Genomic DNA, 62,654 nt, shown 5'->3' on the forward strand with positions numbered 1-62,654 from the left:
CAATCTAATGTGTCAATAAATGAATGAATAAAAGACACAATCTAATGTGTCAATAAATGAATGAATAAAAGACACAATCTAATGTGTCAATAAATGAATGAATAAAAGACACAATCTAATGTGTCAATAAATGAATGAATGGAAGACATAATATCTAGATAAAAGTTAAAAAGGATGAGAAAACTAAGATTGAACCAAGTTAGTAAATAAAAAGCTACCAAGTTAATTAATTGGTCTATTTTTATTGATATCCTCTATTGAAGTAAATTAGCTATTGTAGAATTCATTCCATTTCCCTCATCACTTTGAAGTTGGAGAAAAAAAAAGCTATTTATCTGAAATGTTTTTTCTAATGAAAACAAATGGAAAATTTAAATTCAATGAAGTAAGATGACATTAAGAGTTTGTGTATGACATCAGAATCAATAACTCACTCACCTGATTCCAAGTGTATTGCTTTTCTTTTCTACAAGTCACAGACTCATTGTCAAAAACATTGTAACTTTCAGGGATTACTTTATACTTATTGTAAAAATATGATACTGATTTTGTCATACTTATTGTAAAAATATCATAGGGATTTTGTCATACTCATTGTAGAAATATAGGGATTTTGTCATACTTATTGTAAAAATATCATAGGGATTTTATCATACTTATTGTAAAAATATCATACTGATTTTGTCATACTTATTGTAGAAATATCATACTGATTTTGTCATACTTATTGTAGAAATATCATAGGGATTTTGTCATACTCATTGTAGAAATATAGGGATTTTGTCATACTCATTGTAGAAATATAGGGATTTTGTCATACTTATTGTAAAAATATCATAGGGATTTTATCATACTTATTGTAAAAATATCATACTGATTTTGTCATACTTACTGTAAAAATATCATACTGATTTTGCCATACTTATTGTAAAAATATCATACTGATTTTGTCATACTTATTGTAAAAATATCATACTGATTTTGTCATACTTATTGTAAAAAATATCAAAGGGATTTTGTCATACTTATTGTAAAAAATATCAAAGGGATTTTGTTATACCGGTACGTTTTGTTGAAAATATCATATCTTTTAGTGATAAATATCATAGAGATTTTGTCATACTTAGTCAACTCTGTTTCAGTTGTTTGTATCACTTATTTTATATTTTCGTAACCCAGTAACCCTGATGATATTTTCAATTATTGGTTATAGTAAAAATAAATGTGAATGATAGCCATCGAACAACATTTTCTCCAATTTAATAGTTGTGTTCATTTGTTTGAAATATAATTATCTGGATAATATTAGCAATGTCCGTTTCTGTGCCACTTTTGATTGGCCAATTGGTGCAGGTGTTTGTTTAGATGATTTACTAACCCCTTTTTTAGGGTTTACTACATGTGATTGATTAATAGAAAAAAGGTTTATAAAAGACGTGATATTTGCTACCTATTAATATATGTTAGTTTACACTAAAATTTCACTTATGGTACATGAGTTCAAGTATGTCTCAAACCAATATTTCACTTATTATTGTGTGTATTTCTGAAATATTTTATATTTCTTTGTAATTTCAGGGTTTTGTACCTCTATATCAGAGTTGGGAGAATTTCTACAAGCGTAACATGTATAACCGAGTGGGAGATTGTTGTAATAGACCAATTGGAACAATGGCTGGTCCTACCATGGATGTACTGGACTGGAAAGCTGAACATTTCGGAAAATCTTTAGAGTAAGTTTAAAAGTATTTTTGTATGTTATAAAGGTTGTATAGTATCTAGATGTAGTTGTATGAGAATATTTCAGGTGTGACGAGAGTGGTAAATGTCAGAATGTGTGGAATTTTTTAACATAGCAGGATTTTAAAGAGGACATGTCTAACTCTCAGAAAAATTACAAAATAGACGGAATTTATGAACTCAAATTTCAGCAGAATTACATAGCTTAGACATGAAAAGAAATGCATGGTTTTAGTGGAATTGCAAGACCTAAACACACCTGCGGAATGGTGCAAATTGATTCTATCAGTGTCTCAATACATTAAAAGTTTAAAAAACCTAGAAAGCCACTCTGCTATTCCTTTTAAGTAATAAAAATAAAATTGAGTATAATGAATGATCAATATACTCTACTGAGTCCATAATATATTAACTGCTTGTAAAATACTTGTACATTTTTTGATTTCCATCATGTTGAAGTATTTTTATCAATATAGATATTAACCAGAAATGGTGAATTTCTCTTCTCAAAGGGATATAGTCATCTAAATTTTTGTTTTACAACTACTAGAACCTAGGATTATTTCATCCACAGACTTGGGCAAAACGAACCAGCCCCTTTCTGGGGGGTGCCATGGCTCCCCCTACCCCCCATAGAAGCACCGGTGGAACAATCCTCATCAGGACAGTTTTTAGGTAATGGGGTTCAAAGTTCCAAAACTTCCAGATTTGCAGTGTTTGACAAATGATATATAGTGGTGTAGAGCTTATCTGATGCTGAGAACACATGTTTAGGATAAAGAACCCGCATCAGGACAGCTTCATTGCTAACTGGGTTTAACTTTCCAAAATTAGATTTTTGGTGTTTGTTTCAATAAATTCAATACAACCACTACGTGCAAGTCCATTATCCTCAAATTTTGCCACACGAGATCTGACGACTATTTTCAGAATTCACTATGTACTAGTACAGTGCCTCTGAGATCATTCCTCCCTGGAAGAGATCTTCCAAATCTATTTCTTCGAATGGTTTTCCAATTCAGAGAAGCAACTAGTTTCTTTAACAGGCAGTAAACCTTTACAGTTTCAGATTTTCAAATGTTAATCACTTTCAAGTTTTTTTCCTGAATATTTTTAGTAGCGAAGCAATTTCATTTCATGAATAATTAATCTGGAAAGTTTTTAGTTTTTGACGTTTGGAATTTGAAAATCAATCGTCTGTTACATTGTGTAGTTTGACAGTCATATTTGAATTATGTTAATGGTACCAAAGGAAAGGTACAAATAACAGTAAAGACATGTCTGATATTCTAAGAGTGGAATTCAAAACCTTAACAATCTTAAATTACACCTAAACAATTAGTTTACTATATTTCCTAATAAGGGCCACTATTTAGATTCTGTCCAATGTTCACTATTTAGATTCTGTCCAATGTTCACTATTTAGATTCTGTCCAATGTTCACTATTTAGATTCTGTCCTATGTTCACTATTTAGATTCTGTCCAATATTCACTATTTAGATTCTGTCCAATGTTCACTATTTAGATTCTGTCCAATGTTCACTATTTAGATTCTGTCCAATGTTCACTATTTAGATTCTGTCCAATGTTCACTATTTAGATTCTGTCCAATGTTCACTATTTAGATTCTGTCCAATGTTCACTATTTAGATTCTATCCAATGTTCACTATTTAGATTCTGTCCAATGTTCACTATTTAGATTCTGTCCAATGTTCACTATTTAGATTCTATCCAATGTTCACTATTTAGATTCTGTCCAATGTTCACTATTGAGATTCTGTCCAATGTTCACTATTTAGATTCTGTCCAATGTTCACTATTTAGATTCTATCCAATGTTCACTATTTAGATTCTGTCCAATGTTCACTATTTAGATTCTGCCCAATGTTCACTATTTAGATTCTATCCAATGTTCACTATTTAGATTCTATCCAATGTTCACTATTTAGATTCTATCCAATGTTCACTATTTAGATTCTATGCAATATTCACTATTTAGATTCTGTCCAATATTCACTATTTAGATTCTGTCCAATGTTCACTATTTAGATTCTGTCCAATGTTCACTATTTAGATTCCATCCTATTTTCATGGGGCAATATGATATTTTGAATTTACACTATTTATCATAACAATAGTATATATATTTTTATTGTTTTCCCCTATATGGGAATTTGTGATAAAATTTATCCATTTTGTTATTTGTACCTCTCTTCTGAAAATGGCCTGTTTATAGACAATAATTATGGAATTTGTCTCAGTAATATTAATTTTGACATTTCAATGTAGTATTATTATTATTACCCTAACCTTCCAGCAGGATTGTTGATTGTCTGCTGTCTGTCGGTTATGTCTGGCTGCAATCAGAATGTGTCAACCAATCAATGTCAAACCAAATGACAAGATGCTATACAACAGGAACTGCAGTGTCTCAGTGAATTAGAGGCTTGCTTGTTTGCCTGAAGGTCAAGGGTACAAGTGCAGCACTTATATTTTCCATAGTATATCCACCTATCACATGATCTGAGTGTGGGTGGGTTTGAGGGATTAAAAAAAAAAAAAAAAAATTACACCACGGGTGCAGAAGAAAAGGTTTTAATTTTTTAACCATGTTTTCCCCATTGTCATCTATGTTGTTCAGGAGCCTTGATGGCTCAGTGAGTTGGATGCTTGCTCGCTGTCCTTGAGGCCCAGGGTTCAATCCAACATAGGAGTGATGATATTTTCATAGCATTGCCACATTTCAAGTTGTACTATCAAGTAGAGAAAAGTAAGATGTAAGCTGCACTATTTCATTTCAACCTCTTTGCCTTGTTTGGTATGAAATAAGTAAATATCCTATTTGTAAAGAGTAAATGAACATGTCGTGCTAACAGATAATACTAGTTGTATATTGACAAGTTATATTTGTTATATGATTAGACACAATACAGTAATAATACCTTATTTCTATATTAAATTGATTTTTACTTAATTATACCCACGAACTAACTTAGTGCTTATTAGTTATTGTTTTTTCTGCTCCCAGCTGATTCCTTCTGGATTTGCCAAGATATGAATAAGCAATATTGTCTTCCCTTGAAAAAACATTAGGGTTTGTTTATGTATTTGGTTGCTATGACTACTTAAGATATGACATAATGTATTATGGGTTGACACAGGGCTGACTCTCAGCACTAATTAACAGGGCAAACTGACTCAATGAGTTGACAAATGTCTAGACTGAATTCAAAATGCAGCAACTCTGATGAGGCGTCATGGTTGCAAACTTATTATTAAGCGTCTAAGCGTCTAAGGAAAATTGTTGTGTATTGAATTGACCTGGTGCATTCTGGGAAATGTTTTGGGGCAAAAATGTATAACGTTTTAAATTTGTTGTAAAGAAAGTGCCAACCATCCCCCAGCCCTCTATACCTCCCCTGTACCCCCACTGGCAGCTCCAGTGGTCAAGGACCAGCTGGTAGAGAGAATACTTATCAAGCTAAGTTGTTATCTATACTTTGTAAGATAGTACAGTGTAAAATAACAACAGATGTAGGGCCAAGTCTCTTTTCTAAGATGATGATTTCTCAGAACCAATTCTATGAATTTTGCATCTTTTATTTCCAGGTTAACTGGCGATAGAATACCAGCCATGAATTTTGGATCATATAATTATTTAGGATTCTCTGAGAATAATGGATTATGTGCAGCCACTGCTATAGAAACACTGTGTAATACCAGTATTGGGGTGTCTTCTTCTCGCCAGGAAATGGGTAAGATTCAAATTTTGTTATCCACAAACTTTACACACAGTACATCTTATTACATTTTGAATTTAATCTTTATTACTCAAAGTGATAAATGATAAGTATGTATGTTCTCTTCTTGTGACCCTGGCCGGTGCTTCTATAGTACAGTATCTTCTATAACACCCAACACAGGTCACCCCGACCAGTGCTTCTATAGGAGAGTATCTTCTATAACACCCAACACAAGTGACCCTGGCCAGTGCTTCTATACGAGAGTATCTTCTATTACACCCAACACAGGTCACTCTGACCAGTGCTTCTATAGGAAAGTATCTTCTATAACACCCAACACAGGTGACCCTGGCCAGTGCTTCTATAGGAGAGTATCTTTTATAACACCCAACACAGGTGACCCTGGCCAGTGCTTCTATAGGAGAGTATCTTTTATAACACCCAACACAAAGATACAAGTTAAGCTTTCATTAACTCCTTATTGTCATAGAAAAATTCTCCTCAATGCACACTGTTGCCATACATTCATAGAGAGGACAAAACTCAGTAGTAAAATTCTAATAAAAAACTAAATGGTGCAGAAAAATGTGACATTGGCTTCAGAGTTTACTACCTTGCCCGTGGGGACTTGTGATGAATTAGTTTGAGAAACTTGTATCTGGGATATTATTAAAAGTAAAATATGCTTAGAACTTCAGAGATATTGGCCTGGTATATCAATAGTTAACTTGCCTTGAGGGAAAAAAATGAAATTATTTTATATAACAGATTATCAATAATACTAATATTCTGAACATGACTCAAGGGAGATAACTACAGAATTTGTAGTTTGTAGATGAACTAACAGATATTGTGTACTTGTTATCTATTATTCTGTTAAAAGATACATATCAGCTTGTGTATGTTTTCTGTCAGACGATTTGATATTAAAGGGATCATGAAGTTCTTTTCTAAATTTTGTTTGTGTATTGGGGACACTGATAGCCTGAATTTTCTCCAATTTTCAATCAGATGTCTGTGGTTCCTGCAATATAAAAGTCTAAGTGTCTGAAGACGTCACTATTCACAAAAAATGCTTTGTAACATAAGGCCATTCACTATTAGTGACATCATCAAACACTTAGTTTTAATGGAATTGCAGGAGCCACAGGCACCTGATTGAAAATTGGAATGATGTTATCAATGTCCCAAATACACAAATTTAAAAAAAAAAAAAAATTTAAAATCCCTTGTCTTGTTCCCTTTAACACAAAGGTATACTACTTCTTAAAATAGACATAAAATTCTCCAACTTGATCAATAAGAGTATAATAATATTCATCAGTTGGGACTTACCAGGAGCCATGACTAATAAATAGAATCTCTACATAACACAATGTATCCATTAAAATAAATAATTATTGAAAAAAGACACTTTGAAGCATGTTTCAAAATTACTTAGTTTAATAGGTTTATTGAATTATAAGGAGATTCTTTCACATAGTTGTGACACTGGTCAGGTAAGTCCACTGATGAACAAAGACTCATTTTGACCAAGTTTAAAAGTCACCCTAAGAGGTGGTATACCTTTAAAAGTGGCATGAATGAACCTAGTAATTATATTGCAGGCTATCTACAGATCCACCAAGAACTGGACAAACTAACAGCTGAGTTTCTAGGTGTAGATGATGCCATCACTTTTCCCATGGGATTTGGAACTAATTCTATGAATCTGCCATGTTTTATGGAACCAGTAAGTTTGAGTAGTCATTTTTTTTTTCGCTAAACTAATCAGTATTTATTTATTTATTTCAGGGTTGTTTATTATTAAGTGATATTGTAATGATTTATTTCAGGGTTGTTTATTATTAAATGATATTGTAATGATTTATTTCAGGGTTGTTTATTATAAAGTGATAATGTAATAATTTATTTCAGGGTTGTTTATTATTAAATGATATTGTAATAATTTATTTCAGGGTTGTTTATTATTAAATGATATTGTAATGATTTATTTCAGGGTTGTTTATTATTAAGTGATAATGTAATGATTTATTTCAGGGTTGTTTATTATTAAGTGATGAATTAAATCATGCCTCGTTAGTCCTAGGATCAAGATTAACAGGTGCCACGATTAAAGTTTTTAAACATAACAGTAAGTCAACTTTCTTATACTTTTATATCTACTTTGATATATAAAGATATTTATCTAAACTTACTGCAATGTTCAGATATCTGCTTGATGCTTCATAACAGTAAGCTTAAGTTGACCTTTTTATATAAATTGATAAAAATATATTTTTAAACACAGAATCACTGGATTCTCATTTCCCTTTGTGAATTTATTTTCATTTTCTGAACTTTGTGTTTTTGTTCCAGATATGGAGGATCTAGAAAAGAAACTAAAAAATGCTATAGTTGAGGGTCAGCCTAAAACTCATCGTCCCTGGCGTAAAATATTAATAGTTGTCGAAGGTATTTATAGGTAAGTCTCAAGGATAAAAATTTTTGCCAGTCAAGGTGGTACACTAATATATTTTTTGATATTATGTGATGACTGGCAGGGGTGTATTTAGAAACTGAAAGACATCTCTCCAAGACCAAACCTAAGACGTCTAGAAGCTAAGGGATTTCAGATTTCCTGGCAAGATTTTACTTCAAATTGAGACGTGTCACAGGCCTGAGGGGAGAGGCCATGGTGCAATGACCCACCCTCTAAACATGCCACTGATGACTGGCCATCTAGTGCTCAAATTTCTTATGGGACATGTTTTAATTTATGCAGTAAAGAAAAATAGCATGATATTTTCCCTGTTTTCGAATCTGTTGGCAAATCTCTTGGCATTATCTGTGCTCTATTACAACCTGCTCTCAAAGAATGAACAGTAATTATTATGTTGTATAGATGTCTATTAGTTATACTAGCACAGGAGAGTCCTGTTAAAATAAGCCACAAAATCTTTACTTTATGAAATAATAACCCAATGAAATGTCTTAATCTGACATTTATTTGAATTTAAAAATTTATTTTTTCAGCATGGAGGGTTCAATAGTTCGTCTTCCAGAAATATTACGATTAAAAAAGAAATACAAGGTATATGTGTATTTAGATGAGGCACATAGTATAGGAGCTTTAGGACCACATGGCCGTGGTGTCACAGATTATTTTGGTATTAATCCCAAAGAAGTTGATATACTCATGGGCACATTTTCTAAAAGTTTCGGGGCTGCTGGTGGATATATTGGAGGATCTCGGGTAAGTTTTGGGATTATTTTAGCCTCTTTTCTTGAGGGAGCCACACCCACCACTGGCCTGCCAATAAAAATACCACTGTTTTGAAATTGTGATATGTCCCAATTTCTGATAATAGAATCATCTTTTATGAGAAGGAAAGACACAAATTCAGTTAATGTCATACAATTTTTATATTTTCTGTGTAATTACTTATCATATATCCATATCACTGTATAGCCTGGTCTTTCAATAATCAACCACCTTCATAGTCACCACCTTACCATTATCAAGTATTTTACCAATATATTATCTGGAATTCAGGTTATTGTTTTCGCGTCATAAGTGCTTAGTTTATTTATATTGCCTTGACCCCTTTCAGTACAAGTTTTGCTGTAATGTTTGTAATATTTATTTCAGTCTATAATCAACTATTTACGAACCAGGTCATACACAAATGTATATTCCTGTTCTATGTCACCCCCTGTCACTCAACAGATTATTACATCAATGAGAATTATCATGGGACGAATGTGTGGAAATGATGGTATGTTATTAAAATTTGTTAAAATGATTGTAAAGAGGTTTTCTAACTTGTATATGCGTATCAGGGACAATGATAGCATCAATTTGCACTGTTTTAATTCTTCAGTGGTTCCTGAAGTTCCACTAAAACTAAGTGTTTTATGCTTGTGTTTTAGTAGAATTGCTAGAACCACAGACAGCTGATTGATGCTATGATTGTCCCCGATACACATACAAAATTTAGAAAACCTCTTTTATTATTAGGACTATTTTCTATTGAGTTTGAGTGAGTTCCATAAGAAAAGCTCTTAAGTGTATCAAGGCTTCTACTTTTATTCAAATTTTCAATCAGTGGTCTGTGGCTCCTGTAATTATAGAAATGCATAGTTGGAAAAATAGTAGTAATTTTGACAAAATATGAAAGCAGTATTTCCAAAGCTCAAAGAAATAATTTTGGAAGAAATAATAGATACAAATGTCCCTAAGAGGATAAATCTTAAAATGATATAATTTGAAATAATTCTAGGTTTAAGACGTATTCGACAGTTAGCATGGAATACACGCTATGTTCGTCGACGACTGCGAGAGTTTGGGTTTATTGTCTATGGTAACAAAGATTCTCCTGTTATACCCATCATTATTTATTACCCTGCAAAATTAGCGTAAGTCATTTTCGCTATGTATCTATCTATAGTACAGTCAGTAAGAGGCTTGGTTCTTTCCCTGGCGTCATTTATCTGGTTACTGGTATACATCTCGTTAGATTACATTAGAGAAGGAATCAAATAAGTAATAATGAAATGAATTTGTCATCTGATTTTACTTAGATTGAATATTTTGAGGCTCGACAATAACCTATTTGTTTTGCCTCAACCAATCATTGTGAGTGAGTTGAACGCTTGCTCACTCCAGGGCTCAATCAAGTATAGGTTGAGATGTTAATTTCCCCCTGTCAGTGATGCAGGTTGGAGGAGCTGATAAGGATGGGACAATAAACCAGCCCATGTGATTTATCCTGTAACTATTGGTATTTATTTATAGAACATTAGAAAGAGAATGTCTGCAAGCTGGACTGGGTATAGTTATAGCTGGGTTTCCTGCTACAACTATTATAGAATCTCGTTCACGCCTCTGTCTCTCAGCAGGACATACTAAAGAAATGCTGGACAAGGTAAGAATCATGGTGTATATTCCCTGAACCATTCATTATATGTCATTTTATCTTGAAACATTGGGCATATTATTAGTGAGGAAACACATTCCATACAAGATCATCAAGGTATTTTCTTTAAAGAGGCATCCCCATACATGTGTAATCTACCGATGTTGTCGGGTTTCTACCGCTTTTGCATGTTGTCTACCACTCTACCGACGGGATACCCGATTCTACCGATTTTTGTTTTTTTTTCCTGATCAAATTTTTATGGGACCTACCGTTTTCGATGTTCAAATTCTCTACCATAAATCAACCAAAATATCTCTCATTACTTGTATCTTAATTGCCGGTAACAAGCGTTAATCTCATCACATAATAATATTATCATTGCCTGATTAATTAATCCCCCAATTAAGATGGTAAGTTGATCTATTTTCACCCGATAATGTGTATTTTGCCCACGTGACCCCCTTTTATAACAACTTCCGGTAGATTCTACTTTCGCTTTTATAATAAATTTTAAATGCCCCATCCCGCTTTTTTGTAGGTAGAAAAATATGGCTCTTACAGATTCTTTAGGTTTCTATTAGTAATATAGAACCATTATAAAGCCAAACACCAAAACTAGGTCAAACTGCTTAATTAATAATTAGTTCTCTTCGTTTTTAATCATCCCTTTTAAAACAAATTCAGTTTGATCAAGAAGATACATAGATATAAATAGCATAATTTAGAAATATTTTCAGGTATAATTTACAACGTTTTTGATAATGAATTAAAAAAAAATCTTAAAAGTTTCTGCTCCTATTTTATCTTGACTTTAAAGAGTGTGCGGGCAAAAAAGAGAATTCTGTGGCATGGTGGTTTGAGTATATCAGTTAGGAATTATAGGGTGTAAATTGCAGTAAACATTAATGTTAATAATTTCTCTTTCTATTATTCCAGGCGTTAGATATATTAATTGGAATTGGTACCAAGTTACGTTTAAATTACTCCAGATTACCCAAAACTCCAGAATTTAGAGAAGATGATTCTATACTTATTAGAGATTAGGTTCGTGCATTTTTTTATACTTGCTTAAAATGATAAATGAGAAACGACAATTTTCCAAATCCCTAGAATGAATTGCTGTGCTGATGGGACTAGTGAATGCACCTGTTCTAAAAGTGTGCAAATTCAAAAAATTCCTTTCTTAGAAGGGTAATATGTTGTTGCCCCAAGTAGAATTATGCTATAGCATACTTTGCTGACAAATGTTTTTAGAATATTGAAGACAGGTCAACAGTATGAAGTGCCTAATTGGTTTTACCAAGGCTAACAAGGTGATCTCTTTCAGATCACTGATATAACAACGTTTTTCAGCAATGTTAATCCTTGAATCCATGTAAAATATAGTTACCTTACAGTGGTCTTCAAATTCCATAATAATTATGTGAAAACAGATTAACAATCTCTTTTATAATTCATGGTTTATATTTCAGTATGTAAAGGAACTATTTTGTCTCTAAGTAATGGAATGGATGGATGAACGAACGAACGAGAGAAAACCATTTTTTTTATTTAATTAACTCTGTAATATTCATATTATATAATACCAGTTCAATGGAGTGAATTTGAGTCCAAGATTAATTGTATGTGCATATTAAATTAGTGTGCATATATAATCATATTCTGTGCATATTTAATTGTCTGATATGCATATTTAGTTTGTATACATGATTACTATGTAAATTGCATATTTAGTTTATTTATGTGCGTATTCATTTAATTTATGTGCATTTATTATTAAATTATGCGCATACTAATCAATATGTTCATTAATTTAATGTATGCATTTGAACTAAGTAATCTGGTTTGTCAACTTAGATTATTTTTAGAATTGTGCAGTTGAAACAAATTGTGATAACGCCTCCATTTTGTAAATAAAGTGCATTGTAAATTTAAGTGCAATGATATTTCTAATTTTTTTTTACACTGATGAACGCATCTTCTTGAAAGTACTTGTTTTTTTTTAACTAGTCAGAACTAAAATATAGTTCGTTATAATTTTTATTCATTTCTTCCTTGTTGTGTTACAGATAGCTCTACTCAAACTTAAAGTTGAAAATAATGTAACCCAAATCTAGTGCCATAGAGCAGCTAGGTTGTGTTCTAGAGTAAACATATCTATGGCTACCTAGGTACATTTCTGTTTATAAACTGCTACATTCTCCTTTATTCAAAGTTTAAGTTTCAATCATTGGAGTATTTAGTTTAAAAAGAGCCTGTTAATAAAACTGAATAAAAATATCATTTTTTGCAAGCCAGCTATTCTTGTATTCTTATATGAACTTATATGCAAAGTATATACCCTCTTGTAAGGGAAGACTACAACTTTGTAAACGCAGAAATCATTTGTTCGATTGCTATTCATACTGATTGTAAATACACCTAACAGGGTATCAAATTCAGGAATTCATAAAACCATGGCAACATATTTCAAAACCTTTAATAATTGGGGATTTAACAAATAAGATGGCAGTATGAACAATTATTATTTTGTATTTTGAAAAGACCTTCATGGAAACTAATAGACTGAAAAAATTGAGATTTATCTTGTGTCTTTGTTCCTATAACAACTTAAGGTACATTTACATGACGACAAAATGTGAGAAATGTCATTACGCCTAATTTCTTACCCTGGACAAATTATAATGAAACTTTTACAGAGAAATTTGGAAAGAAGAATCAGCAAAGTATTTTTAGTTTCTCTAGTCAGACCTGATTGGCAAATAAGATATATAAAATCTACAGTAATGGAGAAAGTGTATAAAACAGTAGAGTTATTGTTTGTTTGCTATTTAAAGTAAGATTGTTGTAAGACCAAGGATCTGGAGCCCTGTTTCTCAACAACACAAATATATAGATTTTTATCGTGGGTGTACTATTAAAGGAATTGTAAAAAGGTTCTCTAAATTTTTTATGTGTATCGGGGACACTGATAGCATCAATTTACACCATGCTAATTTTAAATCATATGTTGGTGGTTCCTACAATTCCACTAAAACTAAAGTGTTGATGACATCACTAATTGCGAAGGCCCTACGTGATACAAGAATATTTCGCAAATAGTGATGTGATTTAACTCTTAGATTGTGTGGAATTGCAGGTACAACAGATGTCTGATTGAATATTAGAATGGTGTAAATTGATGCTATCAGTGTCCCGGATATACATACAAAAAGCTCTTAACTATCTCTTTAATTAGCAAAATTTCAAACTGTGATAAACATTATATTTTTGTCTCAATTGTAAAATTAACTTTGTGACTTTCCATACTGACAAAAAATTGTGATGGTGAGTTTGATGAAACACGGTGCAGATTCTTGGTCCTATTCTTGGTGAATTGTACAGAATTGAATTGTGCTTCCGATTAGTAGCTAGAATCAAACGCTAGAATGTTTCAAAACTTTTCCAGTAAAATGTCTGTTTGTCTCTAAAGTTTTGTTATGAGATTTCTTATAATGGTAACATTATGAAAAGGTGAAATAAATCCCAGCTGATTGAATGCTGTTGGAGTGTGTTTTGGATATAAGGCCTGTATCAGGACAATTCATTTGCAGATACGTAATTAAATCCAATAATAGTATTGTGTTGATACTAACCACAAAATTTTATCAAAGATTTTTTGTCAAGCAAAGATATAAATTTCGTCATTGTCCATGAAATATTGCAAGTTTTGAAATCTCAGTTGAAAATATTTCAGAGATCTACCAAGAAATATTATTTGCCATGTGGACTCTCTGAAGACACCCACTAAATATGATTTAGTATGTAAACTGTATTAAAAGGACACTGAATTGACACTCCTAATCATAGATTAGAATTCAGTGTAGAAAGTGAGGGATATTTACACCAACACAGTCATGAAATACAATTGAAATACAGTTTAACCTTTTAACTATCACAGTATAATCTCATCTTTTGTTAATATACTACTATTACTAGTTATTTTATTATTATAGTCAAATATAATTCAGCACACCCAGGGTTACAATAAAATCCAGAAGTTAAAATTGCAGAAATTTGATTGGATGAAAAAATTGATTTTTGTTATTGACCAATCAAACGACTGAAAAATCATCAAGGCTTCAGATCTCTGGGGGCTCATTCTCGAAAACTTTAATGAGATAAAATTCTGATTGGATAATTAAACAAAATTTAAAATCAATTTTAGTGATTGGCCAATCAGATGATAGCAAAACTAAAATCATCTTAAGTGAAGTTTTCAAGAATGAAGTCTCTGTACCAGTAAGGTTTGAATGATTTATTGATATTCTAGTTTAGCTTGTATTTGAAAACTATAGAGGCATTGTGAAATCTAGTCCGAAACATCTGTCTTTATTTCAGACACTGATAGACATCGAGGACTGGAATAGAGACAGATGTTTCAGACTTTGAAATCATAAAATAAAAAATAGTTGAATCTCAATTCCTGCTATTAAGAATAATGCAATAGAAAATTTCACACTTGATGAAAATGAAATTTATGATTTTGATATGCCACATGTCTACTATAGGAGTGTATATATTGGTTGAGGAAATGGACCCTGGATGTGCATTATTCTAATTGACCTACTTCTTCTCTATAAATCATTGATCTGTAATTATTGTTTATTATTTTTATATTATTGTTTTTGTTGTGTCGCTCTTTGTTCGTGTATTATGTTTTTGCTAAGTGTAGCCATTTATTAAGAATTTCAAGTCAATTTCTACAAACAAAAAAAAAATTATAAGGTTTTCTTTTCAAACTATCAGTAATAATCAAATCAAATCAATTCACTGCATTTATAAACTTCTATGACACAAGAATTTTTACCATTGAAGTCAAGATATAAGTTGATGTTGATAATAACTGAATATTGTGAAGACTTAGTTCATAATAACTTGACATTATGAAGCTGGTGAAAATAACACTATTTTTATTGTGAGATTTTTAAAAAGCAAGTTGAAGCTGATTCACTTTTGTCTGTTTATAAAAACACCTGGCCTCAGGGCCACTAAACTTTTTTTCATACTTACCTGAGATTTTACTTAAATTTAAGCAGCTATTACAGGTATATAATGATTGTATCAATGAAAAAAACAACAACAATCTATTCCTTTAGTTCACACTGTTTCTGGTATTATCACAGTAATCTTCAAATTTTACCTTTTCTTATTCATAATGAATTTGAGTAAAAACTAAGCTGAATATGAGAATGTGTTGTGGTACTAGGGCCTGATGTCACCTAACTCCTGGTTGAAAACCAGAGTGTAGTCATGGTTATATGTTTCTGTATATTTCACTTTTTCTTTTCAACACTCTAGCGATTAATTGAAAAATATATATTTTTGTATGTTATTCAAAGAAAAAAGGATCTAATCCTGTAGAGCACTACTCAGTTTCAAATTGTCTTATTTTATTGGTCATGTGTCTACCATAGTAACTTACTATACTCCTCAGTTATTATTTCAAGAGCTTTGATTGGTCAAATAAGCGAAGAATATTGAAGCTGACCAATCAGATTTGTTGAAATAATCAAGTAAAGTTATCCTTTGCAAAATGGCTATAATATGTTTGTATTTGTATTAATACTGATTATATTTATTTTTGTATATTCTCTTTTATAGCAAAACCTTGCCGAAATCAAAACATTCTATGCTAAACTGCTATTTGATGTTGTGTTGATGATAGTCCGAAACATCTGCCTAAATTCATGCCTGTGATAGCTATATTGAAAGGTGTCGTCTGTCATATCTATCAGTAGATGGAATAGAGGCAGATGTTTCAGACTATGTTAATGGTAGTTTTTGTGAGAATGGAATGTGGGTTTTTTTATTAAAAATAATGTGTACTATTATTCTTGGTTTCTAATCTAAAATACAAAATTCTATGAAATTTTCAAAGTTTATTTTTTGGGCACAAAACTAGGTTAAAATAGAATTCTACATACTAAAGCTCCATAGATATATTAAAACAGAACCTGAAACATGTTGCTACTTAGACAAGTTGTCTGAAGATCGCACAGCATGAAACTAAGTAACAACATGTTTCTGGTTCTGTTTTAATTGATGTATTGAGCACTATTTTAACAGTGGCATTTCTATATGGCTCTACAATTGATGTATTGAGCACTATTTTAACAGTGGTATTTCTATATCGCTCTACAATTGATGTATTGAAAACTATTTTAACAGTGGTATTTCTATATCGCTCTACAATTGATGTATTGAGCACTATTTTAACAGTGGCATTTCTATATCGCTCTACAATTGATGTATTGAGCACTATTTTAACAGTGGTATTTCTATATCTCTCTACAATTGATGTATTGAAAACTATTTTAACAGTGGTATATTGAAAACTATTTTAACAGTGGTATTTCTATATCGCTCTACAATTGATGTATTGAAAACTATTTTAACAGTGGTATTTCTATATCGCTCTACAATTGATGTATTGAACACTATTTTAACAGTGGTATTTCTATATCGCTCTACAATTGATGTATTGAGCACTATTTTAACAGTGGTATTTCTATATCGCTCTACAATTGATGTATTGAGCACTATTTTAACAGTGGTATTTCTATATCGCTCTACAATTGATGTATTGAGCACTATTTTAACAGTGGTATTTCTATATCACTCTACAATTGATGTATTTTTTGATTTTGTTACTTGTACTAAAGTTTGGTATACAGATTATGAAATGCAAGTTTTACTTGTCACTTATCAAAAAACAATATATTATTGTATTTAGGGGCAGGAATTAGTGTTAAATCCTATTTTATGAAGCTGGCATCCTTCTACTATAAAGATTGTAGATGTTCAAAATGAAATTAATTTGTAGACAATGTAAATCTTGCAAAAACTCTAATAAAATGGCTTGAGTGAAGGAGTTCAGTATTGGTGATCAAAACCATTTGAGACAAGTAACAGAAAGGTTGGCATTGTTGTTTATGAAAATTTCATTAAAATGCAGATCAAAATCACTTTGTTTTGTGTTTTTTCTCTGAGCTAATTTTACTCAAATGGGTCCAATATATTGTTTTGGATTTCTGGATTGTTTTGCAGTTCGAATCGATAGTACTTGATTTATTAATTCTGCATTTTAATCAGATTGAAAATACTTCAAAAATATTATTTTCCTGCCTAAATGTTGATCATTAATGACTGCATTGAGATCATTAAAAACAGTGTCATTTGAATTTCAGAGTGTAGTTGTGATATTTCGTGTAAATACAAAATTTAATATCAGTGCCAACCTTTTTCTTATCTAACTAATATCTCATTAAACAATATTTTTTTTTTTTATTATTTTTAATTTTTTTTTCAAACTCATGTTAAATTGTAATTATTACTTTTTTTATGGAGAAAGTCATTGTGGATTTGTGAACCTCTTGCTGGACTTGATAAGTTAGATCAACAATTCAACGCTTTTTCTCTGAAAAAATAAAATGGTATTAAAAAAAATATATGATTTTTGAAGAATAGGTCCAATGGCCTTAACTTTTAAAGTTATTTTCAAATATTTTTTGTGCAATTAAATTTAATAGTATTGTGTATATAGTAATTTAAAATAATTTTCTCATTGTTTCTGGGTGAAGGAAAAATCACTCACCTCTTTTTACATTGAGCAACAAAATATATCAGTTACCAAGAAAATATGGTAAGTTTGTCTTGACCAAATATGATGATTGCTTAGATCAAACATAACACAAAAATTGATTGAACAACTAAACTGTACCTTAACTTCTCACCTTTATGGGCAAATAAATTGAAATTGATTAAAGTCTTAGTTTTCTTCGATTTACAATGTTGGTAAAGCTTGGTTGTCTTATGAAGTGTACAATGAGGGAAATGTTTCGGATATTGACAGTGATACCATTGCAAGTGTGATGCTTTGTCTTGTCACTGAAAGTTTATTGCTTAGCATGATTACTAGAAAGTCTTTATCCATAAAACTGCTGTTTTTAATGATGACTATAATAGTATAAATAGGATTATTCAATGGCCTCCATTTCTCAAGGAATCTTGCAATACAAGTTTTTCTTGAAGTGACTGTAAAGAGTTTTTCTTTCAAAAAAGAAAATATTACGGGGACACCAGTAGCATCCATTTGCACCCCTACGCAATTAAAAAAATCCTTTAAGTGTGAACTTTTTGCAAACTGAAAAACCCGACAAGTGAGAAATCGATCAAAATTTCATTTTAATGAAATATGATGTGCAAAATTTTTATTTAAATCCTATGGAAAGCGAGTCATTATTTACCATAGAAACCCTTTTATTCAAAAAAAATAAAGTAAACTATTAGAAAAAAAATTCTTATACATTAAATAAACAAAATGACAAAACTTTGAAATTTGAATTCAGAGCTAAAGTAAGCCTCTGAGGGTTGATGGTCTGAAGAGTTTATAGTATGACAAAGCCAGGTGTTGAATTGCAGGTTGTTTTTTTTATAGAACAGAACTGATTCTCCTCATTTCAAATTTCCAAATGACTTGATCTCTTACATGTTCTTTTGGGATATCTTCCACACATATTTAAAAATGTTCAGAAAATTTGTCATATTATTGGGTTCTGATTTCTTTCTTCTTTTTTTTTGGTTGTTATATTATGTTTATGGTGAAAAACAAGGTGGATAATGAAACATGTTCATTGCTATTATAAATATGCACGCGTTAATTTAGCTGTTAGGGACATTTAGAATCTCAAGATCTTTCCGATTTTTCCGAGAAAGCTGAGATCACGAAGGATCATGCGCTGTTAAAACAACGAAACATGTCATTATCCTACCCTACTCTCTACTCTACATAACTATGCTTATATTTGTATTGATATGCTTATTATTATGTTTTTATATATATTACGGATAAATTAACATGTACATTGAAATAAACTTCTTTTTTTTTTCAAAATGAGTCATACTTGATTTTAACTCAATACTGTACTTTGTTACTTGTACTATGTTTTGGAAGAATAAAACAGTATAAATATCGGCTGATAAAGACTTGCCACCAAGCGCTTAAAAATATGCGCGTTTTGATGCTCTGATGGATCAAATCCAGTTCCTCTCAGAAATTCAATAAAATGAAAAAGATTTCAAAAATGATGAACAGCGTGATAGATAGTCGGATCTTCTTCCCCTCAATCGTGTTAGATCGACATTCCTTTTTCTTTTTCGTTTACCAACTGTAATTGTTACAAAGACTGACGGTACATGCGCTTTTGTATTGGTTCTTCTAATTCATTCATAAATCGTCAAATAGAAAACAAAAATTTCATAATTTCTTAACAAATGCATTATGCAGAAAATACGCTAGTTATTTAGTCGATCTGCAATCAGGATATTGGCATGTTAAAAGTTGCAAATTTCCGAAAATAGATATAGTTTGGAAGACACAATCGCCCCACCACCGCAAGACAAAGATATCCCAGAAACATCAAATAATTTCAATAGGCAGCTCCTTTTAGTTCCCTATATTCTATGGAAAGTTCCAAATTAACGACCATTGATGTTTATATATATGCTGCCATTCTCCTTCGGGCCCGATAAGATTTCAGAAGTAGAGAATGAGCAGAATTTTAAAATTCGCTGCTTTCGGTAACCCGATAAATCTGTCCCTCGGACGCGATTTACAAAGTAGATATACTTGCATGTCCCAGGGCCCTACTACTCTAAATCTATAAGTACCACTACTACTATTGAGGAGGGGGCGGGGCGAACACAGTTTTCATATATACTCTTTCAAAAATGGAGAACACAGCTTGAACTCTAAGTACACATTCCTTATCGATTGTTGCCTTACAAACTTGTGTAAGGTCTTTACAAACACATTGATGTCTGCCAAACTCAGTTCAGACAACAATGGCTGGCCCAAACACAACCTCCGTGATCCTCCAATACCCATACTGATATAATTCTTAAACGAAATTGCTTAACCTAATTAAAATACCACACAAAGTAAGTAACATATAAGAGAGACAAATATATTCATGAAGCAAAAATAAGTTTATAACAAGTAATCATCATGTAAGAAAGACAAACCTATTCATTAAACTAAAGATCACAATTGTAATGTAACACTTAATTACCCAGAAAAAACACCCCAGTCCGACACTGATACAATGGAAAAGATCCTTATCCGTTCGATATTGGTACACCAATGCAAGGCAGACGAATATAGGATTGGAAGGCATTGGTATTCCAGTGTCCAAGATGCTTGATGGTATCCTCAGATATAAGCCTTACATAAACGCAGATGTTGCTGCACCTTGTAAAAGAATGAGACTTGTACCTTCTAACATCTAAACCCAAAAAAATAATGAGTTTGGTTAAGTTAGAAGTAATAAAATGATAGGTAACTGGTAAACCTCCAATTTGCTGAAATAAAGGATCAGTGGTGTGTAGGACAAGTTGTAAATAATTATAGTAACAAATGTGGAGCACAAGCTAAAAGAGAATATGACAAGAACACGAACATCTTAAAAGGCTCAGAGCTATTTTTATATTTATAATGATACAAATGTACCTCAACACCGGATACAACCCCTGACTGAAAAGAAAATTTGACATTCTCAAATTGGCCAACCTGCGATTCATCTGATTTCATTGGCATCTGCGGGTTTTTTTTACGTATGGGTGAACTTATCTTGAAATCAGATGAATCGCAGGTTGTCCCTATTGAGAATGTTAACGTTTCGGCATCCTTGATTACAACTGAAATAGTTAATATAATCAACATTTAACGAACTGTGTAGTTAGCAAATTATTTAACAGAATAAAAAAAACAGTTACCAGACCATTTGGCATTAACTTAAATGATAATAATATTAACCAATAAACCGATGTGTACTACCGGAATACTACTACCGAACAATGTCCGGAATAACAAATAATAAAAACTAAGAATAGCATCCCGAACACTCCTGGTATAGCTTTCATAACCTACTGCCTCAGAAAGCTGAACCCCATCAGTAGCAAATATTTCCCCAGAGGAACACGACAGTCCTGCTCTTTGACGCCAAAAATTAAGATAATCATGAAGTTTGCAAGATTCATGAAAACTTTTATTTGTTGATAAGATATAGGAATTATATTCCTCATAAGAAAAATTCTTACGGTACAATAATTGTGAGATAATAACACACTTAGGCCCAGAGATGTCAAGAATATATTTTGCAAAGGCAATTATATCTTCTGCTAACTATTGGTCTCACACTGACTGTTAGCGATGTCATTCGTGCCAATTTGAAGGATCACTATATCTGCCCCTTCAAATCTAACCTGGCTGTGTTTGTAGAGCCTACCACGAGGGTCGGACCTCACACGTAATATCCCTTAGCCAAACATCTTCAAAGTACACACCAGTGGGTCCAAACCTAAGTTACATCTGATAGGTTCACGATCGATGTACGTTCGAGAACGCTTGACATGAGAGCTGCCAAAAAAATACGAGACCTGCCGACGGTTGACGCTAAACAGCCTATAGGTCTAAGAACTCCAATAAAACATATTAGTAGTATATTATACTACCAAATACCACATACCACATAATAACTAGAATATTTTCGTAGTAAAATTATGCATAAAATCAACCGGTTGAATTAGATATATACTTTCTTGGTTTCAAAGCCAAAGATTATACAGCGTATTTGTATATTGTCTGAGACAAAAATTGGTTTATCAGAAATCCACTTAATTTAACTCATATTAAATGGCCTCCAATTGCATTGCAAAGCAGAGCAAGCCCACAAAAGTGACCCACGAAGTGAAACAAACATGGTAATTTCACAAAATTTTCAAGATGTTATGATGTAAACAAAAAAGTTAAAAGAACAATTAAAACATTATAATAAATCAAAATCTCGTTGGACTAAGATTGACACTGGTTATAAAATGTAAGTGTTATATCGGCTTTTCTTATAACAACATCTACTGCAGTAACAGCAAGTATATCCCTTATTTCAGCTATCTTAGGAGCACTTACAGCTGTTCAAACATCCTCATGTGGATTAATTACTACTTGTTATACCCATAAAAACATATATTTGAAAACCAAAACCAATTCAATTAAAATATATTTAAATAACTATCGGACAAAATAATTACAAAGAAGAACTGGAAGAATTTAATGAAATATAAAATAAATTACTAATTAAAATTGAATCTTTTAAAAACGAGTATAAAAATTTGAAAAAAAAGGATAATCAAATTTTAATGCTGTAAATGACTAAACCCGTACAGAAAAAGAAACTAAAGAAAAGATTGAAAAGTAATCATTTAATAAAGTGATTTGTTACATAATTGATAAATTTAAAATTTTGTTTTAAAGTGTGATTTGACACACGTATTCAATGATTTTATTTATTCCTTTTCAAAATATAATAGAAAGGGAATTATGGCACAAGCTCAAATTGGACAATTCAATGATCTTTATATCCCAGAAATGTAAAAACATTAGATTGGGTAGGTATTGTATTTACACAAAAATCATTTCTGTTTGTTAAAAAGAAGTGAAAAAAGTCCTGGAATAAAAGACTATTAACAAGTATGGAAATCTTGCTATGATCAAAACTGCAAACTTGTTCAGAATTTCACCCAGTCACCTATGAAACGACGAAAAGCTCCCAAGCTGAAACTCTGTCTGCATGGGAATGTGAAACTTACACAGAAGAAGAAACTGACAAAACAATACCATAATCTTGTACTTTGGTTAATCTTGAACAAATGGGGAAAAATGTTAGAAAGAATAAATACACTTTATTTAGACTGATACTAACAATAGAGACGTCCAAGAGAACAGCCAATCAGCAATAAGTAGGTCATCTATTTATAGTCTACTGTCTACTACTTGAATGTTGACGGAGCGGCCAAATTGGAAGTTCAAATTATTGAAAGACGAGTTCTAAATAAGTCCAAAATTCATGATATTGTTGGAATTTGGAGTGTGCACATTTGAGGGAATTTAGAAAATACCTTTATCATTTAGTGATGTGTCGATTTCGGAGGAACGACATCGACGCCGTGTAGTAGTCAATCAAACTCAATGATAAAAAGTAGTCCATTAAGGGGCGGAGCTTATATTTTCATTCAGTTTACACAGATATAAACCGAATGCACGTGACAGCTGTTAATTAATCAAATTGCGTGATACCGTTTAAACGGAATCGTAATTTACTTATTTAACTTTAATTTCTCATAACGGTAGTTGTTTTGATAATTGGGTTATTATTAAGAATATGGCAAAATTAACTCATTGTCCTCTGAAAACCAGTAGAGGCATACTTTGTTTACCAATATCTAATCCATTTACAGAAAAATACTTTCAGAAAAAATGGAATAATGAGAAAAAATTAATCAACGAAAACAATCTTCAAAAAATAAATTTCACCTGTTCCTTTCAACAAATAGCAACAAGTTTAAAAGATTGGGGAAAATCATCAGAATTACCAATGAATTTAAGAAAGATTGACTTAGATATCACGCAATTTAACGAAACAAATTGGGAAACCCGAAGAGAAGAATGGGGGCCTTATGCGAAAAGGGATACTTTATGTTTGATGTTTGATAATATACAATAAAGTCATGAAATCTATGATAAATAAAAGTATTATAAATAATTTAATATCTCCCGCTCTATCTCTTAAAGTTTGGTAATATTTATATACAGTCCAACATCTTACTGTCAATGGTCGCCAATTTCTACAAAATAAGGAATTTGACCCTATGCAGCCTCATGGGGTTATATCTCATAAACTTTTCATGAACAATCGGCCCCTTAAATTTTTGATCGGTATCAGATTTCATTCTCTGAGTTGAGAAGTTGTATACTGAACTAACTGGAGTTTCAATTTTAGTTTCCTGTTCTATTCTTGTTTAAAGCTATAATAGCTTGGTCAAAGTCTGCAGCCATAAAACTACCAGAATCTGTCAGAGTTTAAATAATTGGTTGATGTATTCAGAGTAGACAATTAAAAACTAGTATTCCAATCTTAGATTCATTGTAGATTCATATCCCTGTAGCACAAATAGTTCTAATTGTCTTAAAACAGGGATTGTAGAGCACGTATTTAACAAAATTAGAGACATGGCAATAGCACAAATCAAATTACTGCTCATATGTAGTTTAACTTATTATATCTGTTTTTTTTTTCTTAACATGACATCATGTCCTCATCATGCCTTACAAAGATAATACTTTCTAGATTATAATGAGATGATTAATAGGGTGTTAAGAACATTTTTGACATATTGTTTACACTGACCATTCCTGGTAATTAAATGCGTTGAAGCTTAAAAATGGTGTGAACTCCAAAGAAGCAAATTTTTTACAGTAAGATGAGGAGTTATCTGACATATTTAATATCAAAAATATAAAAAGGATTTATCGGGTCTTCACGAAGAGTTGAAAAAATTCGTTTCCACTGAATTAATGGCATTTGACGCTAATGGTCTTTATGCTTCTGCTATGTGTGATGGTGAACAATCTGAAAACAGCCAATTTGTGAAGCTTTTGTGAAACTGTGCTATTTTATCTGTTTGGTTTGAATTTCCAAACAAAAAGTTTTTTCAACCAATACAAGCCAAAGACAAAATAAGTTACGATTCAAAAACTGGTGATAAGATAAGATTTAGAAATGGATTTTGTAACGATGTTCTCACTTCATTCGACAAACAGGAACTTGTTCGAGCTGGTGGAAGGATTATCAAAATATTAGATGGTATAGTCTACGAAGAAAACATTAAAACACCTCCTTTTAGAGACTATATTTTGACTTTAAAGGAAAAAAGAAATGAATACAACAACAGGGTAATACTGTAGGTAGTAATTGTGTGAAATTATTGGGAAATGTTATTTACAGTAAAACTGTCCAGAAAGATATTAATACAAAATTTCATTTATGGTCTGAAGAAACGCTTAAAGCAAATTTTTATTCAAATATAATAAGTTACGAACATGTAAATCACTATCAATACATAGCACAAAAGAAAAGGAACAACCCGAAATTATGAAACAAACAAAGACAACGAGGTTAACTCAGATCATTCATCTTAGCACATATCAAACGAATAATGAATAATTTTATTCACGTTATTGATGGATTTTTCAAACCTGAAATATATTATACTGATACTGATATCTTATACATATCAGACAAAAATTGGGAGAAATTGAAAAAAGCTGGTTTAACTTCTGAAACGGAATATGGAAAGGGTAAGAATGATGGAGATGGAGGCATAATATTTGGTTTATATCTAGCCCCAAAAGTAAAATATAATATTGTTCTAACTTCTAACGGAGAATTAGTGGAAAAGAAAACTTTTAAATGATATACAAAAAATAAGTTGACCGTAGACGATTATCCTAAATTAGCTAATGGAGATGACAACAAAAACGAATTCGTTGAACCTTGGAAAACAAGTTTTAAATATGGTATAGTAATTCCGAAAGATAAAAAAAGAAAGTGTTTAAGCATAATTTAGATTTGATTAAAAGAAAACCACCAAACAAATATGGAATAATGTATCCCTGTAATAATTAACATGGATACAAATAAAATATTCGATGATTATGATTACATAATTTTGGATAAAAATGAGGAAACATGTTATTGAATACGTATTTCTTCTTCACCAAAGTCTAAATATCTTCCATGTCCGTCTTTTATATCTAAATTGATTCTTTTGATCCCAACCAACTTGCAATGAATATTGATGATATCGATGTCGTTCTCAATATTTGCTTTTTAGGAGCAAGTGTAGATTTGCTATACAATTTCTTTTCAAAACCTACTAATTCATTTATTGAGTTTTCCACATTGAAATCTACTTTATGTTTGTCTTTTAAAGCTAGTTTTATTTTGTTCAGATTTGAATTACCTTCGAATTCAATATTGGGTTTTCCTTTGTGACTTCCAACGTCTTCAGATATACAATCGTTGATGATAAATTGATTTGTAGGATGAAACACCAACATTTTCTATTTGGGAAAGCGGTGAGACTTATTTCTTTTGTATCTTCATCCAATCCCTCTTTGTGAACTTACTGCCTGAGCATCTAAACGACTATGATGACCAGAAAATAAGTGGGGGTTTAGTGCGATACGAATTCCTTTTCGTATTTTGTAATTTTATTTATTCGGGTTGTATTTTGAAAGAAATAAACCATCACCAGTGCGAATGTCTTAATAAAGAATTATTCCCTTTGCTCCTCTTCTTTGCTAAAAGATGTCAAGTTGGCGATTTTATGCAGTGACATAACGTTACCTTTTCAAGGTTCGCGTTATGAGCTTCGTTCTAGATTCAATATGGCCGACGCGTGAATGAGGTCTATAGCATTTTCTTTTTGTAACTGAACGTAGGTCTGTATTCTAAATAGGGCGTAGATAATTATTGTCCATGTAAATATATAATATATACATTCTAAAGGATCATTTGAGTGAAAATGGTACAAGTCAAGTATGTGTGGGACAAAAAAAGTTCGTACTAACCCTTAACGTGGATACTACTTCGTTGAAAGTCTCAAACTTGGTTAATAAGTGTATATATTCATCAGTTGGACTTACCCGGTGCCATGACTAAAGAATAGAGTCTCTATTAAACACGATATGTCCATAATACTAAACAATTAAGCATCTTTCAAAATATCTAAGTTTAATGAATTATTACTTAGTTTTATGGATTTTCTTGAATTATAGAGGGATTCTTTTTCATATTTATCTATGCCACAAGATAAGTGAACCGATGGACAAATAAATTTCAGTTTTTGTGATTGGGAGTATACCTTTAAGATAAATTTTGGGTTCGTTCCAAATATTGTTATAGAACACAACAAGGAAGACAGCCGTAATACGATTTAAAATGTTTAGAAATCATGATACAGTGTATTCTTTGGTATCCGAAATCTAAGTATTACGACAATTTAACAATTCCACTTTTAGTTAATATATATAAATAGTGTACTTAGTAGTAAGACAAAGAGTGGGAGATCTATAAACATTATTAGGTATGTGTACTCTCTGCAATTAGCTGGGTAGCTATTTGACAAACCTAAACACACAATCAAAACAAAAAAACCCACACATTATGAGGTATGTTGACTCTCTGCAAGGGGTAGCTTTTGACAAACCTAAACAAACAAACGAAAAACCCAAATATTGTGAGGTATGTTGACTCTCTGCAAGGGGTAGCTATTTGACAGACCTAAACACAAAAAAAAACCCAAACCATTATGAGGTATGTTGACTCTCTGCGAGGGGTAGATGAGGTATGTTGACTCTCTCTGCGAGGGGTAGCTATTTGACAAACCTAGGAAGGAGAACACTGTAGACACGAAGATGTATGTTTGAGAAATGGATGTGGAACTTGCTACGATATCGTTATCTGGTAACTATAACAAGATCCATGATCATTCCTCATATATACAGTATACTCCGTGTAATCCGACAAACACTGTACATTGATTATTTTTTCTAATAAAAACTCCAAAATTCCCTTTTTAATTGTACAAATGTGGTATAGTTTCAATTCGCTGGTGCCTGTCAATCATCGGCGTGTCATAAAATTTTCAGCGTTTATTGGTTCATAATGATATTCGGTAAAGATGGATATATAGGAGACCAATAATTGGTTCTGTAAATATTAGATAATATTTTTACACTGCTGAAGTTATATTTTTACTTCAACAAGGAAAGTGAGACCTAGCTACTAGGAAATGTGCAAATATAAACAGTTCAATATGATGTTGGTGTTTCTGATGTTATTTATTCTTTGTTTCAAAGGTAACAATTTTCACAATTATACGACTTCATACTACGGTGGTTCGTTTACGACATTTTCTATTGGAATTTATTATTATTTAAGTTTACAATATAATAATATTTTTACAATAATATTATTACTGTGACCATGATACCTTGTGCCCGTATTTTTTCAGAATCACACTCCGAGGTTATATCATACCCTTCACCTGGATCTGGTTTGTCTTTTCTCTGCGGTTGTGTGTCAGCTACGCAATATAATAAAATCATAACAATAACGTGTTATGAAGGTGATGTCATCCAAATGGAACCAAACGGTTATACAATGAGAGACGATACCAGCCGTAACAACTACTTTGAATGTGGCAGTCGGAATCACGGTTCATGTAAATCCGACTTTACTACAATATCATATACATCTATCCATATTAAAAAACGATCATTCACTTATTTTTCTGGACGAAGAACTTTATACGTAAAAGATCGCATGGAAATTTATAAGAAATGTACTCTTCAGAAATCATGTGATATAATGATTGCCGGAGTACAACAGGACCAAGAAAGATTGGTGAATTATCCGTACTACTGTCATTCTGGTAAGAAACATTTTAACAAGGTACGCGTGTTCTTGTAAAATTATCAATTCTGAAACTTTGTTATATATACGTGATTCCTTTTGTTTTACAAGAAGAGATGACCTTGAAGTGCCCATCATTGAGTCCATTTGGATACAATTATTACCAGATAACAACTCTCCAATTCTTGTATGTTGTCTTTATCGTAATCCAGCATCAAGTAAAATTTGCTATCTAACTTTGAAAATATGATTGAAAAAGCATGGCAAACTGGCTTGGAGATAGTTATCTTTGGTCATGTAAATATTGATGTTTTTAACTCTGTTTTGGAATGAGTTATTATCTGTATCAAGTAATTGATACCCTACTCGTATAACTAAATGATCTTCCACTATTATAGATCATGTCATTGTATCAGACCCCCATCATATTATTGAAAAATGTATTCCTCGTTATGGCTTGTCTGATCATTTTCCAGCACTTTTCACTTGGAACAAAAAATGTATTCGTCTGCCTAAACACCAACATATTACTATTCAATATCGTTCTTTTAAGCTAATTTGGACTGTGTCCATTCTCTTGATGATCCTAATCAGGCTCTTGACCTCTGGTATACAATTTCTTAAACTATTATCGATAGGCATGTACCTCTTAAAGTTAAAAAGTGTAGAGTTTAACCAAACCCCTTGGTTAACTCACAGTATTTTAAATGACATGAAATCACGTGACTATTATTTAAAGAAGTTTGGAAAATGTGACCAATACATGAGTTTCAGAAATCGCATTAAAACCTCTATAAGAGTATTGTAAGTCCTTAGTTAATGATATGAATAGCTCAAAATCGATACGGAATGCCATAAATACAATTACTAAACCCTTGTGTAATTCTAGTTCTTTAAATTCTGAAATGTTTAACGAGCACTTTACTAAAATTGCTAGTAATTTATTAAACAATTAATCATGTCCTCAAACTGTCTTCAATAGTGATAAAATCTCCAATTTTATTAATAGTAAAACTTCCGACTTTACCTTCACTATTCCTCATATATCCACATCCACTGTGTTTAAGTATTTAAGAACGCTGAATCCGTCCAAAAGTCCTGGCCTTGATCGGTTACACCCGAGGTTTCTGGTGCTGCTATTATTATCTAACATATATATATAATCTTTGTATATCCAATTCTGAATACCCTTCTATTTTCAAAATTGCTAAAATTTCGCCTATTCATAAAGCTGGCCCTAAACTTGATCCGACTTGAACAACTACAGACCCATTTCTATTCTAAATACTATATCCTAACCACTTTAAAATCATGTTTCTAATGCAATTAATGAATATTTAGATGATTATAATCTCCTACAAGCTACACAGTCTGGCTTTCGATCACCCAGCTCCTTCAAAGTATTTGACTTGGTCCACCATGATCTTCTCATAAAAAACTTTCACTCTATCATTTTTCTGGTAACACATTAGCTTTCTTTTAGTCTTATCTTGAAAAAAGATTGCATCAGACACATGTGAATGGAGAACTTTCATCTTCACTGTCCATTCATTACGGTGTTCCTCAGGGCTCTATCCTTGGCCCACTCTTTTTAATATCTTATAAATGATTTACCCTTAGATGTGCAATCTAATCATGACCTTTTTTGCTGACGATACTACCCTATATTCTTCTGATTAGAATTTGTCATGTTTCCAAGCTAAACTTCAATGTGGTGGTGATATTGTTTATAATTGGTGCCTTAATAACTCTATGATTGTAAATGAATCTAATACCAAATGTATGCTAATTACTACTAGCCAAAAAAGAGCTCACCTAATATCAGATTATCTTGATATTAATATTAACAATTATAAGATAGAAAATGTTTCATCGTTTAAACTTATTGGAATTATTTTAAATTATAATATGAAATGGTCTGATCATACAAAATATATTTCCAAAATCTTAAATGGTAATGTACCATCTTATTTACGTGAAACTTTAAAACATATAATACTCCTTACACCATCAATACTAAACTAATACTACCTAGACCTAGGATATCTACTGTGAAACAGAGCATTTAATAGGTCGGCGTCTGTCTCTGGAACTCTCCATATATCACAAATTCAGTCAATATTTCAACTTTTAAGAAACACCTGTTTTCTAAGTACATCCAACTTTAACTTTTACTGATAATTACTAATTTAATTTCATTTTCTTCTCTTAGAAGTCTTTATACGAAATTTTAAGAATATAGGGCCTATATTGTGGGTAACTGTACATATATATACATAATGTATTTTACATTTGTGTTTTATATTTTGATATGTTTGTTCATTCAATGTTTGGGCTCAATTGTAAGAAGGCCTTTATGCCTAATTGTTAGCAAACTAAAGAATTTATTGTTGAGGTCTTATATGATTAAGCAATGCCTTTGTAACAATGTGGTTTTACCAGTCAAATGGGATACATGAAATTCACTCTCTAAGATCATTTCTAAAATCGTTTATGCACTGGTGTGGGTAATTATACTTCGTAAGTTGCAAATTAGATTGCCAGGGATACAATTTAAACCAAAAAAATATGTAGAGGTAGTACGGTAGTTCGTATACGACATCATTTATTTTTTATAATTTTGAATAAAACTGGAATATAATTATAAAACATAATTTTGAATTAAAAACTTTTTTTTTCACCGTCGGCAGGGGTTATCTTACCACACGTCAACAAATTTATCCTGTATTCAGATTATAACCAAGAGCATGTACATTTTTGTCATGTTTTTTCTTTTTTTCAGCTAATTCACTACATGATATATCAGTAAAAGTTGAAAGATCAAAGAAGGGTATTTTATATTTTACTGGTAAGAAGTTTATAGGACAGAAGATTGATTGTGACTGTTCTGTCACTCGTTCCACTGAGATTAATGTGGAAATTTTTTTTATTCATTTAAAACCACACACCTGCTCCAATGTGAAAATATTCACGACCAAACGACGAGTGCTTCGTTGTTCTAGAAATGATACTATATTATTACATATGGAGGAATTTAAATCGACACATTTTAAACTGGAGATACGAGGAATGGAACCAGATGGAGAAGATGTTATATTTTTGAAAGTAGGGGGTAAGGCTTGATTTGGATTCATGAATCAATTAGTATATACAGTCTGTAAGAAAGAAAGAAACAACTATATTTATTTTACAAGGATAACAACTTAGGTTCACAGTAGTAGTACTAGAGCTTACATATTGGTCGCACGGGGATTCCCCATTCCATTTCATAGGAAAAATGCGACCAATATGTAAGCTCCCAAAAAAGACCTAAACTCCCTACATTCCATCAATATTCCTCCCAAAAACCTAAACACCCTACATTTCATAAATTCTTACACTAAAAAAAGACCTAAAACCCCTATAAATACTTACACCCTATACACCCTACATTTCATACACCAAAAACACCTTCAATCAATTTCCTACATTCATCAAAAAAAGCATATTAAAAATACCCTTATATAAAATAACATAACATTTTAAATAGCCTCGTTTTAAGTAATTTTATTTTTAGTCTAGAAAAGGGAGATAACTCTTTTTTTGGAAACACAATTTTCTACTCAAATTTTAAACCTTAAAAATGGCAAATGAAATACTAGATCCAATCTTTAGATTATACGATCCGATTCGTTATTCGTTTAACAAGAAAAAAGAGGATTATATTATCATCTCACTCACTGTTGGTTCTAAATCCCAATTGAATGATGGTGGTAGAATTACCTTCGAAATAAATTCATTATCGAATTGGTTGCTTCTCTCCGATGCTTATTTCAGATGTGATTTCAAAATTAAAGATGGAACTCAGAATCAAGTTCTACAAACTAATACAACGTTAGAAAACAATTTCTTTCCATCTTTATTTAGCGAAATGGTTTTGGAAGCTGGTTCAAATCCGATAGAAACAATCAAACACCCTGGGGAATACGACACAATGTTGAAAACAGTTTTATATCCTAAAGATTTCGATTCAGTCTCAGGTTGGATACCCGATGTTGGTGATGGAAGTGTTTTAAAAGAACCGGTAAGAAATCTTGCAAATGATGCTGATTTAGCTAGAGTGAGAGTTGTTGTTCGAAACACAATAGAAAGAGTAGCACGAGCAGCTATTCATGGATTCGAAAAACGAGTACTTCAGTACAATAATATTGTTGAGTATAATAGGTGGGGTAATTACGTAAATTGGAAATTATATCCTTTATTCGGTCTGTTGGAACATAGAAAAGTTTCCAAAGGGTTACCATATAAAATTCATCTACAAAAGAAATCAACGATGATAAGATATTCTTTGGAGAGAATGGTTTAGATGCAAAATTAGAAATAACGAAACTTTTCATTCCCGTAATAACACCATCAATTGAAGTAGAAACGAGAATATTCAACTCGTTAACTAAAGATATTGAAATAGCTTTTCTTCTTCGTAATACGGTAGGTAGCATGACTTTAACTGGAGAGTCCACCACATGGTCAATCACCAATACTATTAAACCGGCAAGATATTTAATGGCTGGTTTCAAGAACTTACCAGATTCTCAAACGAATAACAATAATATCTTCAGAGTAGCAATGAACCAAACTCAAGATCCTTTAATCCATAAAGTTCCAGTAAGAATAAACAACGAGAGTTATCCTAACCAACCTTTAACAATTAATCCAACCACAAAGGATTATAATGAATTGTATAGAAACTATAAAAACATGTGTGAATTATTTGGAAATCCACCTCAGTTTGAATATGTAGATTTTGCAATTAATCATCCAATCTTCTGGTTTGATCTATCAGCTCACCAAGAAGATCTTTTCAAAACAGGGGTAAACATAAATATTCATATTGAAAAAACACAAGGAGATGTAACTGGTTATTGTTTACTACTCGAAGAAGCAAAACATTTAATTAAAATAGCAGATAGAAGAATGATAAGAATTGAGTAAAAAATGCACCCTTAAAAATGAAACCAGAAACTTTAGTTATGAAAATAATAGAAGCTATGGAAACTAATTCCCCAACCGTAATAACTTTCAACGGTAAAAAAATCAACATAACTAAAAAACTTATTGATAAATACAAATATTGTAAATCAGAGATGACAAAGACTTAAAAAGAATTGATACAAATGTGAAAAAAGGTGAATTTATATTTTCCCTACCTTTAATATTTGCTGGTCTTACCGCGGCGGGTGCAATAGCTGGTGCTACAGCTTGTGGCAAGCTGCCAACGATAAGAAAGCAGATGAAGTAACAGCTGCCGAAGAACATAGACACAATTTAGAAATAGAAAAGCTAGCAAAGAAAGCAGCTACTGCAAAAAAGGTTCAGGAGTGGGAGATATGATAGGTACAATAAAAGAATTTGGAAAAAGATCTGGGGAAGAAACCAAGAAAACTGTTAAACAAGGATTAAATAAATTAGTAGATAGTATTGACACGGGAGAAGTCAAAGTCAAACAAAAGGATAATGGAATATTTTTAAAAAATATACACACATTGGCATTGTCGATTACAAGAATTTACTAGCATACTCAAAATTTCTACATGCATTAAGAAAGTCGGGATCCGAAACAAGAAGATCGAAAGCAGTTGAAACATATTTAAATAAAGTTATTCCTGATGAATATGAAGATGATGAATCAGATGATGCAGAAGATCATACACCAATCATACAAGAAATAGACGATTTCGAAGATATGGTATCTGAACAAGATATAACGTTTTTATCCGACAACAACGAGGAACTACTTAATAGATTACGAATAATATTAGCGGCCATGAAGGAAGGACATCGATCAGACAGACAATATAATGAAGTAAATTGTATATTAAAAAGACTCCTAGAAAAAGGTATCATAGATAAAAATGATTATAAAAGCGTGATTAAAAATGTCAAATAAAGAACAACTATTCGTCATCACCTCAAATAAATCAAATTGTCTCTAGATTATGAGTACGAACTCGATCGCAATCAAGAATATGAATTGGGATTAAAATATTTCTCTGTTTACAATTCCATTAGAAATATCAACGAAAAAATAACCAAATAAAAATATCAACAGATAATGGAGTTACATTCAAAACCATACGTTTACTACCAGGAAGCTACGAATACATAGCCATTAACGAATACCTATCTGAATATGGAGGAAGTGTCAATGGTAAAAACAATATTGAATTCGAAGGTAATTTGAATCTGAACAAAATAAAATTGATATTAAGAAATAATAGTCAAGTTGATTTCAACGTGGAAAATTCATTGAATACGTTACTAGGATTTGATAAACAAATTTGCAACCAATCCACTTTAGCACCACACACAGCTAATATCGAGAATGACATCGATGTCATAAATATACATTGCAATTTGATAAACGGTGGATTTTTCAATAAATACAAACGTCAGATTATTTACAGTCTTCCAACATTCACTGTACCAATAGGATATAGAATTATAGAGAAACCATTTCAAACAACGTATTTACCATTTAATTCCTTTATGATTAAAGATATAAATCTGGAAATCAAAGATGGTAAAAATAGATTTATAGATTTTGGTAACGATGAAATTGTTATTCAACTTCATTAAAAACAAAAAAATTAACACTCTTCATTCTCTTCTTGAATAGTTAGATAATCGTAATCATCAAATTCGTAGTTTTCATCCATGTTCAATTCTTTTCCGTCGTTGATATAATCTTCTACGGATATCCTATCTTTAGAGTAACCCTTAAACGTTTTCTTTTCTTTTAAAATACCGTCGGAAGTTAGAATGATATTGTATTTAACTTTTGGCGCTAAATATAAACCAAATATAATTCCACCATCACCGTAATCATTCTTTCCTTTACAATAATCATTTTCGGATACCAACCCAGCTTCATTTAATTTATCCCAATTGCTAGACGAAATGTATAAACTATCGGTATCCGTATAGTTTATTTCAGGCTTATAAAATCCATCTATGACGCAAATAAAATTATTCATTATTTTTTTACTGTGAGATAAAACGAATGATCCCAAATGACTAGTCGTGTAGATTTAGGAGGTGTACAGTCAAATTCTTTTTCTTCTTCATTTATCTCAACTATATATTGACTATCATTTACTTTTTCATAGCTTTTGACGTGTGAATCGAAGTTGGCTTTTAAAGTCGCTTCACTCCATAGATGTCTCGATGTAGTTATATCCTTCTGAATAGATTTACCATACAATGAATTGCCTAATAATTTCATGCAATTACTACCCACGATATTACCTTTATATTTATTTCTTAAATCTCTCAAAATTAAAATATAATCTCTATAGGGTGGAGTTTTAAAATTTTCTTCGTAAACTAAATCTAATATTTTAATAATTCGTCCACCGGCTTTCACTATTTCTTGAATATCGACCGATGTTAAAACGTCATAACAGAAACCATATCTGAACCTGATTTTAGTGCCAGTTTCCTATTTACCTATTCTATTCGTTAAACTGATTTTATCTTTAGCTGGTATGGGTTGGCAGAACATGTTGGTAGGATATTCAAACCAGACTTTTAAAATAGCAGTTCTAATTATATTATCACTTGGTGTTTCTGTGTATTCACTTAATACATTACAATTTTCATCCATTTTATTCGTTTCAAATGATTTTCGATTTGCCGAAACTCTTCCTCCTTTAATACTTTGTCTGATAAAATATCTTATAAAAGGGTGTGTATGTGAGTAAACTTTTGTTTCATGTTGAAAGGAACATGTGAAATTAATATTTTGCAAATAATTAGAGTTACCCTTTATTTCTTTCTGTCTTTTCCATTTTTTCTGTAAATCTTTATCGGTGAATGAATTAGTTAAAGGTAGAGACAGAATTCCTCTGGCTGTTTTTAAAGGGCATTGTGTTAGTTTTTGATCATGATCCAGTTATCAAAACCGCTACCGTTATGAGCAATTAATGTTATTCTTTTTTGATCTATTTTTCCTAAACGTTGTAACATTTGATCGATGCAATCTTTACCCACAAATATTTCTACTATATTCATTAATTTATTATATAATTCTTCTGGTACACTATCAGTGGGATTTAAAGTTATGTTTTATTCTGTCTAACTTTTTTCTTAGTTTTTCTAAATTAATTAACGTGCAAGAATAAGGAATGGCTTTTTTTCGCTATAGGTTTCGCAATCCCATGCGTATAAACAATCATCGTGAATGGTTGGAAAAACGTTTAGTTTTAGAGGTGAAACTTGCGTTATCGCATTATCATTTCTACAAATTCTCAATACGTTTTCATCGTAATTATCTTCTATTTCTGTAATGCCTGAAGTTTTGTTATTTCTTCTAATGAGACAGAAATGTGATTTATGTAAGTAAAATACCCAATCTAATTCCTCGAATACTTTCTTTGGTTGAAAATGTCTATGTTTGGGCATATAAATTTGAAAATTAGTATTAAATTTCTTATTGAGTTCACAGATTCTAGCAGTTGTCATAACTCCTTTTCTGTTTGATTTTGAAAAACTGTTGATGAAATCTTGAAATTCTCTCGTGTAGTCTTCGTTTAAAACACGATTTACGCACTTTACAAAGCAGTATCCATCGCTCGGTATATAACAATTTATACCGCTATATTCATTTATCTTTTTGAGTAGGGTACGACCACTACCCTTTTTGATCTTTTTATTTCTTTGAAATTGTTTTTACGTAAAATGATATTTCCTGTGAAAGTATCTGATTTTACATCCACTTGTGAAAAGTTTTGGCATTAAAGCCTACAAATTTCATGTATTGTTTGTAATCTCCATCTTGAATTATCTCTCCATCTAATTCAATTTGTCCTTTAAATGTATCAAATTTATCAGAGATAAGGTAATTAATTCTGGAAAAAAGTTCATTTGATATGAATGTTTCATCGTCTAAAATTTCAATTTTATTCATATTTTTTAAGCAACTATTTTTAACTAGGAATTTTTAACTTTTATTGATGATATTTCTACATCAAATTTATCTAAAATTTCATTGAATTTTTCTAATTCTTGAATGGTTATGTTCTTATCTTCTCTCGATCTTTCGAAAAATTATTTATTAAGATATGTATTTAAAATTTCTGTTTTCTTTTTATAATGAGCTTTCTTTTTTGATGTAAAACCTAAAGTAATAAATCCACAAGATGAAGTTTGAACGGCAGTGAACGCGGCTAATACAGTTGGGACAATTATTGGAAGCATTAATCCACCGGTTACGGCTGTTGCCATCGTTATCCCTACTGTTAGAACTGTGCTTAATGTATTGAAAACAGAATCGATTTTACATTTGTTGAATTGTTTTAGTTTTTCTTTTAGTTCGTTTTGTTTGTCTATCATATATTGTTGTCTACTTTCTAGTTCCATTTTTAAGGTAATTAAATTAAGTGAACTTCTGATAAAGCAAAAGATGGAAAGTGTTTAAGATCTACAATAGGTTTCCCAATAAGACGTTCATTCTTTGTTTTTTCATTATCTGTTATAATTATTTCAGGTTTAATAATAAAAACTTGTACACTTACTAAGGATATTTGTTCTTTCGAATCATTAATCTTATTCAGATGAACTGAAAATTTTGGTTTTTCGATATTTATTCTTATCCAACATCCATAAGAATATATACCTCCAACTTCTGTTCCATCATTACGTTCAATTATTGATGAAAATGTTATAAATTGTTTTCCTTGTTGACTTTTATGAATATTGATTGAGGTAAATAAATCAGTTGGATAGATAAATGTGTCTTTATGTAAAAAACTTTTATTAACAAAATATAGTTTAACGTATTCAAAGTCTGTTGCTCGTAAAAACTGATAACTAATTTCTACTTTTTTGTGGTTCTGGATTTCTAATAATACTTACTGATGGTAGGCTTTCCGTTTCCAATATCATATCAAAAACACTAAAAGAAAATTCATCTTCTTCATTATCTGGTATGATTAACATTCTAAACCTATCTATATATTTTCCACTCGTTTTAATTTCATATAAGTGATCAAGGCTTGTTGTTTTCGTCGTTAATATCTAATTCTTTAGTTTCTACATTTTTTGTACCATTGATAAACTGAAGAACTTTACGAGCGTTAAATTTTTTAAATTCATGTAAGTTTTGTTTGAAGAATATTGTATCAACTTTTACCTGTAAAGGAAAAGTTATTTCAATTATAAGTTTTCCTTTGAAAATAAAAGCATTATTATCACCACGAAACGTTGAATTGGGATCATCATTTTTTGGTTTATATACTCTTATATTTGCTGTAAATCCATATTTTTTATATTCATAGTCTTTTGATTTATCAATATTATCAGTAATAGATGCATGATCAGAACTCAAATTTCCAAATGAGATACTTTTTTTCTAATGCGACTATATTTTTATCCTGTTTCAAAACTAGGTTATTAATAGTGGTTATCTGTTGTTGAATAACACTATCATCAATATTTTGTATTTGTTGTTGAATATAGGTTTTGATTTCGCTATTATCTATGTTTTGTATTTGTTGTTTAATATTTCTTAGTTCTTTTTGTAATTCACTGTTAAGTTTAATTTCCAGTGCATTTAATTCCTGTTGAAACGTGTTTTCATTTTCATCTGGAATGTTATCTATTAATTGTTGAATGTCTAATTTTTGTTTTGCAATCTTATCCTCTAATTTAGATATTAATGAAATTAAATTTTGTAACTCAGTTTTATTCGCTACGTCGACCAATTGTTCTTGAATAAAACTTATTAAACCTGATACCTCTTGTTGTAGTTTAGTTTCATTAACAAAATTTTTATTATTTAGTTGACGTTTGAAGAATCTTTTCACATTACTTATTTTATCTTCTAAATGGTTTTTATTTACTTCAATTGAATTTATTTCTTCCCGTAAATATTTCTTGTGAACAGCGTCATTATCATTTTCCGGAGACTTTAAATTAGTTACTTTAAAATTGTTCATATCTAAATCACCTTGAAGAGTGTCTTCGATTTGATCCACAAAGTAAGGTTTCGCTTTGATAATCCACGCTTTTGTCAAAGTCAGTCAAGAATTGTGTCTTGTAAAGTGTTTACGAGCAATTGTGGACGGACGGACGAACGGACGGACATGGGTGACGGCAATATACGCCCCCTCCCCCCCATATCATGTGGGCGTATAAAAATCCATTAATGATCATGTTTACATAATTATAGTTATAGCGTAAAATTTACCTTTCTTATATTTCAGATCATTTATTTCATCTCTCATACAATAGTAAAACGGTGATATATTTAACTCATTCGCCCATCTCATAAGCTGAAAGTTTGTGGTTGTATCGGTTCCATATTTATCGAGAAATTCATTTTTAAAAGTCGGTTTTTTGAAGTTCGTTTTGATAAAACCTACCTATGATTTGTTCTTTGTCTTGATCGATTAATTCATATGTCGGAGGTGATGTGGTGTTTACTTTATCAACGATGAATATTTCGTTTGTCCAGTATCCAACGTAACCATTTTCGAATTTGCTTTTATATTTGAAAATACGAACTCGATCTCCGACTTTAAATTTGGGTTTGATATTTAAATTCTTTTTTTCATTTTCGTAGTTATGTTGCGCGTTAATTGACTTTATAATATTTGGATTGCTGGTGGCTGGTGTGACACCTATAGATGAATGAATTTTGTTATTGTATTCATCTACAACCTCTGGTAATATTTTAAGCCATTTTTGAGATTTCAATTCCGTGAACTTTTTGAATAGTTTATTTTTTAGAGTTCTATTATATCTCTCAATAACTACAGCTTTACCTTCATTATGCGTGCTGTAAATTTCAAACCCAAGTGATTTCATATTTTTGTTATAAAATGAACTTCCTTTATCTACCCACAGTTTTTCTGGATGTCGGTTAGATTGTTTCATAATCGTTTCAAATGCGTGTTTGATTGATAATCCTGTTTTGTTTTTCAAAGGAATAACCCAAGCATATCTCGTATACAAATCTATAACTGTTAAGCAATATTTAAATCCTCTTTCGACTGGCATATGAATTAAATCGGCTGACCAAATTTCATCTTTTTCAAACACTTTGACTATTAAAAAGTTTTTAGTTTTTCTAAATTCTTTATGAATTTCATCCGCTAATCCCATGCCTAATTTCATCTTTGCTTTTAACAGTTTAATGATTAATGCTCTTTTCATTCTCTCTTTGAAAGTTGGATTTGGAATATTTTCAATTTCGATTATCATTTGTCTGTCTGCTTCGTGTCTGAAGTTTAAGTCTTTGTTTCTGTATAGTATGTCGTGTTTAAGCGCAGCGGCATCAACTCTATTAACTGGTTCTTCGCCGGGTTTGGGTTTATCGTTTAATCGCAGATCTAACCTGGTACCTGGACCGGTGTAGTAATGACCGGGAAGATGTTTTTCTCCGGGATATTTCGCCCATGGAAATCCAGGAAGAGAACCCAATGATTTTTGTATATCTGAACCAAAATAAGTTTTTGGAGCGTGAGCGACTATCATTTTTATCCTATAACTTAAAAACCTTTTCCTTTCCTTTCTTCTAAACTCCTGTTTCGCAGATCTCTTATTAGTTGTAATTCTTTCAATTCGTCAGATTGTTTCACTTATACTCTTTCCCGCTTGCGCGATTGAGCCGACGGCTTTCGCTCCGGTTGAAATGAGTGATTTGTTTTTTTGAAACAAAGCTAGCTACTTTTGGAATTATTGTTTTACCTAGAGAAAATAATGATGAAAAGATACCGTCGCCCGAATAATCTTCGTGTTGTTCGTGTTTTAGAATTAAACTCATCCTATTTTTAAATGAGTTAATTTAACGAAGAAATTGTGTTTCCAAAAAAGAGTTATCTCCCTTTTCTAGAAGTTTCTAGACTAAAAATAACATTACTTAAAACGAGGCTATTAAAAATGTTATGTTATTTTATATAAGGGTATTTTTAATATGCTTTTTTGATGAATGTAGGAAATTGATTGAAGCTGTTTTTGGTGTATGAAATGTAGGGTATATAGGGTGTAAGTATTTATAGGGGGTTTAGGTCTTTTTTTAGTGTAAGAATTGTTACGGCCTGTTTATATGGAATTATATAACGGACTTCCAGCTATTCAGTAACGTTTTCGATGAATAACGATGTCAGATAGGTGCCCTGAAGCTAGCAACAATTCTCTTTGTTAGCTTTCGGGGAAGAGAGGGTTTGATACTCCCAAATTTACAGGTCTAGGGTGGAACAAATACTTTTCATTAAGAAAATGGAATAAACGATCTGGAACGGCTGGGTATTTATTTACCTCTGTTCTGAATTTAGATAAGATAATATGTAGAGAGGTTAGATTATTACATACCTAAGGGCTTTGGTGTCTTCTCATTTCACCCCTTCCCAATTCGCCCTTAAAGTTTTCTTTTTTTGCCCCCCCCCCTCCCCTTTTCCTCTTTCCCAGTTCGACCCTTACCCATTTTGTCCCTTCCCATTTCGCTCCTTCCTTTTATAAAATTGAACCACGTAATAAATTATACTTGTTCCAATGTGAATTTCCCGTTCCCGTATTCATTTTACTGGAGCTGCAGGAATTTGATAAAGAGTAGGCTTGAATGTCAAATTTTCAAAAGACATACAAGATTAAGATTTGTATTCAATAACTTCAATTAGTTGAAATATATGTAAATGTTTGAGGGCTGCGTACGTGGTTTTCAAATTTTTCTTCTATCATATTAAATAATTGCCATTCTTTTTCTGTACTTACTCTTATACTGTCCAATTATTTTGGAAATGCGAAGAAAAAATGAGAAAGGGGCGAATTGGGAAAGGGGTGAACTAGGAAAGAAGAGAATTTGGAATAAGGGGCAAAATAGGAAGGGGCAGAACCGAACAGGGGCTATATGAAAAGGGACAAATCGGGAAGGGATATAACGGGAAGTGGCGAAATGGGAAGGGGCGAAATGGGAATAAATTGGGGCGAATTGGGAAGGGGCAAAATGGAAAGGGGCGATATGGGAATAAGCCGTATTTAGTCGTCTCAATTCAATGGGTTTCCCTAGCTTGACGGAATGTCGTTGTTTCATCTTCTGGCAGATCAATTACTATGCGCTCAATGGGGGTTAGGGTAAGATAATATGGTTGAGAGGTATTTGACACTCCAGGACTCTATTTACACACAGGTTCAAAGGAGACTACAACAACAAACATCCCTACTACAATACCTACAGATTCGTCTACTAGAGATCTCTCTCCTACAGTAGATCCTACAAATACAGAACATTCTACTGTAGTTGGTCCTGTACCAGCAGTTAGCAATGATCAACCTAATACTGATGCAATGGATAAAACAACAGATTCTTCTCCTACAGTGTATCCCACTTTAGATGGTGCTTCACCAGCTGTCAGTACAAACAAATCTAATAATGTTATAATAGTTACAGTTACATTGGGTGGAATTCTGGCAGGTGTTATAATTATTAATATAGTCGGTATAGCACTCTACTGTTTTATCAGGTAAATGCAATATTTGTTTTTTCCAGTTTTCTAGGTCCCCTGAATCCAGATCTAAACTGCATGTACACTTGAAAACGACCTTCAGAATCTTGTCCAGTAGCGATGATGCTACTAGGGTAAAGGAAGGTAATTTGAGTTGTTACCCCTTTCACGGGATGATGGCGTCGCCACTGATCTTGTCGAAACGTCGTATTTAAGAAATAAATGATTGTTATCCATATAGACTCATAATCCTAACTGCGTGTGTTGGTATTTATAATGCATAAAACAATTTTCTGTTAGTTATATTGCCGGAGAGAGGACATTGCTGGAGTTTTCTTTCAATTTTCAGGCGCCACAAGAAGCAACAGACGACTCGCAAGGCTCTCGCTAATGGTTCTGGAAATGGTGAACAATCTCAGTATGATTATATTGACTTTATCCATGATACCAATGGATGCAACTCGACCAATAAAACAGGGATTAACATGGTTCAAAACGACAACCAAAGACAAAATAATCAATATATTGAACTGGTAGCATATTACGACAATGCAAATTTGGAATCCGATAAAACACAAACGAGTACTTGTGACACAGCCAATGTTGATCCTTTTCCTATTAAAGATGGTGCTTATCTTATACCATGTAGTACGAGTACACGTGACACGGCCAATATTAAAGATGGTACTTATCTTACTCCATGTAGTACGAGTACATGTGACACGATCAATATTAAAGATGGTGCTTATCCTACACCATGTAGTACGAGTACATGTGACACGGCCAATATTGAAGATGGTGCTTATCTTACTCCATGTAGTACGAGTACTTGTGACACGGCCAATATTAAAGATGGTACTTATCTTACTCCATGTAGTACGAGTACATGTGACACGATCAATATTAAAGATGGTACTTATCCTACACCATGTAGTACGAGTACATGTGACACGGTCAATATTAAAGATGGTGCTTATCCTACACCATGTAGTACGAGTACATGTGACACGGCCAATATTGAAGATGGTGCTTATCTTACACCATGTAGTACGAGTACATGTGACACGGCCAATATTAAAGATGGTGCTTATCTTATACCATGTAGTACGAGTACATGTGACACGGCCAATATTAAAGATGGTACTTATCTTACTCCATGTAGTACGAGTACATGTGACACGATCAATATTAAAGATGGTGCTTATCCTACACCATGTAGTACGAGTACATGTGACACGGCCAATATTGAAGATGGTGCTTATCTTACTCCATGTAGTACGAGTACTTGTGACACGGCCAATATTAAAGATGGTACTTATCTTACTCCATGTAGTACGAGTACATGTGACACGATCAATATTAAAGATGGTACTTATCCTACACCATGTAGTACGAGTACATGTGACACGGCCAATATTGAAGATGGTGCTTATCTTACACCATGTAGTACGAGTACATGTGACACGGCCAATATTGAAGATGGTGCTTATCTTATACCATGTAGTACGAGTACTTGTGACACGGCCAATATTAAAGATGGTACTTATCTTACTCCATGTAGTACGAGTACATGTGACATGATCAATATTAAAGATGGTACTTATCCTACACCATGTAGTACGAGTACTTGTGACACGGCCAATATTAAAGATGGTACTTATCTTACTCCATGTAGTACGAGTACATGTGACACGATCAATATTAAAGATGGTGCTTATCTTACACCATGTAGTATGAGTACATGTGGCACGGCCAATATTAAAGATGGTGCTTATCTTACACCATGTAGTACGAGTACATGTGACACGGCCAATATTAAAGATGGTGCTTATCCTACACCATGTAGTACGAGTACATGTGACACGGCCAATATTAAAGATGGTACTTATCCTACACCATGTAGTACGAGTACATGTGACACGGCCAATATTAAAGATGGTGCTTATCCTACACCATGTAGTACGAGTACATGTGACACGGCCAATATTAAAGATGGTACTTATCCTACACCATGTAGTACGAGTACATGTGACACGGCCAATATTGAAGATGGTGCTTATCTTATACCATGTAGTATGAGTACATGTGACACGGCCAATATTAAAGATGGTGCTTATCCTACACCATGTAGTACGAGTACATGTGACACGGCCAATATTAAAGATGGTACTTATCCTACACCATGTAGTACGATTAGGGCCAATATTAAAGATGGTACTTATCCTACGACATGTAGTACGAGTACATGTGACACGGCCAATATTAAAGATGTTGATAATTATCCTACACCATGTAGTACGAGAACTTGTGACACGGTCAATATTAAAGATGGTGCTTATCTTACACCATGTAGTACGAGTACTTGTGACACGGCAAATATTAAAGATGGTACTTATCCTACACCATGTAGTACGATTAGGGCCAATATTAAAGATGGTACTTATCCTACACCATGTAGTACGAGTACATGTGACACGGCCAATATTAAAGATGGTACTTATCTTACTCCATGTAGTACGAGTACATGTGACACGGCCAATATTAAAGATGGTACTTATACTATACCATGAAGTACGAGTACATGTGACACGGCCAATATTAAAGATGGTGCTTATCCTACTCCATGTAGTACGAGTACATGTGACACGGCCATTATTAAAGATGGTGCTTATCTTACACCATGTAGTTCGAGTACTTGTAACACGGCCAATACTAAAGATGTACTTAGTTATACTAGAGATGGGATGGTAGTGGTATTTCCAAATGGCAGCAAATAAGTTCATTCGGAAGTATATGTTTCTGGAAGTGTACAATTTTGAAAGCAATTAAACTTTCTATGGAGTCCATCTATATAGCTCCACTCTTTTCAGATGAACATCTTGTTTAGGTGCCATCAATATCGTTTGTTGTTAAAGGTACAGGTATTGGATTTTTGGGGGGTTGATTTGGATCTTGAATATTATGTAAATATTCTCCAGAAGTATAAAAACTGTACGAAAATCGCACAATTCCTTCAAATGGACCCTAAACAAGAAATTTAACTTTTTATTTATTTCGTTCACAAACTTAGCTTCTTTCCAAATTGACGTTTCTTAGACCAAGATATGATTTACTCCCAGGAATCTCGCTCCTTACCTTTTAAGGTATAGACCGACAAAGTCAACCATTGTGAACAAAAACTTCATTAACAAGTCTCTATATTTGATAAATTTGTTGCCAAGTTTAAAGATCCTTCCCCTTCCAGGAAGCTTTCGTTGTGCCAATACATTTCATGGGTCTTTGTTGAAGCTATACACTGAGCATCCATTTTTAAATTCATCATTGTGGCCTCATCCAAATAGTTTGCTATTCCGATAGCCGTGTTTGCAGTTTACTGTTTTCAGAAAGAATTTTGTCTGGCTGAAGAAACACAAACAGGTTTTGGTCCAAATAATTTCGAGCAACTATACTGGTATTTGTAGTTTCAATGAAATTGATGATTTACAAATATCTACCTATCATGTAGCAATCACATGACCAGAATTTAAGAATTATTCTATGAGTAATGTAAAATATCTAGCATGTATTTATTGCATAATAGATATATTTACACGTTTAAATAATTATTTACAAATATAGGTCTATCATGGAATCGTGAAAATAGAAGCATATTCGAACCCATATCTGAAAAAACTTTTACTCCTTTCCAATACATATTTTTACAGGAAATATACTGGTATATCACTATAAATACGGTTTAACGTTTCAATATTTATTTACAAACCATGGAAATGCAAGTATATTTATAACGTCTGCATAGTCCGAAACATCTGCATCTATTCCAGCCTCTGATAGCTATTCCGGTAGTTGTCGGCTAGACACTGTCATAATAGCTATCAGAGACTTGAATAGAGGCAGATGTTTCGGTCTAACGTCTGTCCAAATCTATCAATTGCTCACACGTCTTGGCTAACTTCTAATGGTACAATCTAACTTTAATTTTATATCGTTGTAAATATATTTATAGTTTTTAATAATCTTTTACAAAATTTGGTCTATATTAACACTATATATTTACAATTGAGTTAATGTCAATGTCTGTATCCCACTATAATTGTATATCGCTGTAAATATATTTACAATTAACACTACATATTTACAATTGAGTTAATGTCAATGTCTGTATCCCACTATAATTGTATATCGCTATAAATATATTTACATTTTATACAATCTATTTACAATTGAGGTAAATGTTACGACTGTCTTTTTCTCCTCATGTTCAGTTTAAAAATCAAGAGGGTAGGTTTTCTTGGACCTGAATTTTCAAACTGATTATAAACAATTATACTTATTTCAAATTTAAATCGTTCTTTTTAAAGTTGTAGATTTATGGTATATTTAGACAACTGCATCCCTTCAAATCTTATACCTCTGTGAATCCAACTTTGTAAATTTATATCATTGTATGTTCAAACAAATGTATGCCTTCAATTTTTTAATTTTGTGATCATTGTATATTTATCATTGTATATTTATCATTGTATATTTATCATTGTATATTTAGACAACTGTATCCATGCCTTTAATTCTGTAGATTAATATCAATGAATATATATATAAGAAACCAGGGTTATCTTCAATTTTTGGTAAAATGAAACACCTTTAATCCATGCATTTTCGAGAGAACAAGTTGTTATTTAATCCATATTTATATACATCTCTTCAAATTTCAAATTTCGTGCCTTTAATTTTGATGATTTCTGTCATTGTTCGTATGTTTAGACGAATATATATCTTGAACTCTAATATATTCGTGTCATTTAATGAACACTTCAGATTTTATTTTAATTTGATTGAATGGTAAAGAAGGTAATACAATTCAGTTTCCAACGATGATCATACAGTTGCCAAGATGGCACTATAGGCTGTTATAGGATGAAGACCGGTAATTCCGTCTGTTTCCATATTAAATCACGAAATTCAACCTACTATAACTTTTTCCAGAAATCGCGTTGAAACCTTTCCAATATGTCACATGAAAGCCTGACCATTACTTGGTTTCTGGACAAAAATCAATATATCATGATAATGAAAATATAGAGCAAGCCAAACTGAAAGTAGGCCACTACATTTTATCAACATATGCTTGACTGTCACTGCACACAAAACGACTCATCATCTAAAAAAATCTAAAAGAAAATGCAATTTCAGATATCAAATCCCAAAACTAGACCAAAAAGTAGTCAGGCATGCAAAAATCCCAAAGGGAAAGGAAAAATGGGATTTAAAAAAATAACGTCACTTACATATATAGGTTTTCTAGTCTGAGTCCTTATAATCATATTGAAAATCAGAATAGTTTATCAAATGGGAAATTGAAACGTCTTGGTGGTGTCAAAAAGAAACAGGAGAGAAAACAACAGACTCGCGATTGGGGGCACGGGAATATATCGTAGGTTAATGTCAATTCGGAACCCGATGAAGTACCAACTAGTATCTTTGATACTTATAAACATTTACAGAACTAAAAGCTGTATCAAATTAGCATGTTTTAACATCTTATTTATTTATTATTTACTAGAACTATGTCATTAGTGTCCTTGTAATTTAAATATTAGAGGCTGATAGTTCAGGACCACAAGTGTTTGTAAACAAAGATAATGAACTAAAACTGATAGTATAACGTTTATTTGGCAATAGTCACAAGGAAATGTATAATTTTCTGTCAGGATTTTCCCCCGAAAACTATGAAGCTATGGGTTTTTTTCAAGACGTAATATGGTTTCTGAAGAACAGAGTTTATAGAGCAAATATCTAAATATGATGAATATATTGTAGTATAATCAACAAACAAATCACAGTTACACGTAAGATGAAGTGGAAGATAATTTATAAAACGATTGAATAGCAAATGTCTTAAGATAGATCCTTGAGGTATACCAGAAGTTATATATTGAAATCTCCATTGGTTTCGCCCAATGGAGGTACATTGGTTTCTGTGTATATGTTTTCATTTTATATTTTTCATTTAATCGCATCGCTTTACTCCGTTCTACCTTTGTACTTTTCGTGATATTTGTATTTACAAGAAAATATATTAATAGCTATTTATTCGAAGTGATTGCTACGAATTAACATTAAGGGGGGGACCAGAAAGTAGTTGACAAGCCCCCCCCCCCCTCCTTTAAATTTCTTATTAATTTACATAGTAAAAGCATAGCCTGTGGCCCCTGCTCGGCTTCCTCAGCTAATGTTTCCTAGAAACGCCACTGCTATTGAATGGTCATTCTACTACAACAAACAAAATGACTGTTAACATTATATCAGTTAGCTTCTTTGAAACATGAAAAGAGCACACACCTACATTCGCCATGGTTGCGGTTTAGAAGACAGAGATGATAAGATAACCTTTTCGGATTATCTAAACCTCTATTGCATTATTATGAAGAATACGATTTAAAGCATAATTCCTCAAATTACTATTTCCATGGTTTTCAGTTATGGTGCGGCAAATCTCACGAGATATTTTAGTTTATATGCACATGAAGCTAATGTACACTTCATTCTATGGTGTATATCTCACAAAGACGGAAACCATAGTTTTTACACTTAATCAGAATACCGTTCTCACAGCTTTCATATCTTTTTACATTTTGAATATTCAGACACGAAAGAAGCAACAGAAGATGTGGACAACAGAATCTCTAGCAAATATACAGGGTGAATGGTGAACAACCTCAGTATAATTATATTGATATTACAGTAGAGAGTAAGGATATTACGTTAAAATATTAACAGTTATTATATTCAAACTTTATAGGACAAACATTTTTATAATAATAGTAAGTTTATTGTTTCAAGGCAGAAGCCCAAAGAACATAGCCTACATTTACAATGAAATTCGTCACAATATGAAATATTTAAATATTAAATACAATTTGATGCCTTAACTGTCATGAATTACTTTAAATACGTTTGAAATATTTACAACAACATAACGACAAGATGGAGAATAATAATGAACAAACTTGAGATAAATGTGAATATTTTTGTTAAATCAATTTTTAGCTAATAATTCAATTTAAATATTTACAATTACTGGTAAGTTAATGTGCCAAACAAATAGTAATATTTACAAGAGGGAATCTCTTAGTTTCAAAGAGAGAAATAAAAAGATACATAGATTATTTACAACTTCAGGATTGGCATTAGACATGATGTTTATAAAATCTCTATAACATGCATTAGGTATATAAGTACTTATATATTGCTGGCGATACTTGGTATAACAACGACAAGTTATGATCACGTGGAATTGGTCTTCTACTTCCCTCTGATCACACACTGGACATACACGATCCTTATACACTAAACCTTGCCAATAACCTTTAATATACATTAGAGTAGCGCCATTTGTCCTGCATTTACAGAGAGCCTGTTTATATTTGTCATTTTGAATTGAAAACAAATACCTGTCTGGTTCTAATTCTATTTTATATGTACAATATTGTGCTAATAAATTACTGTCATTCAGACTAGAATGCCAATTTTGTCTGCAGCAATCACGAATTCTCTGTTTGAAAACAGATATAAAACAATTTACATTGCCTACTGCTAGGTAATTCTAAACAATTCAAAACCCATACGTAGAGAGAAGATATTTTACATGTGTTGTCCAGTTCTTACGTCCATGCTCATCATGAATGTATAACATATCATACATATTTTCGGAAGTCTGTCTGACTGCATACATAATATTTTAAGCCAATACTTTATACACCTTACAGTATATATAGTGAATAATGGATATCTTCCAATTTCTCCTGAAGTGGCATTTACAGAGGATCTTTTAATATGTACTTAGTAAATAAACTTTGAAAATGTTCTATTTGGGGAGAATATGTGTGGCCCCATATTTCCGATCCATACATAAGGATTGGTACGATCATTTTATCGAACATTTGCATTGCTTAGCCATTTTATATGTATGAAGGCCTTGTTTGCCTGACATATAAGAGTTTGCCTGACATATAAGAGTTTCTTTTGTATTTGTCCAAACAAGTTTAGGTGAGAAAACAATGCCAATATATTTGTAGCAAGAAACTACTTCTAACTGCTGACCTTTATAGTACCACTTCTCATAATGACGAAGAGGACGGCCGTTCCGGAAGACCATAATTTTAGTTTTGCTTTCATTTATAGTCATGCCGAATACAATCTAATTGGATACGTCTGCGAAGAGAAAGGACATAACATTAGGGTAGTCATCTGAAATATAGACACCGCTACACTGAGAATATTACAACTGAACAAATTTGTTAGTCCGCTTGTAGTTTGGACAAAGGATTTACACGTTTTATACATGTTTTCAAGTATATGTAAGAATTTCCTCTGAATTCCTCGATATCTCAAAACCTGCCATAGCAATGGAGGCTGTACGAAAGCAGATTTGAAATCGATAAATATGACAATCACTTAATGAGTACGGATGCATATTATAAAACAAGGAAATGAGTAACGTGCTTGACTGTCCTTATAATCGTACTATATAGGACAAACACTTAAGGAATTCGGATGTATATTAGAAAACAAGGAAATGAGTAACAAATCAGGCTATATATTGTTAAAACTAAATGTAATTATGCACCCCAAAACAGTGGATAGAAAACACACATTTAATACTATATATGGTGTTAGAATAGACTATTTTTACACCTTGTTTGCTCTCAAATTAGTGTTATCTTTTGGTTACACCTGCAGCATATATTACGTATTCTTCAAAACACTAAATGTAACCCTTAATTAAGTGTTAATTTGTCCTTAGTGCAATTAAACACCTTAAATTATAATCATTTCACTGCTTCGTATGTATCATTACTCATATCTTACTATTCCTTATACTTCTTCCCACAAAACACCTCAAATAGTTTCCCCATCTGACCACGAACTTGAACACTGATTACACTTAATTATGTAGGGAGTCGACATTCAAATGAATATTGCGCCATTTCATTGGTTACATTTCATTTAGATGTATTTGGATTAAGAAGTGGGGATTTCCCTTAAGGATTAAATAGCAAACGACACCAATCATCCAATCAAGTTTGGCCTTGTACATTCCAGTCCGAGAAAAAAAAGGGGCGCATGAAAGATTTTTTAGCTCGAGACTCCTCAATAATAGTGGACATGATGGAAGACGAATTAGCAGGTCGTATTAATATACTTTTGAATTTTCTCTTAATCGGTGCCTTCATCAAGTTTCATTTTAGCAGTCCAGAAAGTAGGCCCAATCGACGTCATCCTACTACGATATTTCATTATTTTGACAAATTATATTTTTTTCCAAAGACACCCATGTTGTTAATTACTTGGGCTTAAAAATAAAATTTGTCAAAATAATGAAATATCGTAGCAGGGTAAATGTTTTTTTTTGAATTTTTTTCATTATTTTTAAGTGAATTGGAATGACAGCCTAGTACTGTTAGTCTTAGAATGCCCTTGTGTTAATAAATTATTAACATGATCACACATTATATCATTGTTAGTTACCCACTAACATACCCGTATTGGGGTACGAATACCCAGTATATAGTGTAAACTTGCACCAATATTGTATAATACTTCAAGACTAAAAGTTTACAAAGTGGCAACATAGTTGTTTCCTCTTGATTAGATGTGAACTCTCTCATTATTTATTACAGTTTATACAGTGTCCAGTAAAGATGAAGTCGGTAGTATGTCTTATGGTTTTTCTCTCCATTTCTACAGGTAAAGTTTATATATTTATTTATTTATTATTTATTTACCTATGATTATATTAATATTAACTTGAACAGGTACTGATTGATGTTATTATAAGATATATAGAAAAGCAAGACGACAACACAATAATAACTTAATAATAATAACTTTATTTTGGCAACCCATTTAGACAGAAGTCTAATTTTCAATAGGTCCCACTAAACTACAAATTATATACAAGATTACAGAAAGAATAAAACCACAAAAAATAACATAAAACATATAAACATTAACAATGTTACATGGATGAGGAAGGAAATATGAAAATGTAACCACTATGTTTCCCACGAAACTATGAATTATATACTAAGTATATAATAAAAATACAGAAAATTTCATAAAACATATATACATTTACAATGTAACAATGGATGTGGTGAAAAACATAAAATGTAAACACTGCATGTGTTTCTTATATGATATATATGATGGTATAAGTTTTTTAAGTAAAATGAAATGGTGAGAAAAACAAAAGGAATGGTTATAAATGCTATGGAATCAATTAATCAGTATTGTCAGTAAGAACAAACTTCTTCAGTTCTTGTTTAAATGTATATAAAGAAGGATTATGTTTTACAGTTTGTGGTAATGAATTCCAAAGTAAAGAAGCTGTATATTGAAATGTTCTCATCATAGCAGTTTTATTACATTTCGGTAATGCCTGTATACCACAGTAGTGTTCACGATTTTCATCTTCAATTATTTACTTCTTTCAAAATCCCGCCCCATGCCTGATTCCGTCAAGTATAGCCTGTCAAAAATTTAGCTGCCCAAATTAGAGAAAACTATGGCTCAAAATCTAGAGATGTGTGTCACATACATTACCACCATGTTTTTTAACTAAAAACATACTGTCGTTAATCTACAAAAACACCGAAATTATCTTAAAGGTTTACGTTAACATTTTACATCCCTACGTTTTGCGGTTGATGTTGGAAAATCAATGTACGGTAATGCAAAATAAACGTAAAGTTTTAGAGAAATATTTTTTTTTATCTATACAGCTTAATATATCGAGAATTTACTTTCTTAAGCCCAAACTGTTATTAATTCTTCTAGGACAAATTCAGGTTGATCAAGTTCATCTATAGAAGTAACTAGTATATTTACAAATAGTATCGTGTATAATTTACATCGTTTTTAATACTGACAATTTTACATTGAAAATAATCTCACTTCCTCTTTAATAATCTCCTTTATTTTCAGATTCAAACGACTCTGTATTATAACATGATTGTGATTCTTCTTATTTCAGATTCAGATGGTTTGATAGAACAATACTGTAATGAGCCATTGTGTTTTTTATGTGGCTGTGGAGACAAGTCAGTTTTTAATATAAGTTGTGAGGATAAAAATGACATAATCTTAATGGAACATGGTGGATATCGAATGAGAGAAGGTGAATATGATTCTGATGACTGTCCATTAGACAGCTATGAAACATGTAAAGAGAGTAACTCAACATCTATTTTAAACAACCAAGATCGAATTGAAGTGTATAAAAACTGTATGCTTAAACATTCCTGTGAAATAAACATCCAAGAGAGGTTAAGAACAGGGAAAAAGAGATGGGTGAATTATCCATTTGCCTGTTATCCTAGTAAGTTTTTAGATTACTGTTTTCTTCTTTCTTTCTTGCAGTTCATATAGTTTTCTAATAGAATGTGTTTTGATGTGGTCCTAGCTTTTAAAATTTTGGAATTCTGAAAATATTAAGTTTGGAACGAAGAATGCTTATCTTAGTGCTTATGTTTTACTGAGAAATGGAACATTGGTTAGGGGTTAACATCTTCACAATTATTATTAGGCTCTTTCCGAATACCTTGACATTATGCCGCCTAACCAGTGTTCCATTTCCCCGTAAGGCCATGGTGAGGGGATAGTGAGTAACCCGAAAGTACTTTTCTTTCTGTTGCAATCTATATTGACTACATTGTAAAAATACAATACCAAACAAACCTCTTATTCATTTCAAAGATAGAAGACTGATATAAGTAGTGTAATTTAGGTCGGGACTATTAAGTGATATTTCTATGCATTAATAATTTCTGCTTAAAGAGATTGTAAAGAGGTTTTCTAGCCCTTTTTATATGTATCGGGAACCCATTTAACTTCTATTTTGGGATATTCCTATTCTTCGACCGATGTGGTTCCTGCAATTCCAGAAAGAGTTAACCGGAAAAGACGCAGCTCCCGCAAGAGAATTTGTAACCAACCTTACAGCAGACCTCATAATAATATATTATGTTATCCCCCCTTAAAAGATGGCGGCATTTCTAAACTCACATTTTGCTTCAACTTTGCCTTCCAAAACTATTTACTATGTCTTTCGGGCGAGTGTAATAAGAAAACTCAAATTCAACATGGTGGAAGTTGTAGTCACTTGTAACATAAACCTTTGGATTCCTAAAAATGTACAAAGAGCTACTGAGAATAGGTTTATAGCTGACATAGATACAGAAATATCGAGAATTATAGATTTTAAAGATCGCTTTTTTCAAATTCAAAATGACGTGGTTCCATATCCAAAAATGTTTACAACATCAAAGTAACTGTATTTCCAATTTTCCTGTATCACAAAATGAACAATAAGTTTGGTGTGCCTCTGCAAACAACTTTAGTTTCTTTGTAAGGCGCCCTCCCACTAAAGCGATCACCAGTTGTGTATGGTTGCAAGTAAAAAATAGTGGTCATACATTCCGAACGCAACTCACTTGCAACTAATAGGCAAAGCAAGGTGATCGCAAGAAACTCGGGATAATTTCGGAAAGTTTTAATATGTTCAATAATTCTCTGCGAATGTCGGTGATCAATTTATATGCAACCGGGACCCACACGAGACGCTGCGCACGCTACACGATCGTAACAGCTACGCAGCTTAGAAGTTATGAACGCAACTCAAATTTAAATCTGCTCTCACACTATAGAATAGCGTATACTGAAACATATGAGTTAACTTATGGGTTGATTATTAAAAGCGTGATAGCTTTTTTCTCATGTGATATTAGTGAAGTCGATTCATCGATAAAGGTGACGGAATCATGATCGTAGCAGGCACACAACACAATTGCAACAAGATCGCAACAGGTGCGCAATACATTATTCCCTGTAAGGCCATAATAATTATATATACTACAACCAGGCCATATTTGTTCATCACTTATAAAGCTACGATTACCTAAACGCAAACGCAAACTCAGACGTAAACCCAATAAAAATGGACCAGAGCAAATCTAATCAAATTCCTCAGCAAATCCAAATTTCTGCTTACATGTATCCTCAAACTCCAAATCAACATCTCCGTAGACGCAACGCATAATTCAATGAGCGATTCGTTGCGTTTGTGCATGGTTACGGACATGTTTGAACTAACCAAAATGGGTGAATCCCCTTTATGACATCATTACTGTTTCCCTTTTACGTTGACGATTTTACTGGGAAGATATAATCTCATTTTTACTTTGAGCTTGAGTTTGAGTTTGAATTACGCTTACATACACATGTAATAAGCATAAAGCTGAAATTACATGTCTGTGTGTACGTTAGCGTAACTTAAAACTCAAACTAAAGCTCAACATTAAACTCAAAACGTGATGTGTCCGTTTACGATGATTCCAAAAACCCACCAATTTACATAAGATGGTTACAAATTGACAAAACTTACTTTTTACTTGCAAATCAAAGTTTTCATACGCTTACATTCGAGGGTCCCTTTACCCAAGGATCTCTGGATCTACTACTTCAATCTTTCACATATTAAAAACTGATATTATTCGGTTGTTACTTAAACTTTGCCATAATACATCTAATAGTCTATTACTCAAATTGACTGTGATATCTCTGTAACTACTTAAGAAGTTCGTTATTTGAATTTGAAATAAGCAGATGAAACGTATATTATAGTGAATTTTTACTTTGTTTCAGAATCATTCCTCATAGATTTATCTAATGAAATAAATAAAAATGTCGAACTACCAATGTTTTATTTTTCTGGAGAGAAGTTAAATGTGAACTTAAATGACGCCTAGTTGAGCTTACAGAAGAAATTGTTTTACGTAATTACTACATTTACACACAAAGAAAATGACTAGATCTGTAAAAAACTTGGGGCGTACCACGTCAACTAGGCCTCGTGACTTTCAGATCTTTCAAGTCTTTGAATCCCTGGTTTTCTGTGGTTTATCAATAGTATAAAATATTTCCAAACACAAACAGTGTAACAATATACCCAGGCTTGATATTTAATAACAAAGATACATGGTATATATATATATATAGTTTGTATAATAAATGGACAGGAGCTGAATATATGGACATAACTTTCTACATGATTTTTACAAAAGGTACAAAGGTCACAGTCACTAACACATATTAATTTTAGATACGACTTTAAAGGTAATATTCTGTGGATCAATCTATATTGAAACCATTGTAATTTCGAATCTCTGGTTGTTCTAAATATATTACTGAAAATATTTTCCACATTAAATTCTCATCTGGTAAGTTCTGATTCCATTTGACAGTAGCTTTTGGAATGATATTCTGATTAATTAAAGAATTATAAATATCAGCACACCCCTTTTGATTTTTTAGTATACAGATAAAACTGGTCGGCATAAAAGGTCTGACAATTTCAGATTTAGTCTTATCAATAATTAAATTTTCTCGCTTTATAAAAAGTTTTACACAGTTTATAAACCCTTGATATTTCAAAAATGAGATATTTAGAATTTTAAATTTTACTTCAAAGTCATATTTGGATAGAAAATTACCTTTAGTGTCTAGAACATCACCTAATACTATTACTCCCTTACTAAACCATGATTTATATAATAAAGTCTTTTTGTCAATTTCAAAATAGGGATTATACCACAGTGGCATTTTCAGTGCAGCTTCTTTATTGTTATCAATTTTATTTAATAATTTAAGAAATGAATCAAATACATCTTTCCAAAATTTGTTTCCTGTATCTTTTTGTAATTGAACAATAAATTGACTTCCACAATTAGATAAATAATTTAAGAAATTATCAGGTTGTGATGGTTTAATTAATTTTCTTATCCACGTGCATTTTAGAGCAGCTATGAAATTGCTGATATCTGTCATTTTTAAGCCGCCGTCTGAATATGGTTGAGCTATAACGCTACGTTTTATCCTATGAATATTTGTACCCCAAATAAATTGAAATAAATCCGAATTTAATTTTTTAATAAATTCTTTTGAGGGATTTGGAAGTGAAAGAAATAAATGTACCAATTTTGGAATTACAAGTGTTTTTATTACTGTTACTTTACCTATATGGGAGTTAAATGTCTTTGTTTCCATAGCGATAGTAAAGTGCCTACCTTGGAATATTGTTTGTTATAATTAAGAAGAATCATATCATCAAGGTTTATACAAAAATCAAATTCTAGTAATGAAAAAGATGAATTACCCCATTCCAATTTCCAGCGGTCGTGATGATAGATTTCTTTGCTATATTTTTTGCTTCCGATCCATACAATTTTGGTTTTTGAACTATTTATTGTAAGACCCGAGAGTTTAGAGAAAAAATCAAGAGTGTCGAGAGAAGCAAACAGTGATTGTTTAGAGCCATCAAGAAAAAAAGTTGTGTCATCAGCAAATTGTGATATTTTATGCTCCTGATTTATAAACATTCCACATATATTTTTATTAAAATGGCCAAAATCATACATCTACCACTTATAAACCCTGTTTGAGAATTTGAAATCAAAACTTTCAGGACAGACTTAATTCTAGTTGCTGTACAGCCTGATAATAGTTTATAACACACATTTAATAGTGTTATTGGCCTCCAATTTTTTAGAAAATGTCTTGGCTTATTGCCCTGTGGAATACACGGTAATATAACTAGTTGTTGATCAATTGGAAACATTTTATTATCATATGATTCACGGATGGACCGCAAAAGAAAATGTTTGATATGAACCCAAAAGCACTTATAAAATTCTGCCGAAAAACCAGTGGAACCTGGTGATTTGTTGCATCTCATTTTATTCAAAACATTTTCTAATTCCAATAGAGTTATTTGACCTTCTAAGATTGAGATTGGTTATTGAAAGTTTCTTTATATTGTAATCGTTCAAATTAGCATCTAAGTCATATTCTAATAATTCATCTTCTTTCGAATCATAAAGATTAGCATAGAATGACTTGACCTGATTTAGAATTACCTCTTTTTTGACTACATTTTCCCAATTCTAATTCCAACCTTTGAATAGTTTTATTTGTATAATTTCTAGTTTCCAAGCTGCAAAAATACTTTGAGGATTTCTCACCATCTTCTATCCAAGTAGCTTTCGACCTAACTATTATACCAGCCATTTCTTTTTTCCTTATGTCAAAAAGATTTTCTTTGCATTTTTGTAAGTTATCAATGTCAGAGTTGTTATAATTACTTGAGTCAATTTTTTTCTCTAGGTTATTTATATCATTAATTAATATTTTTTGTATTTTATTCTTTTCTTTGTTGATGTAAATTGAATAGCCTATAGTTATTGAACGCAACTCCATTAAGAGAACTGAAAAGAAAGATGTGTCCGAAATTTGTAACTGCAGATTAGCATCATCTATTTGATCAATATAATCTTTATTATAGGTTATCAGTGCATACTGTTGTCTGATTTTTTTTATCTTTTTAATAATTGTTTGAACGTAGAGCTCATCATTCAATAGGTCAGTATTAAATTTCCTCGACCACGATTAAATTTATTAATTATTAATTAATTTCAGTATAGGCATTCACATTGTTCTTAAACCTATAGTGGGCCATGTTAATGTATGTAATATTTCTATAGTACAAATTCCTAATTCCTTGATTTTTTTTTTCTCTTTTCACAATTACATGCAAAATCCACTGATATCTTTTTGAAGTATCAATTCATTTACATCTCTTAAAAGGGGATTGCTTATTCATTTTAAAATTTTGCGCAGATAGATTTCCATTTCCATATGTTATTGCGGAAAAACTTGATCACTTAAAATTTGGAACAAGCCACATACTACTTTATCTGAACCAAAGGACTAAATTTAGTCAATATTTTTTTAAAGGGATCATACCACATCAAAGAGTCATAACAATACCTTTAAGGAAGCGATCATGCTGGACTTTAATCAAAATTTACCATAAACAAGTATTTATATAACATTGTTATATAATGATTGTATTTGTTACTTTCTGGTAGATGTTTCAGTTAGTTTATATCTAACGTCTTTTGGTGCGTCAGATAGTCTTTGGAGGATTATACTCAGGTCTTCAAAGATTTCTACTTTCCCTTTCATCTTGGCATATACAGATCCATTATAATACCATGCTGATTCGATTTCTTGTTATTATTTAAAGATGTGAAATCATCAAATATCTTCATATTGTTTTGGAAAAATTTAGCACGATGCTGCATTACTTGACTTTTAATTTCCGAATTTTTGAATTTTACAATGACAGGCTTAGGTTTGTCAGCATATCTTGAAGGAAGTTGATGAGCAGCTATCAGATCATGTTCACATAGTTTTATACCAGTAATTTTTTCAAAGACGTTCATTATCTGTACAGACAATTTGACGTCAGCAGCGGCTTGAGAATTTTAATATTTGTTTTTCTGCTATACTGCTCGTTATGGTTGGACATTCTCACAGCATCATTGGATTTTTCTTGTATAAGTGTTATTTGGTTTTTTAGGTCTGACATCTCGGATTCTTATTTTCAGTCTCTAAACTAATTAAATGTTCTTGATTATTATTAAAACGTTCAAGAGATTCCATTGTCATCTGAGAAATGTCGTTTATGTCAGCCTGAACAGCATCTTTAACCTGTTTGTATACAGTGCTAACCATGTTATTCATCATTATTTCCAAGTCATTTTTGGTTATCATTGAGTCCATTTTGTCTTTTAAACTAATTATCACATCCGAAACATTCATTGAGGTCTATTAGTGGGTCTTTGTGTAGTCTGATCGGTTGATTCCATGGCACTGGATCGGGTGATTCGCTTTTCCTGAACACTTGACATTTAGAGAGTTAAAGTTTGTAAACACAATCAGTCAGACTATTCAGCTATATACATTGACCTCTTTCACTATACCTTTCTACAGGTGTGTGTCTATTTATTGCCGTATGTGTACTCAGGTATAATTAGGTCAGGTCAACGATTTTGCATGTTCATTATCCTACAGCATAAGAATTTTATTCACAAATATTATCTCACCTATAACAGTTCCAGGTAATATTATTTCTCCACGGGCTTCCATACACTTTAAACCACTAGCATGTACATTTTAACAAAGATCACTCCTTCAATTATTGGAAAAAAACTGGAATTGTGTAGAGCACCTTGACTGTGTATTGACTAGATATAGCCACCATTTTTCTTTCTGATATTTTAACCAAGTTAATGTTGTCACACAATAACGTTATCACTTTAGTTATTTAGCGCGCAAGTTTATAATATTTGGAATACACAAACATTAGTAGATTTTTCTAGTTTTACACCAAACTAATAACTAAAAAAAACTGACGACTAGCTAAGATTATATTACACTATATTTCTCATTGTGTTTTATTTTAAGTTAAGAACTTATCATTATTGTGGGACTTTGCTTATCAGTTTGTTATCGAATTGTCAATTCTTTTTTTTTTTTTCGATTTTTACACACCTTCCTGAGCTTAGACTACAATAGTTGCAGCAACCATTCAACATTCACGAACCCTAGATATAGGCGACGATGTGCATAAATATATTTTGGATCTTTTTTGCAAAACCGGAAGTGCCACAGTTCAATATATGCAAGAATAGATAATCGGCTCTAGAAGTCGTATTTTTCGGTCGATTTTCTTTGGGTTTGCATTTTTGGAATCTACTGTTAAAATCTGAAAGAATAGCAGTTTCAAAATTTCAAAATTCGAAAATTTGTCGCAGACATTTTTTTTGCCAAATTTTGCATTTTTTTCATTTTTTTTGCTTTTTGTGTAAGAATGTAAACAAAATGGTACAGTCAAATTTTCAATTTCACTTCCGGTTTAAACAGGAAAACGATGTTCACTTCCGGTTGAATATCTTCCGGTGTAATTTGTATAGGACAAAAATTTTTATGCTGATAGGTAGACAAAGTTATGACAAAAAAACGAAGAAAAAAAAATCCGGAACACACGTGAAATTTTGGCCGCCATTTTGATTTTTCTGAAATGATTCGATTTTTATTCAGGCATAATGGCTCATCCGATTTAAATGATTTTGGTGTCAAATGAAAGAAGATAAAAAAAAAACATGACATTAGGAAGCCGTTTTTCGATTCTCTTTTTTTGCTTTTTTGCAACATCCGGTTGAATTTTTTCAAAGTTTGAAGGGTCATATCTCGTGATCTTGAACTTTGATGACCTTGACCTTCATAAGGTCAAAGGTCATTGACCTTAGTTATCAGTTAATACTTTGACATTTGACCTCCGACATGTACTTCCGGTTTTATAGCTGTCCGAAAACAGCCAAATTCGCAACTTTGGACTACTCTAGCACGTGACCTAATTAACCTAGAGGGTTAATTTTTTCGGATTCTTAATGTGCTTTTCATGCTCTTTCAAGTGATTTATAACAATCGTTTTTAAAGCAAAATGAAATTCGTGAATTTCAAATTA

At 31.9% G+C, this 62,654-nt stretch overlaps 6 protein-coding genes across 6 annotated transcripts in view; 5 read left to right on the forward strand and 1 right to left on the reverse strand.

The window, feature by feature from the left end:
- The window catches only part of LOTGIDRAFT_233207 (hypothetical protein), a gene marked incomplete at its 5' end in the record, with an annotated part of 28,307 nt that extends 15,625 nt beyond the window's left edge, over positions 1-12,682 (forward strand). The window contains 11 exons of the mRNA XM_009058821.1: positions 1,579-1,733; positions 5,352-5,497; positions 7,093-7,217; positions 7,526-7,619; positions 7,844-7,949; positions 8,501-8,720; positions 9,117-9,243; positions 9,748-9,883; positions 10,263-10,392; positions 11,323-11,430; positions 11,859-12,682. Of these exons, the coding sequence (XP_009057069.1) occupies positions 1,579-1,733; positions 5,352-5,497; positions 7,093-7,217; positions 7,526-7,619; positions 7,844-7,949; positions 8,501-8,720; positions 9,117-9,243; positions 9,748-9,883; positions 10,263-10,392; positions 11,323-11,430 (1,347 nt within the window). The 3' untranslated portion in view covers positions 11,859-12,682. The remainder of the gene's footprint in view (positions 1-1,578; positions 1,734-5,351; positions 5,498-7,092; positions 7,218-7,525; positions 7,620-7,843; positions 7,950-8,500; positions 8,721-9,116; positions 9,244-9,747; positions 9,884-10,262; positions 10,393-11,322; positions 11,431-11,858) is intronic.
- Positions 12,683-27,757: 15,075 nt separating this feature from the next.
- On the forward strand, positions 27,758-31,865 carry LOTGIDRAFT_162794 (hypothetical protein; the record flags this gene model as incomplete). Its single annotated transcript, XM_009058822.1, has 3 exons — positions 27,758-27,791; positions 28,342-28,761; positions 31,525-31,865. 3 exons carry the CDS (start codon positions 27,758-27,760, stop codon positions 31,863-31,865), a joined length of 795 nt encoding a protein of 264 aa, XP_009057070.1.
- A 499-nt stretch (positions 31,866-32,364) lies between these two features.
- LOTGIDRAFT_162795 (hypothetical protein) lies at positions 32,365-33,087 on the forward strand (the record flags this gene model as incomplete). The annotated part of the gene is made up of 1 exon (XM_009058823.1): positions 32,365-33,087. One exon carries the CDS (start codon positions 32,365-32,367, stop codon positions 33,085-33,087), a length of 723 nt encoding a protein of 240 aa, XP_009057071.1.
- A 643-nt stretch (positions 33,088-33,730) lies between these two features.
- Positions 33,731-35,357, forward strand: LOTGIDRAFT_162796 (hypothetical protein; the record flags this gene model as incomplete). The annotated part of the gene is made up of 3 exons (XM_009058824.1): positions 33,731-33,806; positions 34,400-34,618; positions 34,870-35,357. 3 exons carry the CDS (start codon positions 33,731-33,733, stop codon positions 35,355-35,357), a joined length of 783 nt encoding a protein of 260 aa, XP_009057072.1.
- Positions 35,358-39,094: 3,737 nt separating this feature from the next.
- Positions 39,095-41,255, reverse strand: LOTGIDRAFT_162797 (hypothetical protein; the record flags this gene model as incomplete). The annotated part of the gene is made up of 2 exons (XM_009058825.1): positions 39,095-39,699; positions 41,123-41,255. 2 exons carry the CDS (start codon positions 41,253-41,255, stop codon positions 39,095-39,097), a joined length of 738 nt encoding a protein of 245 aa, XP_009057073.1.
- A 1,809-nt stretch (positions 41,256-43,064) lies between these two features.
- LOTGIDRAFT_162798 (hypothetical protein) lies at positions 43,065-57,033 on the forward strand (the record flags this gene model as incomplete). The annotated part of the gene is made up of 6 exons (XM_009058826.1): positions 43,065-43,240; positions 43,572-43,755; positions 50,273-50,305; positions 52,906-52,972; positions 54,261-54,605; positions 56,930-57,033. 6 exons carry the CDS (start codon positions 43,065-43,067, stop codon positions 57,031-57,033), a joined length of 909 nt encoding a protein of 302 aa, XP_009057074.1.
- Between the last annotated feature and the right edge of the window lie 5,621 nt (positions 57,034-62,654).

Source organism: Lottia gigantea (assembly GCF_000327385.1).
Source record: "Lottia gigantea unplaced genomic scaffold LOTGIsca_36, whole genome shotgun sequence".
In the NCBI taxonomy this organism is placed as follows: Eukaryota; Metazoa; Mollusca; class Gastropoda; family Lottiidae; genus Lottia; species Lottia gigantea.